This window comes from Sceloporus occidentalis, unplaced genomic scaffold (genome assembly GCF_023333645.1).
Source record: "Sceloporus occidentalis isolate IW3139 unplaced genomic scaffold, rSceOcc1.0.p SCAF_24, whole genome shotgun sequence".
NCBI lineage: Eukaryota > Metazoa > Chordata > Lepidosauria > Squamata > Phrynosomatidae > Sceloporus > Sceloporus occidentalis.
Window position 1 is genome coordinate 4961406 of NW_028317004.1, and position 72089 is coordinate 5033494.

Sequence of the window (72089 nt, forward strand, 5' to 3'; positions counted from 1 at the left end):
CATTGTTTCAATATCTGCCTCTTTGTATTTCCAATCTGTCTGCTGCTGAATTTATAACAAAACAACATATATAACGGCGCTTAACCTAGTATTACCCCTGGGTATGTACCGGTTTGTGCAACGTTGTAAATGAAAACATCCCCTGGATAGCATTACATTCTCATATTGCATTAGCTACAGGATAATGGGGTGATCAATATTCATAAAATAGTGTTGAACCTTGTATCATTATATAGAAAAAAAACCAAAAAAAAACCCATCCCAATGACATTTTTATAAAGATACCTTATATTTTACGTTTTTCCCCAGCTAGGTTGGCAGGAGCACTCCATTCTGTTTAAGCTTGTCATGAAGAGCAACTGAACTTTAACACCATAATCGTTTCTCGGTTCACAAGTCTGATATTCTATTCCTATAGAGTTATTGTGGTGCAAGATGGGGAAAAATTGCTGCAACATCCTAATTGTCTCATTAAAGGGGTAATGTAATGTCACTGATCGCCTTACCGCAGAAGAATGCATACTAAAGGTGATGTTCCACCTAGGATGCTTCCTAAAATATTGCCAGTAAAGTGCTGCATCACGTAAAGAAACTTCAAAGAAACATATCTGCCATTTTATTTTTCTCCTCAATGCTTGAAAAAACTGCATTAAACTTAGAAACAGGAAAAGGTTTAGTTAATATGTACGCAAAAAACACTTAAAGAGCACCTTTAAAATCAATCGGTTACTTTTGGAAGAAGCTGCAGCTCTGCCCTCAGTGGTCTGATTCTCAACACTTAATTACTGCTTGAAGCAGCCTCATGCAGATTTAGAGGTGTTGCTTAGCTTTTATATGCATTAAAGATTGTATATGAAGGCTGGAATGTACCTTTTAAAGGGGCACACATGCCTCGCCTTTTTCAGAAACCAGTAAAGCAGACTGGAACTCTTTCTGCACTGTTCGAGGAGTGTTTCACTTAGCGTGAAAATGAAATTAAACCTGTTGTTTGTTAGAACAGGTTAGGCTTCAGATTGTTATCTACAGAAACATTAAGCAGGGCACACAAAGCTTGGGGGTAACTACAATTTTCTTCTTGAACTTGAATTTTAGTTCAATGACATACTAGGTACTTCATGAGAAGATGTCCCTAGAGGACCAATGACGTATATTTGTAAAAAAAAAATAAAAGTTCTACATCACTGTGATCGCAGGGTCACCGCATGACTGGAATGGCCAGCCTACAGATGCCCTATACTTCGGTGCTCACATACATAGGTACAGTTAAATTACAAAGACAGTGCTTGTAAGCATTGTCTTTGTTTCTGTTCTCTACCTTTTCTCCTTCTTGCTGTGATCGTGAGTTGGAAAGAGACAGAAAATGTAAGAAACTGGATTTCAAAAACTTTTTTTTATTTCTTTTTTTTTTTTTTAAACTGACCCTAATTATTTAAGATCTTTTATTATATTGGGTAGTTAGTGTGTTAGGAGTTAGTAAATGGGGAAATCTTGTTTTTATATTGTTTTTTTCATTGCCTCACATATATGAATATGGGTTTAAATTTCCTACTTGTCCAGAAAAAAAACTATAGATATATACTTTGTGTGGGTATACTAAATGAGAAAGACTTAAGTGAAGGCAAAAAAAATAAATAAAATTGCTTTGATCCCGTTGTGTAAGAGACCTGGTCCTTAATGTTAATATGGATTTTTTTTTAATGGGGGGGGGGAATGATTCTTCCCTTTTAAAGATTACAGAAAAAATACCAGTGTTCCAAGATGGAATATATTACACATACAAATATTTGTTTAAATATATATATGTGTGTGTGTGTGTTACTGCTGATAACGAAGGAGAAGGTGACCCTGGCTTCATTTATTTAGGTGGGCAGTGGAAAAATAAGGAAGCTGAGATAGGATTAAGGTCACATTGTGTTATTTTGTGCATTGATCATCTGCTGACGAATATTCTCCCGCAAAATAGAATTGATGCCCACAGTGGTAAAATCAAAAGGAAGGCTTAAGGAATTGATCTTCAGAATAAGCTGCTGTAGGTATGTGATGAATTGTACCCTTTGCGGAACTACCATGCGTGGCATAATCCTTTATCAACACAAGCACCGAGATTTTTAACAGACCAACAAAAACTAGTGTAAGCTCTTCAATCTTGCTTTTAATGATTTCTTGCCATGACAAGTAGTGGTAGATTTAGTACAGACTGTGAACGCTACTTTCTAAATAAACTCCACTCAGGGGACTTTATTTATAGTGTTAACAGTTTCTACCTGGTATATAAAATATTTTCTTTATTTTATCTTGTGAATTACCATAAGTAAGGGGAAAATTTATTTTTTTATGTTTCTTTCCGGCTTTGCTATAAGACTTTGACATGCACAAAAATCCTTATCTCTCTGTTTTGTTTTTGTTTTTTTAAACAATTTTCATGCTCTTTAAAGAGAACAATTTTAATCTATAAATTGTCCTGTATTATTAACGAGCATATTGATTGTGGATAATTTGAAACATGCATATGTTTAGAACACCACTGCAGTCTTCATTCTGCCAAGAAACCTTTTTATTGAATTGTGTACTTATCTGTATATGGACCTCTGCCATATAGCGGAGACAATGCACATCACATGTGCCATAAACCTATTTGTGATGGAGTGTGTGACGGAACTGTCCATCACTACTGCCCCTGGAGAGGACTGAAAGCAAGCCTGCTACCCACTGATTATGGACCCTGTCTCCCTGCCCTGGCGAGTGGGACTGTTGTCCACACCTGAGACCCGAACTCCCCAGTCTCTAAGTGCACCCCAGTACTGGTTAGTGAGACAGGTGCCTCTTGCCAGCCCCCTGCATCCACAACTCTAGGACCGACGGAGCTGTGCTGCCTGACTGAACTGGTTGCAGACCAGGTTGGGGTCTGGCCCCAGTTCAGTCTTCTTTTTAAAAGAGGAGGTATGTGACAGAATGACCTGTCCTACAAGGCCCCAAGGTACTCAGAGATGGCTCCAGCCTGGCTGTCAAACAAAGATAGCACAGGTAGGAACTCCATTGTTTAATCTCCTGGCAGCAATCCTATTGATGGAATTAATTAAAGGTTGGGTTGTCTACATGCACCTATTTATCAATGTTAATTTATGTTAATGAAGTTATGTGGATATATGAGTCTATGTTTTACAATAATAAACTGTTCATTACTGCTGTACTTAATTCAAGGTAGTTGTGTCTACTTATTGGATACACATAGCAGGGTATGCATGCTGGCTGGTGCTGGAAGTTGTTCCGGGGACAACAGGAGGATACTGGGTGATCTCTGGGAGTTACTACAGCTCTCTTGGTGAACCCGTTACACTATTTTATTTGCAATATCGTGAAATTTCTCATCTCCGGAGGACTTGAGTTTAATAGCAGATTAAAAGGCCAACAGCATTATGGTTACCAGATACAGTGGATATAAAAAGTCTACACACCCCTGTTAAAGTTTATTTTTGATGAGCCTCCCTATGAAGTTATTTTTGTGAGTACATTAGACTATTCACTACACAATATTTTTTTTAATTCATTACACTATTGTGTTGTACATTTTTTCTCCACATGTTCATGCGCCCCTCTTGTTGATATATCCACCCCTGTTAAAATGCCAAGTTCTTGTGATGTTAAAGAATGAGACAAAGATAAATCATGCCAGAACTTTATGCCACCTTTAATGTGACCTATAACGTGAACAATTAAATTGCAAAACAAACTGAAATATTTGAGGGGGGAAAAACTAATGCTTTGTTGAAGCACCTTTTGATTTTATTACAGCAATCAGTCTTTTTGGGTAGGAGACTATTAGTATGGCACATCTTGACATGGGAATATTTGCCCACTCTTGTTTGCAAAAGAGCTCCAAATCTGTCAGATTGCGAGGACATCTCCCCACAGATCTCCCCACAGATCTCCCCACAGATCTCCCCACAGATCTCCCCACAGATCTCCCCACAGATCTCCCCACAGATCACCCCACAGATCACCCCACAGATCACCCCACAGATCACCCCACAGATCACCCCACAGATGTTCAATTGGATTCAGGTCTGGGCTCTGGCTGGGCCATTCCAAAACGTTAATCTTCTTCTGGTGAAGCCATGCTTTTGTGGATTTGGATGTGTGCTTTGGGTCGTTGCCGTGCTGAAAGGTGTTCATAAGAGAGTAGTCCCTTAGCTAACTCTTTGTTATCAGGTAGTTCCTGGCAAAACATAAAATGTTCTTTACACAGCACAATAGGCACCAAGCATCATCAGTGGCACCCTCCGTGTGTTTCTGGAAAAAGTCTGTAAAGTGCAGAGTGGTAGGACAGGTGCTTTCCATTGGTAGAGTCCTTGAGTTTGAGCTCCAGGGCTCTCAAGAAAGCCTGAGCAAACTGCTAGTGTGAAGGAATGTCTCCTCCACAATACTTCCTAAAATAGCACAGTTTACCTTAGTGAACATTGGCATCCAAGCGCAACAAGCTGATGAGCAAAGTATAGCAGACAGGTTTTATTGCAGATTTAAAGGTCATCATAGGAAATTATTTGCACAGTTAATTTAGAACACATACAAAAGAGAATGTAATTAATAATGTTTGGGGGGGGGGGAGTAGGTGGAAAGCAGTTATAAACTTGTTCTCAAGCTATGAATTATCAAAGGCATTGTTATAATGCAGGGGTTGACAAATTTGGTTAGTATCTAGGAGCCGGCCAAAAAATGTAGGAAACCAGTTTTTACTTACTTACTGATCATATTTTTATTTGATAGAAAAAACAGTAACTTTCATAAAGAAATTTTCTGCAAGACAACAAGATTGGCATAACATGGACTGGATAGGAGGGGATATGGTCAAGGAGATTGCAGACATACAGGGTGAATCTGATGAACCTATGCAATGAAGAAAAAAAATACCCGATTATTTTTTTCCTTCTCGTTTCCCGGTAGCATATATAGAGGATATATACCAAAGGGAGGGATGGGAAACCACAGCTCGCAAATTTTTTCTCCCGAACTTGGAATCCTCAGCAAGGGTCACATCTAGATGATCATGTTTGGAAAATGTGTGCACATTTTGTTAAACTGCTGCTTTACAAATCGTATCAGGGGAAACATCAGCTGCCTCTGCCCAAGATGTTGAGACCGTGCTCTTAATCCTGGGAGAGTGTCTTTCCCAGCAGCCTTATTGGACACAGAAATAGCTAGAACCGTCCAGCAATAGAACTTTTGGAGGCTTTTTTTGGGGGGGCTCCAGCAAATGCAATAAACAAATGGTGCTGTTCTGTCCAAGTAAAATCCGTAAGCATCTGCAGACATCTAAAGCAACTCAGGTTCTTTTTCATTCTTAGGCCTAGAACAATATACAGATAATACGATATCCTGATGGAAAGGAGAGAAAACCTTTGGTACAAATTCCAGTGGTAGACTAAAAACAACCTTGTCTAAAAAATCTGAAGATAGGGCTTTTGCATAGGGAGTGCTTGGAGTTCTGCCACCCTTTTTGCCAATGTAAAGGCCACCAATAAAACCATTTTAATAAGCAACTTAAGAGGAATCTCCTCCAGGGGTTCAAATGCAGATGCTAAACTCAAGCCCCAAAACGCTACAAGCACTCTTCCAGTGGGCTAATAACTGCAGACTGCTTGGATGAAGTGTTTGACCCATGGATGTAAGGGCTGTTCTCTGATTCAGGAAGTCACCCAATGCTGTAATGTGAATGAGTAGCTAAAGAAAATCCATATTTAAACACATACTGCAGGAAGCCTAACATCTGACCTACTGAAATATCCTCCACCTTTAGACATCTTGGTGAACACCACGATATGAAGCTTTTCCATATCTTGGCATAGCAAAGATTGGTGACTTGCTGCACATCTGCTGATAGGCCTGGTCTAATCAAAATGTTCCTCTCATCTCTCCTTCTGATGCAGATGAGAAACATTTTTTTTTTTTAGCCCATCAGCCTATGTTCTGTATCTGTTTTCCTAGATGGGTTCTCCTTGTACGTTCTTGTCTGTTCAGATAGGCTAGTACTGTTTGGTTGAGAAATTTGGTATTGACTTGCACCAATGAAATAATAGAAAAGGCAGAGAAATATATATATATATTTTTATTTTTTTTAAAAAAGCGAGCTCCTGAAAAGCAATTGATATAAAATACAGTTAAAACTACTGGGCTCTCACCAATTTGTTTCTATCCTACTGCCTGTATCTTTTACTTTATCTTGCATCCCGTTTTTCACCATCAGCAGAGCCTTACAAACTTCCGTCTTCCAAATGTCCTTGCACAAAATCTCACTATAAGGGAGTGCTCCAGCTCCTTAGACTGCCATCACTAGAAATGATTGTCCAAGTAGAATCTTTTCAAGACAGGTCCTCTCTGCAGCCACCATCTGACTGAAAATCTTACTCTCGCAGGAATTTGGAATCTTTTCCCCAAGGAGGCAACTGATCAACCCCAGACTTTCAACTTGAACAGTTGGAGTTATCACATAAGCAGAAGTGTCCGATGGCACAGCTTGTCTTGGGGAAATCATTAATCCAGCTCCTGATACCACATCCTCCTCCAGCTGTTGTAACAAGGGTCTCAATTCTGCAATACCACAATTCTGGGCTTGAAAATAGCTGTGGCCGCTTCAAAGGATCTTTAACTGTGCCCTCTGCTTTGCTGACCATAGAGTCCAAAAGGGTGGCTGGCCACTTAGTGGCTCCAGCTACTGGTGCATCAATTTTGAAAACTCCCTTGTAAAGGGAAATAATAGAGCAACTAGAAACAGTCAGTCTCACGTCACGAGTATGAGAGCTTGTAGAGCCTCATGCACTGGAAAAGTCTTCTGCTTCCTAAAGGAACCCTGGGAAAAAAAACAGATTTATCCTGAGACTTATCTTCCTCAAATTCTAGGGCTGCTCTAATGGCCCACATTAACTTGTTGACTTTCTCCACAGTGAAGAAATCTTCTTCTAAAACTTCTCCGTCTTCAGATGAAGAAGGAGCTTTCATCTTCAATTCTGGATCTCAACCTGAGGAGCAAGGAACCTCTCAGGAAAAACCTGCTGAGGTACGTAATCCTGGGTGGGGTTGAGGGACCACAACCTGAAGTAATTCATCATAGAATTTTGGAGCTGCTCAAAACTAGTTTATTATTCAGCTTGCATCCATTCTCTAAATTTGGATTTAGCTCAAGAAGAGCGCAGTTTTCCCAAGGAACCTCTTAATCTGCCTTAGAAAAAAAAAAATGGTCGCTGCAGGACACCACCAGGGCAGTGGTGGTAAGAGTAAGGCTCCACCTACTCAAGATGGGGCAGGAAAAAGCACTCAACATAAGGTTCTGAGGTTTTGTAATTTCTTGCCCTACCTGGATAGGGGACTATCTCCTCTCTGTATGCTGGGAATAACATTGAAAAATGGCTGTGTGTGTATATATTCTGGGTCAAGTGTTGCTTATTCTTCTATGACATCCTTTGTTTATAAGGAAAATAAAAGTGCCTTTAAAAAAAAAAAAAAAAAAAAAAAAAAAAGTTTCTAATGCATTATTTAGTTAGGTATTTGTAATGTTTACATGTTTTATATGTACAACTAACTTGTCAGTGAATCAACCTGTTTAACAAGTTGAGTCACAGATCTTAAAAACTCAAACATGAAGCATAACACTGTAGTGATGATTCTTGCGTTCACAGGTCTACAAAGCAGGACACATCATCTAATGAAACATCACATAATCTTAAGAATCATATAAATACTTCAAAGGACAATAGAATTGTTGTATCATGATTCCTATTAGCATAACAGGAAACTAAGCAATGAGCAATACAGAACCATTTGGCAGTCCGTTGAGGTGTATCTAGTAATGTAGAATATACTATCCAACTGAAATATCCATACTATTTGAGATAATGTGTTGTATTTCGTCAATGGAATTCAATCCATGACAAATAATTGAATAGCTTTCCTCCTGGTGGTGAAAACATGGGGGGGGGTGTATATACGGCCATTAACCCCTTAACCACAGTTGATATGCCAGGCAGGTCATGGGAAAATATCCCATTGGCGACAATTGACGTGTCTGGCACGCCAATTGTATCAAGGTATTCTGTGACTCCGAATACCCACCCCAGGGCACACTGTGACCGCTCCGAAGACTTTACCTCTTGCAAGATGGCAGCACCCATTAAAAAAACAAGAAGGTCTCTCCAGATACTGCACTCAACCATGCAAGTCAATGGAGCCCAGCTTACTAATCACAATTGGTAAAGTAAAAATAGAGGTCTGACTACAAGACTAAGATCCAGATCCCCCACAGCGCTGCAGGGGACCCGGATCCTCCTCTCTGGCAGACAGTGGAGGTCTGTGCGATGCGCACGGACAACCTCCGCTGCTGCCAGGGCTTCTATGACAGAGCGCTGGCATCACATGACCTTCCGGTGCTCATTCATGGAAGTGCCGGCAGCAGCAGCAGAGGTTGTCTGCACAGACCTCCGCCGGCTGCCCCACTACACACCAAGGAATCTGAAGCACAGGGGGAGAAGTCTAGGGAAGCACGGGGGAGGGTAAGAGTGGCATATAGGGGGTATAAGGGCTTTCTAGAGGCAGAGTGGCATATAGGGGGTTAAAAGGAATATCAGGGAGGCAGGGTGGCATATAGGGGGTTAAAAGGAATGTCAGGGAGGCAGAGTGGCATATAGGGGTGTATAAGGCATATCTGGGGGGCAGAGTGCCATATAGGGGTTAAAAGGAATATCAGGGAGGCAGAGTGGCATATATAGGGGTGTATAAGGCATATCCGGGGGGCAGAGTGACATAGGGGAGTTAAAAGGCGTATCTGGGTGAGAGCGTGGCATATAAGGGGCTTAAAAGGCATATATAAATCGAATTGGCCAGGTTCAAAGATGTCAAAACTCGGTCACAGACTGACTACATGTCAAATTCCAAAAAAATGTACAGCTCCCAAATGTGGCCTTTTAGCCCCCAGACATCCCAACAAACCTACGGAGAAAGAGAAGCATTTCTGCACCTCTCTTTCTTCGCAAATATGTCTGCATTATTCTGGCCTCTCGGAGAGGGGCAGAGTTAAGGGCACAGCCTCTCCCCTTCCTTCAGTCGGAAGAGAGTGTGTGCCCAGAAGCTCCACCCTTTTGTTGAAGTGCTCTGGGTGGCCAGGTTAATGGAGTGGCTAGCAGGGAGAAGCGGACAAAGAAAAGACAGAAGAACAAGGCTACAGGAAAGGCGACATGGGCATGGAAGGGGTTGGTTTAGATGGTAGGGTGTCGTTGAAAGATTGTGAATGAGAGTATGAGTGATAATGTGAGAGAGTGTAAATAAGAGCGAGTGAGAGTAAAGAAAAAAAAATGCAAACCAAAGTTCGGAGCTCTCTGCTTCCTACTTGTTTTCGGGCATTTGTACGAAATTGGCAAATTTTATTAAAATTTGTACGAAACTGAATGCACAGGTCTACTATAGATGCATTCTGTTTTGGGTTTTTTGGGGTTTTTTTTATTTAGCATAGGTATTCAATTTCAAGAGATCTTTTTCTCTGTCCAGCCCAATGCAGGCTGCCCCTGAAGTTCTAATGCCTTGTTACTTTCATAATTTCAGTATATTGCAGATCACTTTTCAATGGAGCTTAATGCAGGACTGGTCAACTAGTCCTGATTGGTTAAGGATGTTGGGACTACTGTCTATCAACAGCTGAAAGGTTGCAATTGTTTAGTGCCTGACAAACAAGTATTAGCATTCTGTATGAGATTGGCCCATTAAAGTAGTTGTCGTGCTTAACGTGCCCTGGATATTGCATAGAGAGCGTTCGAAATGCCAAGAAGAAATGTATTCTCTCCCACAAATTCTCTAATCAGGCAGCATTGTTTTATCAAGTGTTGCATATAATCAGCCACACACCAAATAGAATACCGTATTTGCTCGATTATAAGACGACCCCCCAAAATCTGAATATTAACTTATGAAAAAAAGAGCCTGAATATAAGACGACCCTATAGGAAAAAAGTTTTACCAGTAAATGTTAGTTCATGTAAACTATGTGAACAATTGTTTGTTAATAAAAGCTATGATTGAGAAAAATATTTTGTTTTTATTTCCTTTTTTTTTTTTTTTTTCAACCTGTTATGCACATCTGCCCCCAGGCTTGCCACTCTGCCCCAGAAATGCCTTATACCCCATATATGCCACTGTGCCCCATGATACGCCTATTAACCGTCTATATGCCACTGTGCCTCATGATATGCCTTTTGACCCCCTATGTGCCACTCTGCCTCCAGAAATGCCTTATACCCCTATATGCCACTCTGGCATTTAGGGGGTTAAAAGGCATATTATGCGGCAGAGTGGCATATAGGGAGGTAAAAGGCATTTCAGGAGGCAGAGTGGCATTAAAGGGGTTAAAAGGCATTTCACAGGGCACTCTGCCTGCAGAAATGCCTTACACCCCCCATTTAACACTCCCCCCTCCCTCCTCCAAACTTACCGGTGCTTCTGAGTTGGGGGGGGGGCACATAGCACAGGAGGATCCAGGTCCCCTGCATCTGAGCCCCCGGTGCTTAGTCCGGGCAGCATGTAGAGCTCCACGCGAATTGCGTAGAGCTCTACACGCTGCCCGGACTAAGCACCGGGGACTTAAAAGCACCGGTAAGTTGGAGGGGGGGGGCATAACACAGGAGGATCCAGGTCCCCTGCATCTGAGCCCCCGGTGCGAATCGCGTAGAGCTCTACACGCAGCCCGGACTAAGCACCAGGGACTCAGAAGCACCGGTAAGTTGGGGGGGGCATAACACAGGAGGATCCAGGTCCCCTGCATCGCTGCGGGGGATCTGGATCTTAGTCTCATAATCAGACCTATTTGAGGTCTGATTATAAGACGACCCTGATTATAAGACGAGGGGTATTTTTCAGAGCATTTGCTCTGGAAAAAACCTCATCTTATAATCGAGCAAATACGGTACATAAAAAAATTGCCTTATCCTATCCCACATGTAATGATGTAACTGTACTAGAATGGTCAAAGGCTAGTTATTTAATAAAACATTGTGTACATTTTTACACAACAATTGACATGCCAGGCACATCACAGAAAAACATCCCGTTGGCGACAATTGGTGATCGCTTTCCTCACCCAAAACGATGTTGCTGTTATGCCTTGATGTCGAGGCTTTCTGCAACACAGAGATCTGCACCAGGGCCGAATTTAAAAGAGGCGATCAACAATGTTAATGTTAAAATAGCCATTGTCACAAAGGGTACAAAAAATAAAATCAGCCTTTGTCACAAAGGGGTTAAGGCACTCGTTGACAAAACCCCTGGCATTTGGCTTATGAATAGTAAGTACAGTTCCTTAGTTCCTGTATACAATGAAGCTCCAAGAATTCCTGCTTCGTAGGCAAGTCATTCCAGTGACAAGATTGCAGAGTTATGTTAATTATGGATGCTTTCCATGCTCGATGACGGCATGTATGTCAGTGCTGTCGAGTGATAGAACGTAATCCTCTCTGGGCATGTACGCTGTAGATCATGAGCAATGATAGGAGACTTCTATACGTGTTCAGGGAAGCAATAAAAGACTAGCATGTAGAACATTGGAAAGAATAGGTTTGTAAATGTTTTCTTGTTTTAGAGTGTGAAGTGAGAGTTTACAAATATTGGTGAGTAGTTCATTTTGTACGGATTTAAAGTATAATGTCTAGCTATCGGCATACCTGGGAACTTCTGGGCTCCCGCTCCTGGCCTTCCCTTGCGGGACTGCACACTGACGTCGGTGGGCAGGCCCCCCTGACGGAAGCGGGAAACACCCCATTTAAAGGGAAAATGGACGGGGAGAGTGGGGTGTGTCAAGACCCCTCTCCCACGACCCGGAGGATTCGAGTCTTGACCCGGAGAAGTGGTGCTTCACCCGGCAAGTTCCCAGGTACGGCTATCGGATTTAATAAGCTGAAAATTATTAACCTGTAATGCACATTTAATGTAAATAGAGTTCTTGAGTCACCTTGTTGATTTAACCCCTTAAGGACCAGGCTGTTTTTTTGTTTTTTTTTACCTTCTGTACCCTTTGGGACCGAGGCTGTTTTAACACTTTTGTGGTGCTCAATTTTAGATGTAATTTTCTCCCCACACAAGTTGTATATTTTTTTTCACATACCATTTTTCCCGAAAAATCTTTTACTCCTCCAAAAAAGCTAATAAAAATACCTGCTCAATAGATTCTACTATTTGTCCTGAGTTTAAAAATAACCAATGTTCTTTGTTTTTTTGCTTTTTTCTTCAAGTTATTGGGCAATAAGTACAAGTAGCGTTTTCCTATTTTCTTTTTTAATACGTCTTTATTCATTTTTTTTCATTATAAAAGAGAAAAATATACCATCATTCATACATACATAATTATTAATACAATACAATATAAAAAACATCCAAAAAAAAAAAAAACAAAACAAAAAAAAACAACTAAACATTATCATTACATAGAGAGAAAGAGGAAAAAAAAAAAAAAAAGCTGCATTTGGAAGTATGGAGACTAATGATCCCCTCTTGTTCCTAATCCAGTTATCACTTCATCTTAGTTGAGATGAACACGGGCAGTCAGTACACTCAGGCCCTATCACATGCTTTCTTCTAATCTAGTTAGCCATGATCCCCATATCTTAGATTTTTTTTCAGAAATAAAGTATGATTTATAAAGCTGTCTTTCCATTTTTATTTGGAATTTCAGCTGAGAAATTACCATATTCCATGGAATTGGGAGATTTTGTTTCCATAAACGAGCGATCGTGATTTTCACAGCTATAAGACAATGAATAATAAGTTGTTTTTCCTTGATGTTACACTTTGGCCATTCTAGATGTAGTAGCGCCGTTACAGGAGATCGATTAAGATTTTTTGTTGTTAGTGCATATATTAAGTCATACATCTTAAACCATATCTTTTTCACCCTTGCACAATTCCACCAGATATGGACAAAGTTTCCCTTATCTGCTTTACATCTCCAACATAAATCTAAACAATTGGGATACATTTTATGTAATCTAGTAGGAACCAAGTACCATCTATTCATTATTTTAAACTGAGTTTCAGCTAATGACAATGAGTGTATGGAAGCCTTAACATCATATAGAGATCTAGCCCAATTATCCTGATTAATCTCTATATTTAATTCTTGTTCCCATACATTAATGACTGGAGAAGTGTACTCAAGCATAACATGATTTATTAAATCAAAACACTTCGATAGTACTTTATCTACTTCATACCCAGTAAAAATTTTCTTAATTCGAATTAATAGCTCCCGACTAGGTTTCCAAAGTTCTTTCATCAGAAAATTTTTTATTCTCAGATATTTAAATATGTCAGCACTAGTTAACTCATATTCTTTTATTAATTGAGAGAAGGGTTTGGGTCCTGTTGAGGTCAGAAGTTGGTCTAGAGTTATTATACCTTTAATTTTCCAATCGTCAAAGTTTATATCCGAAATACACATTTCTATAGATTTAAGTTTAGAGAAGGTCGGGATCCCTTTAATATTCAAATTTTTCTTAATATATTCCCAAATTGGAAGAATCTGTCCCAAAATAAAATTAAAGCTTTTTATTTTTAGATAATGTTTTGAGGTGAGGGGACACCATATAATATCATCCAGGTTTTCCAAACCACCTGTCTCCAGTTCGATCGCATGCCACCCTTCATTTAGAAAATTCTCTGATTGCATTCTATATATATGAACTATTATATTTGCCAAATAAATATTTTTCAGAATAGGGAAACCCAAGCCTCCATCAATCGGTTTACGTGCCATTACGGCAGCTTTTAACCCCTTCGTGACAATTGCCGGTCCGGGCACGTCACTGAAAATCGTGACGATTATGACAATTGACGTGCCAGGACCGGCACGTCTTTAAACGGGTGAAAAAATCGATCCGTGATCGATTTTTTTCACTCAAACGGTGTTGCTCTAATGCCTCGACATCGAGGCATTGAGCAACACCAAAAAAAACATTCCCGCCCCCCCCCCCCGATCGCTCCTAGGAGCAAAAAAAAAAACATGTTTGAAAGACTGCACGTCTTTCAAACATGGCGGCGCCCGCCGCCGAAAAACGGGTTTAGGAAGCGATCGCGAGTCGCTTCCTTTGCTTAGCTGGTGTTGCTAAGATGCCTCAGTATCGAGGCATCTTTGCAACACCTGTTTAGCAAAGGAAGCGACTCGCGATCGCTTCCTAAATGCTCAACTTACCTTCCCGGTGCCGGTGTCTTCGAAACACACGCGGTGTTTCAAGATGGCGGCGCCCATCAAGCCGGGGGGCGGAGCCTGCTGACATCATCGGGGGGGTGTTGCTGGATGTCATGGACATCCAGTGAATAACACCCCTAGTGGTCAGATCACTCATAAGAGTGATCATGATTTGATAAATCAAAGGCAATGTTTTCTAAACATTGCCTTTGATCAGTATTGGATCTGCCCCCCTCCTTCACTTGCTTCTAGTGAGGGAGAGAGACAGATCGGTGTGTTCTGGTATTTCAGGTGTTCCCTAATAAAAATATATATATATTGATCCAAAGGCTCTTATAAGAGCCACCCATATAATATTAACCCCTTCATTGCCATTGATCACTGCATAAACAGTGATCTTGCATAGTGGCAATTGTTTTTGGTTTTTGTTTTTTTTTTACATGTTTTTTTACTTTTTTTACTTTTTTTTACTTTTTTTTAGGTTTTTTTTTATTTTTTATTATAGCCATTAACCCTTTCCTTCCCCACTATTTTTGCTGCAATTCTTACCATGCAGCGGTATACGGCTGAGGAGGCGTATGCCTTTTTGGCCACAGATTCTGAGGCCACTGATACAGCGTCAGATTTTGACGTTGGTCAGTTCACAGATACATCTAGTGATGTATCTGTGGCTGTTAGGACGCCTACCACACGTAGTCGTGGCAGTGCACCAGAGGCATGGGTAGCGCCTAATAGGTACAAGCCAGCTATCCCTCCTTTTTCTGGAATTCCTGGCATCAATATTGATGTTACAGGATTCACTCCACTGCAATTTGTGCAGGTTTTTTTGGGAGACGATGTCTTGGGAGACATTGTCACACAAACAAACATTTATGCCCAGCAGCACCATGCTGCTAGCCCTAATTCTTTTTGGGCAAAACAGCCATGGACTCCCATTGACGTGCCAGAATTTCTTAAATTCTGGGCACTCACAATGTTAATGGGCATTATAAAAAAGCCCTCCATCCGCTCCTACTGGAGCACCAGCCCCATCTTTAGTACCCCCATTTTTGCCCAAACTATAACTAGGCAAAGGTATGAAATGATTCTTCGTTTCATGCATTTTAGCGACAACAGCCTGTGCCCCCCTAAGGAGGACCCCCAGTTTGATAGGCTGTACAAAATCCGCCCCCTGATTACCCATCTCGCTGCCAGGTTTCCAGAGGTTTATACACCTGGAAAGAATATCTGCGTGGATGAATCCCTAATGAAATATAAAGGAAGGTTGGGATTCAAGCAGTATATTCCTTCCAAGCGCTCCAGGTATGGAGTGAAGGTGTATAAGCTCTGCGAGAGCGAGACAGGATATACTCATGCCTTCCGGGTATACGAGGGTAAGGATAGCTACCTTGACCCTCCAGGTTGCCCAGATCATCTGGGCACCAGTGCCAAGATTGTTTGGGACCTAATATTCCCCCTTATGAACAAAGGCTACCACTTGTATGTAGATAACTTCTATACAAGCGTCCCTTTGTTCAAGCTGCTGTATTGTTTCGATACGGTAGCTTGCGGTTCTATAAAAAAGAACCGCTTGGGTTTCCCACAACGCCTGGTACGAACCCGGCTAGGAAAGGGGGAGACCTCAGCTCTACGCCAAGAGGAGCTTTTGGCATTGAAGTTCAAGGACAGAAAAGAGGTGTGCATGCTGAGCACCATCCACGATGAGAGAACCGTGGAGGTTTCTGTCCGTGGCAGAGCTGGGGTCACTACAAAGCCAGTGTGCATCAGGGCCTATAACAAGCACATGGGTGGAGTTGATCTGTCAGATCAACTCCTACAGCCCTACCTCATTATGAGGAAGACAAAGGCCTGGTACAAGAAGGTTGCAATTTATCTAATGCAAATTGCAACCTATAACGCTTTTTTGCTGCACAAAAAAGCAGACACTGGGCTGAAGCTGTCTTTTTTGCAGTCTCAGCTCGAAGTAATTTCAGGTATCTTGTACCGTGATGCACCTGGTCCCCAAGTAGTGATGGGAACCAACAGAATTGGGGCTACCCATTTTATTTTTAAAATCCCCCCTACAGCAAAGAAGCAGAATCCCCAAAAGAGATGCAGGGTATGCTACAGCAGGGGGCAAAGAAAGGACACCACATTTTACTGTCCAGATTGCCCTGGAAAACCTGCACTCTGTGTCGGTGACTGCTTCAAGCTGTATCACACAGTTTCCCATTTTTAATTTTTTTTTTGTTCCTGCTCCATTTTTGTATTTTTTTTTTATTTTTTGTTACATTTACTGTTTTTTAGCTTTTATTTGCTCCACCATTTTTAAGCGTTTTTATTTGCACTGTCAAGTGACCCCTGTGTCCATTCCGTGGCATGAGGGACCACTTAAGGTGCTAGATCAAATCCCTTCTTGGAGATAGGCCAGGCTTTCTTGTAACCTGTCCCTACTGATAGTTGGGTACAAGCATTTTTCTTTACCCAGATGTAAAATTCCTACTGAATTTGAATTGCTCATGTTCCAAATGTGGCCCTTTTGCCCCCAAACAATCTGACAAACCCATGCATGTGGGGTATCAATGTACTCAGGAGATGTTGCTGGACACATATCTGGGTGTTGTGTGACCGCAACATATACCAGGAGCTGTAATTTCACACCTGAAGTACAAAGTATGTGAAAAAAACACCAAAAACAATTACTATCCCAAACTTTGACAAGGGTTGGTGGTAGGATTAGTGCATGGAAAGGGTTAAACTATCAGCATCTAAAATACCCTGGGGTGTCTAGTTTTCAAAAATATATGGTTTGGTGGGGTAAATTTTAATTTGCTGGCTTCAAAGATGCCCCAAATACCACATAGAGACAGAATTACCAGATTCAGAGAAAAATGGTTTTGAATTAGCAAAACGCTACTTGTACTTATTGCCCCATAACGTGTAGAAGAAAGCAAAAAAATATAAAAACATTGGGTATTTCTAAACTCGGGACAAATAGTAGAATCTATTTAGCAGGTTTTTTCAGTAGTTTTTTATGATGAATAAAAGATTTTTCAAATAAAAGTGAGAAAATTTGTTTTTTTTTCAATTTTTCGTCATATTTTATTATTTTTATTATAGGAAATTACATCATATGAAAAAAAATTTGGTGTCTGAAGAAAGCCCTTCTTGTCCTGAAAAAAACAATATATAACTTGTGTGGGTTTAGTAAATGGGTTAAGAGAAAATTACAGCTAAACACAAACACCGCAGAAACGATAAAACAGCCATTGTCACGAAGGGTACAAAAAGTAAAATCAGCCTTTGTCACGAAGGGGTTAATCTAGGTTTTTTTGCCTTCCATACGAAACATTCAAAGCTCGTCTGTACCAATCTTATCCAAGGGTCGGGCATACTTAATGGCAACATTGAGAACAGATATGACCATTTAGGTACTATGTAGGAGTTTAATATATTAATCCTTCCCCACCAGGAAAATTCTTTACTTCTCCATTCTTTTAACCAGATATTAGTTAGTTTTAATAGTCTTAAAAAATTGGTCTCTAGAATTAAAGAAATAGATTTTGTTACATATATACCTAAATATATAAACTCAGATTTAGCCCATACAAAATCATAATCTCTTTTAATCTGGTCAATTAGAGAGCTTTCTAAATTTATTTCTAATAGTGTTGTTTTATTTGTATTCATTTTGTAGTTTGATACTTTACTATATTGTTCAAATTCCATCATAAGAAAACTTAAAGAGACCTGTGGGTCAGTAATAGAGATTAATATATCGTCTGCATATAAATTAATTTTTAGATTTATATCTCTAACCCAGAAACCTTGAATTTCACAGTTGTCTCGAATACATATTGCTAAAGGCTCAGCAGATAAGATATATAACAGTGGGGACAGAGGGCAACCCTGTCTTGTTCCGTTTTTAAGGCAAAACCAATCTGAACATATATTTGGTCCAACTGTCCTAGCAACCGGATTTGAATAGAGAGCCATAATTGCCATATGTATCCAACCCGTTATTCAAAATTTAACCAAGACTTTACTCATAAAATCCCAGTTTACCCGGTCGAAAGCCTTCTCTGCATCGACTGACATTATTATAATAGGGATATTCTTCTTCTCTACCTGATCTATAATATTAATGATTCTTCTAATATGATTACATGATGATCTACCCGGAATAAAACCGACTTGATCTGAATTAATAATGGTGTTAAGGATAGATTTTAATCTGTTAGCGAGGATGGAAGAATACAATTTAACGTCAACGTTGATTAGAGAAATTGGCCTATAACTAGCCGGATCTGTCGGGTTTTTATCTTGTTTAAGAATGGGAAGTATATTAGCTCTAGACATTTCAATGGGAAGCTTACCACAATTGGCAACAGAATTAAAAGTAAGATATAAAGAATCTAGAATTTGCTTACTAAATGTTTTGAAAAATAGATTAGTAAACCCGTCTGGTCCTGGTGTTTTGTATTTAATTAATTTGGATATAGCTGCACTGATTTCAACTGATGTTATTTTAGTGTTTAAAGTAGCTCTCTGCTCTGTAGATATCTGGAGAAAATTTATTTTATCGAGATAATTATCAATTTCTTCTAATGAAACTTTGTTATTCAAATTATATAATTTCTCGTAATATTGATTACATTTTTCTCCAATTGATTCTGGTGTATAATATGTCTTATTATCTATTATTAGCCTATGGACCCGGTTGTTACTTTTTAATTTCTTTAGTCTGTTCGTCATCATTTTATCTACTCTATTACTACCTCCGTAATATCTAGTTTTTAATTTCTCCATGTTATTAACTGTTCTCTCCATCAATTTGTCATTAATACGAACTTGAATTTGTTTGATTTTTTGAATCTTATCTATAGTAGGATTTTTTTTATTCTCAGTAACTTCCTGATTGTATTGTAAGTACAACTCCGCAAGATTTTTCCCTTGTTTCCTCCTGATTGTACTTTTAAGCTTAATTAAGTATCCTCTTAACACTGTTTTAAATGCACACCAATTATTTTCTGGAGACGTGTCTACCGGATTATTCTCTTTAAAAAATAAATATTAATTCTGATAAGTGTTTCACGTTATCTTTATTCGAGAGCATAGAGTCATCTAGTTTCCAGGTGGATCGTACATTCTTATTGGTATTATTTCTTATTTCCATCATAATAATATTATGATCCGACCAGGTATTATTTCTAATTTCTATTTTTTGAATCCTTTTAATAAGTGGAGGAGAACTTAATATGTAGTCGATACGAGAATATGATAAATGGACATGGGAAAAATGAGTAAAGTCTTTTTCGAGTGGATGCATAACTCTCCAAGTGTCCATAAGTTCATATTTATTGAGAGAATTATTAAAAGCTCTTGCTTGGGATTTTATTTTTTCTTCATTGAGTCTTTTTTTAGACGTTTTAGTATCTAATTCACTATCTAAGACACAGTTAAAGTCACCTGCAATAATACAGCAACCAATCTTGATATTATCCACTCGCTCCAATATCTTATTCAGGAGACATACTGGAGTAACATTAGGTAAATAGACGTTGACCAAAGTAAACCATTCTTCATCTAATTTACAAACTATAATTATATATCTACCTTCTGGATCGTGAAATTCATACTTAATTTCTATTTGGAGTGTAGCAGAAAAAATTATTGCTACCCCTCTCTTCTTTTTAGTTTCATTTGAAGCATGAATCAAAACCGGGTATTTCTTCCCACCCCATTTTTTAATATCTGTTCTCCTCCAATGGGTCTCCTGAAAAAAGCCCACATCTATATGCTCTCTACATAAAAAATGATACACGATAGACCGCTTATGTGGCGAGTTTAAGCCTTGGGTGTTGACTGAACACACCTTTATCATACCAACTTTCTAGGGATCACACGTCTACACTTCCCTATGCAGCTTATAACAAACCATATCACAAAAAAAGAAAAAACATATAGAAAAAACCTATCATACTTCCATTCATCTCGCTCCACTTTCGGCGCTGAAGGGCCCCAAGAGGAGGAAATGAAAACAACAGGAAAAAATACAATCTCATTGGTCCACACAGAATCTGTGGCCAAGAACTCATTCATCAAAGGACATAAAACAAAACTGTGGGGAGCATTAGATATACACCCTATGTCTCCCCCCATGAGGAGTCTCAAAATTGACACACCTCCTATGTCTAATTTAAGACATATGGTAGAGATAGCACCGCTCACTGCTTTTAAATATGTTATTCCAGTTATAGTATTAAGGAGGCTAGGAAGACAATAATATGAGTTAACTCCTATATAATATTCCTGAACCATAATTCTCTATATAACCATTTCTGTTTCTGTTAAGCCATTTTTTGTAATAAAAAAAAGAAAAAAACTTAGTAGCTTCAGCTTATCCATATGAAAGCTTTACTCAATTAGTTTAGTGCGTAACATTAAATCGTTCTTCTTCCATTTTCCTTATTATACCGTTAAACACCTTCACTAATGTATATCTATTATTTCATTAATTACTTCTATGTGTGACCCTCATAAGGCCATTAATACCCACAATTAAACTCAAGAAGTGCATTCCATAGTGCTACTTATGTTTCTTTTATATAAAAAAAAAAAAAAAAAAAAAGGGAGTCAAAACTCTGATCAATCTTTGTTTTCAAACTTGTTTAGTTATTATCCTCAGCAGCTCATAAAATGCAATTATTTATCTTTCTTCTATATTTACCTATCAATATCGAACCTTTACTCAATTAATCCGTAACATTAAATCGTTCTGCTTCAGTATTTGCTTCTATGTGTGGCCCTCATGAGGCCATTAGTGTTCACACTTAAGCTCAAAAAGTGCATTCCATAGTGCTACTTATGTTTCCTTTGTTAAAAAAAAAAAAATTAAAAAAAAAAAAAAAAAAAAATTATTGCGCGACATTAAGTCGTCCTTCTACACTTATCCTTATTATACCCTTAAACACCTTCATTACTAATTGCTTCTGTGAGTGGCCCTCATGAGGCCATTAGTGCCCACAATTAAATTCAAAAAGTGCATTCCATAGTGCTACTTTGTTTGTTTTCTTTTCCTTCCTTTCTTCTCTCTTTAGTGACTTCAATCTTTCGGTATCAAACCTTTACTCAATTAATTTAGTGCGCGACATTAAGTCGTCCTTCTTCAATTTTCCTTATTATACCATTACACACCTTCATTAATATATATCCGTTATTTAACTAATTACTTCTGTGTGTGGCCCTCCTGAGGCCATTAATACCCCCAATTAGATTCAAAAGGTACATTCCATAGTGTTACTTTGTTTATCTTTTTTCTTCCTTTCTTCCCCTTCCCTTCCCTTTTTTTTTTTTTTTTCTTTTTTTCCCTTCCTTTCCTACCCTTCCTTCCCCTTTCTCTTTTTTTTTTTTTTATTTTTTTTTTTTCCCTTTTAGTGACTTCAATCTTTCAGTATCAAACCTTTACTCAATTAATTTAGTGCACGACGTTAAGTCGTCCTTCTTCAATTTTCCTTATTATACCATTACACACCTTCAATTTTATATATCCATTATTTAACTAATTGCTTCTGTATGTGGCCCTCCTGAGGCCATTAGTGCCCACAGTTAGATTCAAAAAGTGCATTCCATAGTGCTACTTATATAATTCATTTGTTAGTGAGAAAAAGGAGAAAAAATAAAAATCAAAAAAATAAAAAAAACATTATTATACTGTTAAAGTTATATTTTGATTCTTGCACCATTCAGCCAACACGGTTGGGGAATCGAAAGATCTAATTTGACCTTCCCACCAGAGTCTCACATCGGATGAGCTAGTCCAGCTATATTTAATATTGTTCTGTCTTAAAATAGATAACAATGTAGAAAATTCTCTCCTCCTTATCCGCGTCTGATATGATAAATCTTGAAATATTTGAATGTTTTGATACACCTCGTCTTTCAAATTAGAGTTCCTCTTTGCACGTATCACTTGTTCTTTGATATATACAGATGAAAAAGAGACAATAACATCTCGTGGTATTGTTTCTGGAATCTCCTTTGGACGTCTGAGTCTGTATAATTTGTCCATTGTTAAATCAGAATCTTTTAAGGACACACCCAGAGCATGAAATAAATCAAATAGAAATGATTTGTTTGTCTTGAGAAACCTTCTCTGGTATATTACGAAAACGAAGATTTAGTCTTCTAAATCTGTCTTCCAGCTCTCTGAATTTCGTTTCAATCTTATCAACTCTTTGAGTAACGTTATTGATATTTTTCTTCATAGTTGAGCAATGTAAATCAAGATTTGAGATTTTATTTTCGACATCAGATAATTTATTAACCAGCTCATTTATCTCTTGCTTGATTTCTATTGAGCCCTTAGATATTTCCTTCTTGATTTCTTCAAACTGAGCAAGCATAAAGTCTTGAGATACTGTAGGTGTTGGACTAAGACTGCTACGGGTCTGGGATTCGTCCCATTGAGAAGTTGTTGACATATTTAAGTTTTTTTCTTTATTTCTATCTTGAGAAGGAGAAAAAAATTCTGACAATGTTCCAGGTTGTTTCTCTCTCTTCTCTTTTTTGTCTCTTTTTAGTTGTTCTTTAGGGAGATCTCTAGTCACATTTCTTTTAGTTGCCATGTTTTGGGAGGGAGGAATATCTCCACCAAACAAAACAAGTTATTAACACTGTATCCGATATATTTCATATGATCAAATTTAGCATAGAGTATCCTGAATTGCTTTAAAAGAGAGAGAAAAAAAAAAAATTCTAATCAATTTTCCGGACCAACTCTTCATTGTAGACTTTAATTTGGTTTTAACTCACTCAACGTGCATCTGCCAGAATTCAGCGGCTTTTTCACTTCACCGAAGTCGCTTGGCTCACCGTTAAATCTTTTATTTTGCGCTTTTTTTTCAAAATCAACCGGCCTCAAGCGGCATCTAGCAGCAACGGCTCGCATCAGCCGTATTCAACCGGCATCAATGATGGCTCCTTCTCTCCTCCACCAGCGTCAGCGTTGAAGCCCAGACACTTCTCCTCAGGCAATAGGGGGGGGGAGCAGATATACAAAACTGCTCATTAGCCGGGCCGGACCCCCGTCCTATATATCATCGCCCGGGCTAGAACGCCCGTATATTACGCCAGCTCAGTCGGCTTGACTGAGCACGATGACGCTCTCAAAGCCGCTCGGTACCTCTGTCGGTTTACAGGCGCGGAAGTGGGAAAAGCGACGGCGTTGTCTCCAGCTATCCGCCTCTTCGTCCCAGCCTTCCTTCCCCGCAGCGAGCGTGCATCTCCACCTCCTACGGCGTGCGCGTCATCACGTCATCACGTCCCCTGCCATAATCAGTGCTGCCTTTCTTAAGGTAGGATGTGGCGCGTTTTCCTATTTTAAAACCTTTTTTTTTTCCCCCAAAGCTGGTCCTTCTGCCCCATGTGCTATTCCGGGTATCTTTGAAGCCAGCCAATGCAATTTACCCCATAAAACAATATACCTCAAGGGTATTTCAAATGCTGGTATTTTAACCCTTCCCATGCACTAATTCTACTACCACCCTTTGTGGTAGTAACTTATTTAGTGTTTTTTTTTATCACTAAAATTGCGCTTCAGGTATGGATTTACAGCTCCTGGTGTACGTCACTTTCAAACAAGACCCCAATATCTGTTCAGCAACATCTCCTGAGTACAGTGATACCCCTGATGCATGGGTTTGTCGGGTTGTTTGGGAGTTAAAACTCCCACTTCCCCCCCCCCACACACACAAATTGTACTTCGGGTATAAATTTATAGCTCCAGGTATACATCACTATCAAACGCATCGCTCGCTGGCAAGGACCTTTTAACTCCTTCCGCTCCCGTTAACCCCTGCGATGCTGCGTAGATAAGGTAGGCTAGATGGGGAAGGGACCAGGGAAATTTTGAAGTTACTTTATATTATTCATATTATATTATTGTAGTGCAAGGACGAGGGGGGGGGGACAGAGTGGCAGCATGTCTATTAAAAAAACTTTTTCTTTAAAAAAGCACCAAACTTTTAGGGTGCGGCCTATATACGGGGGCGGCCTATATCCGAGCCAATATGGTAAGTGAAATGCTGGCTTCTAAACAACGATTTCAAAGTAGATTCTGAGTTGTTGCTGTAGAAAATGGAAAAGCTTCTTAAAAGTTGTTATATAATTAAATCTTTAGTGGAAATAATAAAATGACCTTAACATACTATAGAGTGTTTTGCCTTTGAACAAACCATATACCAGTGCTGCCAAAGCAGATCAAAAGAGCAAGATTTAAGAAGATCTACATTAAGAGTTCATGGAGTCCTTTACAGTCTACCTAATCGGAGCCTTTTATGCTTGCGACATAACCTAAAATGATGGGGTGTACATTACATTTTTATCACACTAGCCTAAAGGGCTGGAGCTTTGGAATGGGGGCAAATAGATTATTTAATTTTTTCAGTTTGTAATCTATTGTGACACAGGACAGGGCACAGTTATACAGAATAGACCACCGGATTGGACGCACACCAAAAATGTCAAGGTGGAGCTGGATCCTATAAAAAGGTCTTGGCTTTTCTGATGAGGGGGAGCTAGGTAGCTCATATGAGTGCCCCCCCAAAAAAAACAAAGAAGGGGGAAGCTTTTTTTCACAAAATATCTTTTGCAACTTTACTTTGCAGAATTGTTTTTGATCTAAGCTAAAGATCGCATTGGGAAAACAAGGGGCATCAGAAACCTTGTGTAAGATCTAAATTATATTACACTAAAGTTATTTATAAAGCCCCAGCACTTCCGCCGGGGTTCCTATGACGGAGCACCGGCGTGACGTGGCCTTCCGGTGCTCAGTCATAGAAGCCCCGGCGAAAGTCCCGGGTAGCAGGTTAGGTTGTCTGTGCGCATTGCGCAGACGTCCGCCGGCTGCCCCACTTGACACCAGGGAATCTGGAGCATATAGGGGGGGATAAGGCATATCAGGTGGGCAGATTGGCAAATAGGGGGGAATAAGGCATATCTGGGGTCAGAGTGGTAAATAGGGGGGGCCGAGTGGCATATAGGGGGTATAAGGCATATCTGGAGGGCAGATGTGCATAACTGGGGGGCAGGTTGGCAAATAAAAGGAAATTTAAAAAATGCTTTTTTCTCAATCATTGTTTTTTACATGTGAATTAATATTTACTAATAAAACATAGGAGAGTCTTATATTCAGGCATGTTCACTTTTGGACGACCCTACAAAAGGGAAACATTTAAAAACAAAATCTGTGTGTATGTATGTGTATGCATATATATATATATATATATATATATATCTTTACAGACAATATACTAAATCAAAAAGTCAATTTTAAAATATGCACTTAAAGTATGTGTTTGCTGCTTTAACCTTTGTTCATTACCTATGTTAAGAGCAAGGATATTTATACATATTTTTTTAAATGTCCTCGTCCTTACTAATTATTGGGTTTGGCTACATTGCTTCATGTTTTTGCTCTTTGATGTGCCATACCACTAATTTGAGCTGGTGCATTTGTCCAAATGATATTTCATATTTCCCCAGCAAACATTCTAGTTCAGCATTTACTATATGGGTGTTCTTAGGAGGGTGACCCAATGCTTCCTTCTGCATCCCACATACAGTTATGCAACCCTGCATCAAATGTTTTCTGTGTATATCCCTGCTTAAAGAACGAATCTGGACATCCTACAATATAATTGTTTACTGTACTTCGTTGGTATCTGTATTATACTTAAAAAGTGGCCTCATTCTATGAAAACAGATGGCTCTTTAATTAGTCCTGGGGCACACATCTGTTGGCACCATGGGAAGAAATCTGTATGGTTCAGCATTGCTGTAACAGCATTAGTAACAAAGTTTTACTAAAGAAATACATAAATTAATGCCAAAAAAACTCATGGAAAGAGAACAAGTTTTAAAAATATATGAAACAAATACTTAAGAAAACGCTTTCACTCCCCTTAAATTGAAAAATAATTATAGTGTGCAAGAGAACATTTTGACCATTTAGTCTCTTTAAAATCATAAAAAGTAGAAGAATGTTATGGTATTGCCTCACTCGGAGAATGTTGCTGATCACAGATCTACTTAAATGGTAAATGGTTTGCAGGATAACGACCAAGGGATCTATGTATAGCTAGAAGAGATAGTGGAGATGTAATAGAAACATTTAAATACAAAGAACAGGAGGATAATTATTAGAACAAGAGGTCATAGCCTAAAACTGGAGGGTCAGAGGTATAGATGTACTGTAAGTTTGATTTTACTGAGAGGGCGGTAGATTTCATGGAACAGCCAGGACAAAGCCTCTTCAAAGAACATGGCAGCATGGCTTAGGTTTGCAAAGTTGCATTTGAACAAATTACAAGACTTCTGGAACAATGTCCTTTGGACAGATGAGAACATGTTTGGCCATAATACACAGTGCCACGTTTGGATTATAACTAATAATAATCAGCTCATACCAACTGTCAAGCACAGTGGTGAAGGGGTGATGATTTCGGCTTGTTTTGCAGCCACAGGACCTGGGACCCTTGCAGTCATCGAGTCGACCATGAACTCCTCTGTGTACCAAAGTTTACCAGTACCAGAGTTAAATGTGAGGCCATCTGTCCAACAGCTAAAGCTTGGCCAAAGTTGGGTCATGCGAGAGGACAATGTTCCCAAGCACGCCAGCAAATCTACAACAGAATGGCTGAAAGAGAAAAGAATCAAAGTGTTGCAACGATCCAGTCAAAGTCTGGACCTCGATTGAAATGCTGTGGCAGGACCTTAAGAGAGCTGTGTATGAACAAATGCCCGCAAACCTCAATAAACTGAAGCAACGTTGTAAAGAAGAGCGGCCAAAGTTCCTCCACAACGATGCGAGAGACTGATAAAGTTATACAGAAAATGATAATTTCAAGTTATTGCTGCTAAAGTTGGTTGTACAGGCTTCTCCATTTTGGCTTTATTTTTGATGAATAAATCATGACAAAGTGAAATGTGTCATGTGCTGTTCATCTGAGGTTCTATTTACCTATTTTTAAGACCTGCTAAGGAACAGATGATTGTTATGTCCTGATATGTAAAACCATAGCATTCAAAGAGGGTGTACTTACTTTTCCCGTCGTGTAGTGTCAGTACCACGGGGGTGTCGCTCTTCCTGGGACAAGGACCTAGAACCGAAGAGGTTAAGATACCTCCTAACCCCTCATACCTCCAGTTTTTTCCTTGTCCCTTGTCAGGGACGGACCTTGTTCCTTGTTTTCTTTCTCGTTGGTGGGGCACACGGGTTGTGTCCGGGGGTTCCCTCCGATTGCTCCCCGGGTGGTGAGCAGAGCGAGGAGTAACGTCCGCATTGGCGGACGTTACGGAGCCGTTTAGACGCCGCGCTCTTATGCCGGCAGGTTTTGGAGCATGCGCACAGCGGTGGAACGCACGCCAGAGGGCGCTGCGTTCCACCAAGAGTACTGACACGCTATTGAGCATGCGTGATTCAGTTTCTCTTGTTCAGGGCGCGAAAACTAACTGGTTTTCGCATATATATAGCTGTGCTGCCCAGTCTGACAGCAGAGGAGCTTGTCAACACTGGGATTTCCGTGTCACCAGCCCCCCCACACGGATTGAGGAGTTGTAAGGTAGGATTTGGTTAATCTTACCCTGTCAAATCCTTGATTTGTTTTATATTAGATGTCTGGTCCGGTTTCACCAGATAAGCCGGATAAAGAGAAATCTTTTACACCTGCTCCAAAAAAGGCTGTGGTTAAAACCAAACATTTATCGTGCACTGAATGTGCCACTCCGTTGCCGGATGGTTGTAAGAAGAAATTTTGCAATGCCTGCTCTGCTGAGAGTTTGGCAAAAGAAAAACAAAAAGACATGCAGTCTTTTTTAGGTTGGTTCCAGGACAACCTGGCGCAAACGTTTGAAACGTTTAAAGCAGCAGCAGCTACACCTGTGGAACCCGTTAAACTTAAATCCCACAAACGTAAGAGGGTATCATCCCCTCATTCTGATTTATCCTCTGGGGAGGTTTCTAGTTCATCCTATTCAGCTTCATCTAGTGGGGAGTCAGAGGATGAGACCAATTTTCCTCCACAGGAGCTGCGTAAATTTGTTAAGGAAGTCTCACGGCTTTTTCAGGATTCAGACCTGTCAGCGCACCCCAAAGGGTTGCCCATGTTATCTCACATGTAGAATCTCATGTATAGAGAGTGGAATAATCCAGGCAAAAGAGCCTTTATATCAAAGCACTCTAAGCAGCTTTTTTACCTTCAGGGCGATGAAAAATGGGAAGATATCCCTAAAGTAGACGTCCAGATAGCCCAGCTTTCCAAACGTACGACCATTCCCATTAGTGAAGTGGCTGGTCTTAAGGATCCTATGGATAAGAGGGCAGAAACGTCTTGCAGACGGATTTACCAATCATCTGGATTCCAGTGTAAAGTGGCGTTGTCTAGCGCATCTGTGGCTAAAGCGCAGGGTGTCTGGTTGCAGTCCTTAGAGGGCAGTCTTTCAGAATCTATGGATGAAGGTTTGTCTAAACTATTTAAAAACCTGACACTGGCTAATAGCTTCCTGCTGGAAGCTGCAGAAGAGGGCCTTAAGCTTTCAGCCCGTAACATGGGTTTGTCTTCCGTTGCCAGAAGGGCATTATGGCTACGTTCCTGGGCAGCAGATACTGCCTCCAAATCTACTCTATGCGATCTGCCCTTTGAAAGAACCAAGCTATTCGGTTCTTCCTTGGAGGAACTGATCAGACACATGTCTGATACTAAAAAGGCACTTCCTCAGGATAGGAAAAGCATATGGAACAAGCGATACCAGTATAGACCTTCCAGGCCTTTTCAACCAGTTTTCAAGACTCAAGCCTTTCGTAAACAACACGAGAGAAAGTTTCAGGAACACCCTAAGAAACCAGAGGGTAGGAAGTTCTGACGGTGTTGGAGGTCGTCTGCAATGGTTCCTACCAAAATGGAGGCAAACCACAAACAATTCCTGGGTCCTCAGGATCATTGCGGACGGGTACAGGATAAAGTTTTCCAGTTTTCCTCGTCCTCTGTTCCTGATTTCGTTTTACCCCTCTCAGGTGAAGAACTCAGCACTGTTTGCCGAAAGCCTTACCCTTCTAAAAAAGGGTGTCATAGAGCCTGTTCCAAAGTATCAGGAGTTTCAGGGAGTTTATTCCCGTCTCTTCCTGGTCTCAAAGCCGGATGGGTCCTTCCGTCCAATTCTGGATTTAAAGAAAGTCAATGCGTATATTCCTTACCGTCACTTCAGAATGGAATCCATTCTCACGGTTACCCGCCTGTTGAGACAAGGGGACCTTATGGTTACGTTAGACCTAAAAGATGCCTATCTCCATGTGCCTATCGCCATAGCCTCCAGGAAATATCTCAGGTTTGCCATAAGAGTCGGTACAAGGGTTCGTCATTTCCAGTTTACTGCTCTCCCTTTTGGCCTGTCGTCAGCTCCTCGGATCTTCACAAAGCTTTTAACTCCTATTGCAGCGGCTTTACGGAAAGAGGGGATCACAGTCGTCCCTTATCTAGACGATTGGCTGCTAAAAGCAAGTTCTTCTCAGGAGCTCCGGGCACATCTCAGCTTTACGACCCGATGCTTGGGGGAACACGGCTGGATCATAAATTACAAAAAGTCCAACCTGATTCCAACTACGAAGATCCAGTTTCTGGGGCTCATAGTGGATTCCGTCTCTTCGAGACTTTATCTCCCGCGCTCCAAGATCAAGAAGATAAAGAATCAGGTTTCCTTTCTGCAACAAAATCCAACCCTTTCCTTCAGGTTGGCTATGAGTATCCTGGGCAGTCTTACAGCGTGTATTCCGGCAGTAAGCTGGTCCAAAGCGCAGTTGAGACCCCTGCAATGGGACATCCTACAACAGTGGTCCAGGAGACCGGAGGATCTAGATGTTACCTTCACGGTATCCAGGGAGGTTTTACTCCGGCTGAATTGGTGGAAAGCGAAGGAGCGCCTCACCCAAGGGCGATCTTTTCTACCACGTCATTGGGTCACCCTCACCACGGATGCCTCCAAGGTAGGCTGGGGAGCTCATCTACTCGACCTCTGCAGTCAGGGCAGCTGGTCCTTAATCGATCAAGCCCAATCATCAAACTTTCGGGAACTGAAAGCTGTGTTCCTGGCACTCAAGACCTTCGGTCCAAGATTACAGGGGAAAGCTGTGAGAATCCAGTCCGACAATGCCACCACAGTCTCATATATAAACAGACAGGGTGGCACCCGGATTCCAAGGCTACAGGACCTTTCAGACCATCTCATGCGCTGGGCCCAAAGAAACCTGGAGGATTTAGCAGCGACACATATCAAAGGAGTAGACAACTGTCTGGCAGACGATCTCAGCAGATCTCGTTGCTCCCAAGCAAACTGGTCCCTGGACAAGAGCATTTTTTCTCTCCTAGTTCAAAGATTCGGCCTACCAGATATAGACCTTATGGCGACCAGACAAAACAGGAAATTGCCAGTTTTCGCCTCCCTTTACAGGCAGGACAATCCCCCCCTGCTAGACGGAATGTCAGTGGTTTGGTCTTTCAAGATGGCTTATGTGTTTCCTCCAGTAGCCATGATTCCTCGGATCCTCCTAAAGATTCGGGTAGACAGAGCCAGGGTTTTAGCTATTCTCCCTTATTGGCCGAATCGAAGTTGGTTTTCGGAGCTGCTCAGTATGGCGATTTCAGTATGGGAGCTGCCAGTTTCCTCCCATCTTCTGGAAAACAAGAACCTGTCCAAGGATGTTCTTCTGCAGTTCAGATTGACGGCCTGGCTGCTGCAAGGATGATCCTCCAGAGCAGAGGCATTTCCAATTCTATTTCAGAAATCCTCTTGGGTTCAGTACGAAGATCTACGTCCACTATTTATCTTCGAGTCTGGAATAAATTTCTCCACTGGTGTGTCTCCAAAGGTTTGGATTTCTCTTCTCCCCCCACAAGTTCTGTTCTGGATTTTTTGCAGGAAGGTTTTTCAGCGGGTCTCACAGTCTCGACGCTTAAGGGACAGGTTTCAGCCCTGAGTCATTTTCTCCTGTCGGAGTTGGCGTCCCAAGTTCTCGTCAGGCGTTTTTTTAAGGCTGCCATCATTCAACGGCCTCCCAGACGTTCGCATTTTCCCTCCTGGGATTTGTCATTGGTCCTCCAAGCACTCTGCTCTGAACCATTCGAACCTTTGGAAGAGGTATCTCTAAAATTTTTATCCCTCAAGACGGCTTTTTTGGTGGCCATTACCTCAGCGAGGAGGGTCAGTGAACTTCAAGCTCTTTCCGCGGCTCCAGAATTTACTATTTTCCACCAAGATAAAGTCGTCCTGTATGTTAAACCTTCTTTTTTGCCCAAGGTTATCTCTGAAGCTAATGTCAATCAGCCATTAATTTTGCCCTCTTTCTTCCCGTCTCCTTCAACTCCGGAAGAATCACTCTGGCACACTTTAGACGTCCACAGAGCTCTACGAATTTATATAGACCGCACTGCCTTTTTCCGCTCCATGGATCAATTGTTTGTTAATTATTTTGGTAGATCCACAGGCAATGCGGCCTCCAAGCACACGATATCTCGATGGCTTTCCGACACTATTCGCTTAACCTACTCTCTCAGTGGTCAGGTTCTTTCATCCCGCATTACTGCTCACTCCACCAGAGCTATGGCTACATCCTGGGCTGAAAGGTCTTCGGCATCTCCAGAAGAAATATGCAAAGCAGCTACTTGGTCTTCCTTTCACACGTTTATCAAGCATTACCGGCTAGACATCTTCTCCTCTGATGCTGACTTCGGGCGTAAGGTGCTTCAGGCAGTTACCTCGTGACCGTTTTTTCCCCACCCAGGAGGGGTCATCTTGCTATATCCCCGTGGTACTGACACTACACGACGGGAAAAATAGTAATTTTACTTACCGTAAATTATTTTTTCCTTAGTGTAGTGTCAGTACATATATCCCTCCCTGTGCATTTTTGTATTAAAATTATTTTTTTTTTGCAAGCTATCTTGTGTTTCTTGGTACTTTCTGGAGGTATGAGGGTTGCCGGGGCTCTTATAGGGAGGAGTAGGAGGGGTTAGGAGGTATCTTAACCTCTTCGGTTCTAGGTCCTTGTCCCAGGAAGAGCGACACCCCCGTGGTACTGACACTACACTAAGGAAAAAAGAATTTACGGTAAGTAAAATTACTATTTTTTCACAAGACTGTACATATTATCCCCTTAAGGACAATGGGCGGTCCCTAAACCCATTGAAAATAATGCATTTTGAGCCCGTACATCCAGGCTTTGTCATTAAGGGGTTAATGTATATGTATTTAGAATGCAATGTCATAAAAGTTTCTGTTCGTGTAATGGTCAGGTGTACCAATACTTTTGTCCATATAGTGTAAGTGTTTGAGTGAGTTTTTGTGTTAGTATGTGCATGTATTTAAATGACAGGGAGAGCTGAAGAAATAATGTACCCAGACTAACCAATGCTAAGAAGACTGCACATAAAACCTCTAAATGGAGAATAGAACAGATTCGATCATGGACTAGTTACTGCCTGATCTAGTTGTCTAGAGGTCCTTTTTCAGTTTTGATAAGATGTTTCAGGGACTTTCCTCTTGAGTCTTTTTTTGTTTGTTTTCCTCTTTACCATTTTAAAATAATCAATGTCTTTTGCATGGCCCTCAACCTTCCTAAATGAAATCCACATAGTTTTTATTTATTTAACTGGGTCGGGTAAATATTTCTCAGTGGTGCACAGCCACCCCCCTTAAAAACTTTTCAACAAAGCGATGATTCTCCAGTTTCTGGGGGTATAGTGCAGACTCTCGTACCTAAACACAGCTGTCTGATTGTTACTGGCCATTAGGATGTACCGCAAACTGTTACATGAGCTGTAACTACTGTATAATAGAACACTGAATTGTTGTTTCATACAACCAATCCATAAAGAAAGTTTAAGTTCAAGAGGGATTTTGTTCAGCATGGTTGTTTAAAGATGGACATAGATGGGGAACCCATGTGGGTTCATGCATTGTGTGGTAGATTAGTGGAGCAGCCTCCCAGCAGGGGTGAGGGAATTTTAAAATGCATGGGATAGGCAGATGACTATACTGAATCTAACAGTGGACACAACCGGGCAGACTAGATGCGCCTTTCAAATTCTATGTTTAATTATACCTTTTCCACCTTCTTAATGTTTCTTACACCAAAAATGGCCAGAATCCCATCGTAAAGGGACACTCCAGTGAACAAACAATGCATATGAAAGTATTTTTGAGTACTTTAGTAAGCATTGTTTAAAAAAGGAATATCCCCGTTAAATTAGGGCGATGTTGCAGCAGGAGCTCCACGCAAATCGATGGCAGGAAAGTGCTCTTGCCGGAATCAATGGCAGCGGTTTTACGGGTGCGCGCGTTGGGGGGTCTGAACACGCCCGCATATGGTGTTCGCTGAGACGGCATTGGAGATAATCTGGGCTAAGTGTATCAGGTACAAGGAGATGTGTTTGCCGTTTAGCAAGGGGCAAATGAATATGGGGGGCCTTCTAAATTTAAAGGGACCTTGCACCTATCTCATGCATTAAAGTGCATATGAGGGCTGGAGCCTCCCTTTAAAACTTGTTGGATTTTTCTTTAAAGGAGCAGCGGTACAAAAACGTCACTAATGTGAAAGCACCGAGGTTGTACGTGACCTTTTAAACCCTTCTCAGACCTCCCACGGTGAATTTACGCTTACAAATGTTTACTTCCGTATGCCTGTTCCCGGGGCGCCCTGCACTCTAGGATATAACACGATGAAGGAGCGTTTACTTAATGTGGGCGGGGTTCGGCTTGAACGTGCACCGCCTCGTGCAGGGACATTTAAACTTATTCTCCTCTTCCCATTGGCAGCTCAGCGCATTCCTCTCAATAAACGGCCGAACGTCTCGCCAATGGACGCGCACGAAGTAGCTGAGTGGGCGTGCTCAGAGCGCAGTGCTGCCCAGTTTGCACCGAAACAGCGATTAGTTTGATCTGTCTTTTGCGATCCGGAGTAAACTCGATCTTGATCCTCTTGGTTCGGTCTTTGGGCCAATACCGGATCCGCTGCAGGGTGATGAGGAAGATCTGCGATCGCGATCTGTGCAAAACTGAGCGACTTTCTTTTTATCTTGCGACGTTTTGGGGAAGGGATGTCTGTTAAAGAACCAGCTCAGCTTAATGAAAGTCAATGACCCTTGGAGATGGAATCGGTTCCTAAAATATAGACTCCTTTCCTGCTTTAAAGTACATAATCATCTTTTTAATAACTTTTAGGACATTTTTATGTATTTTTTTAAACTTTTTTACTATTCTTAAAAACTTTAAATCTCGGAGCCTCTTTTGTAAGCAGAAGCGATTTTTAAGGAGTGGGCATCATCCGTCCTGTTGATGGCTGAAGAAGAATTGTCACCAGCCTGTCGGCATCGTGCCACACAATCCGCCCCCTCCAACCGAGTGATCAGTGCACTCGGTATGCAGAACCTCTCCATCTCAGACATGAACGAAAAGAACGATCTGCCTTCTACGACAGAGATCTCTAAGGGTAGGTCGCTTTGTGTGTGTTGTGGGCCACAAGGCTCCTGGGATCTGTTGGGGACATGGGACGTGTGATCACTTCCAGCAGTGTAGGTGTGCATTAAAAGTTGTTGATCTGTTTGATTGGACTTTGGATCTTACTGGTTGACTGTGATATGTTTGCTCAACAACAATGTCAAATGTGCGTATAAAGTGTTTGAGTTTCCTTGAGAGGGTAGGGGATTTAAACCATGTTATGGGACAGGCATACAAACTATCTAAGATAGCTGATTAAAGTCTGAGTCTTCGCACCAGGAATAGCAGACCGACTAGATGGGCCAAATGGTTCTTATTTGCTGTCAAATCCTGTGTTTTAATTATGGGCTATCCCAAGCTGAGTGCACATTTCCCAATGTCAGAAATAGTCCTGAAGTCCCTCTATTTATAGATGGTTCTAGTAATGGAATTTACACGTTTCCACACTTAGTCATACATTTTTATTGTTGACTATTTCAAGCAGAAACATTTTAGAGGTCAGCGGCTAAAGCCCTCCTCTTCTTTTGCACGGCACTTGGGACTAATGGGTGTTTACTAACCAAACCATCTCAACCCATCCTGGAGGAGATCTGTTGGCGTTGACCCATTACGCTGATTCCTGGGAGATGAGACATGCAGTTCCTATGCAAGCACTGAGGTTGGGGAATATACCCCGCATTGATGATGGAAAGTGTTCTTATCGCCATAGTGATCTAGGGAACATTCCTGATTAGGCATTTCTTTTTCATTTCAATGGTCAAAAAGACCACTTTTTAGATGTTTAACCAGAACTGCTCTTTATATACACCCCTAAATTTTGTTTGTTTTTATACAGAATGGAAGTTTTCATTAGAGCTGCGCTTTCAACACTTAACTTTATCCATTATTAAGGGGCAACCCATGGCAAAGTTTCTCTGGCAAAAAGTGAAGACCTGGCTATGTCTAATTCGCAGCTCAATCATTGAGGTGCCTGTGACCAAGTATCACACAGGCATCACCGATGCACCTTTGCCTTAAACGGGGCCAACCAAATCCTTTTTGCGAAAGAACGAACTTCCAGTTTGATTAATTAAACATTTTTGTGATCCTGCAAGTTTAGTATAAAGTCCACCAAAAATAAGCATGATACAGTTTCTTTGTGGCCTTTGGTGGAACCATGGACATTCATGGCTGAATGAATTTGAAAGGCACACGCCCAACCAGTATTTCCTTGTTTCTAGTAGTGCCGCGATTATGACATTATAAAGTAAACTCCGATGACACAATAGCTTTCCTTTTAAAGGGGGGCTTCTTTTATTAAAGTATGTGGCATGTTGTTGTCTTTGGGGTCCCTGCTTAGTAGGTTTTTGTTCTTGGAGCAGAAGAACGTACATAAAATGTTGCATAGGTGTGTCTTTGGTCCCTGATTTCTCCCACTGTTGTGTCAACTTTGGACACTTAAGAGAGATACTAGCCAGAGCTCCCAAAGTATTGTTGTAATTAAAGTATTTTCATATTCTTTAGACACGTGGCTTGCTTATGGCTGTGAGATGCTGTTTGCCTTTTCTGAAGCTGTGATTCTTGCTAATTTTGGTCATTGTCTAGGACCTATGATATCTGTTCTATTCCTGGTCAACCCAAGACTTTCATGCTGGATGTGACTTTTCTATAATGTCAGCTTGCATTTTATTACATAATTGTGTTAATACGCTTCCACCCATCCACAGACAGAAATAATGTGGTGGGATGTGCTACCAAATCCAGGATACACATCATGCAATAACTTCTAGGTAGACCCAACTGGTTTTATGAGCGTCTCATGCATGTGGTCCATGTGCACCTCCCTCCAGCTGGCTTTAGTGTTTGGGTTCAGAATGTTCAGTCCAGACATCTATATTTTCTTTTGTTATGTGATTGTTTGTTCTTTCCCAGCCCTAGCGATGGGCCGGAATTTAGGAGTGCTTAGGTGTGTCTACTATTTTTAGTGCCCATGTTTGCAGTGAAATGCTTTTCTTCTGCCCTGTCGGAGTGCAGCGACTATTGTCTGTCATTTTTTTTAGCAAATACAATTGCATGTGTAATTAGTTATGCAATTCTATTGAGTAAACATTAGCCACGTTAACCACACGGTGTTCCATTTTCCAAAGCTCTGTACATTACATAATAAATGACAAGTAATTTGGGATCTCGGTGTTGTATAGAATAATACGTATGAAAGATCTGTGGTTCTTGCGTACATTGTATTCAGCTTAATGAAGGCACACATTTCTCTTGTCCCTGCCAACTTGTTGGACTGGAGCCTTTGGAGTAATCAGAAGACCACATCAAGCCATGTGCATAGGTCTGTTACCCAGACAGTATTATAGCATCGGACCAGTAAATATTGCACTCGGGGCCAGTGATTTAATATGTTCCATCTGCGTCAACCCCCAACGTTTTTAATATTACATGCTTGCTTAGAATATGAAAACTAGCGAGCTTGACATATAAACCGCCTCCTCGGCAGCTTGAATATCTGGTCTTGATGTTTTTAAAAAGGTGTGGTAGTAATCCATTTAAAACCTTGTCATGTACTAGGGACATATAATGTTATTTATCATACATACATATTGATAAGTTTCACGATACATGTTTTGTTTTTTTTTATTAAACTGCATTCCCAGTTGAATGGCCATGCAGGCCAGTAATCCAAAATGCTGCTGGGGAAGTAGATATGTTTTAAGCATATTTTTTTTCTTTTCACGGAAAAATGCTATATTTGTAAAGGCGCTGGTACCTTAAATGAAACCACAATGTAAGCTAAGATTTGTATGAAAAGAGGAACAGTCCAAACTAAAATAAAGAAAAAAACACCCAAACACTAATAAACAAACCTATGCCAAGAATTAAACATATAATTTTTTATAATATTGTATCGCTCCTGAGTATTTGTTATGCGTTAAGCATGTTTCCTAAACATTGTCTTTCAGATCGTCTCTATTTTGCCATTCTCTGCTCCAAACCAAAAACCTCTTCGAACGTCCACTACTTCTCCATCGATGATGAGCTTGTATATGAAAAGTAGGTTGAAAAACATTTCGGTATCTGATGAGCATTTTACAAGCATTTGTGTTGGTTAATTTAAAGTGGATCTGTCATACTTTCCCAAATATGTTAAACTGCTAAAGATTGGGAGGCACAGCCCTGCACATGTACAGATGGCGGAGGGTGTGATATCACTACAGCAACACAGGAAGTCTGTCAGGATGGAAGTTTGTTGTCATCAGCCATCATCTGCCATGATCCCATCTCCCCATGTCCTTGTAAGCCTTCATAGTAAACGCTGCTGCTTTTTTTCCTCTGTGAGTTACGAGGGTATGGGGAACTCGTGTACTTGGCAGAAAATATAACCAATTTGCTTTAATGATGGAAGATGGGGGTTGAAAATTGATTTGGACCCCCTCTTGTAATGAAAATCTAATGTCTAATATAAGAGCTTCTTCTAGATAATAAAATGTTATTTGAATGCAAGTAATAAGCCTAATTTCAGTGTTTTTGGGGTAAAACTTCCCATTAAGTAGTATTGTGTAGTATATTTGTTTACTATTTTATACATGCAAAAAAACCAAAGGATTCAGAGTCCCTGTTTTGTAACAGTTGCTTATTTTGTCTTTTAGCTTCTATTCAGATTTTGGACCTCTTAACCTGGCCATGTTGTATAGATACTGCGACAAGCTTAATAAAAAGATGAAGGTTAGTGGCGTCAGCGGGATGTTTGTTAATAAAAGTCACCGTAAAAATATCACTTCTGATGATGTTACATGTACCTTTTTGATGCTATGATCAAAGAAGCTAACCTTTCTGATAACTGTCATCCATAACTGAAGTCTGTACATGGATTTATTTATAAAAGTCTTTGAATATGATTAGTTTCCTTCGAACTATAAAAGTCTTTATAACGGTAAAGACCACAGTAGGGTTAATAACAAAAGTGTGCTTGGAAATACCCAGGCCCGATCTCTTCTGTTAGTTGGGTTAAACATTTTTTTTTCTTAATATGAACCCCAAGATAGTGGGCCCAGTCATCGCAACAGTAAGAATTACACAAATGTTTGGGAAATTAGACATTTAAAGTAGCAACAAAAATAGACACTAATTTAATGATGCTTGTCAGGGTTGCCATAGCAACCTATACACTAAACTTAAAAAAAAAACAAAAAAAACAAACAAACATGGTAATTCCAGCATCTGCAGAGCATTTAATGTTTAGTTAGTCATTGCCGGATAAGTGTTTGGCGTCCAGTAGTCGCAGCCCTTACATTTTTACTGCATTTTCGTTTGGTGTTATATCGGTCGCTATGGCTACGTGACTCCCTGATGCATCAACTTTTTAATTTCTCCTCTTTTCCCTTTGATCACACACTTCCTGTATTATTACAAACATTTTTTTTTTTACAACACCCAGTGTTTTGGCATATACTCATCGCTAAAATAAATACATTGACAGAGTACAGTAACAAGTGATGAGCATTTTGATATCTGTTATTTCTCCTTTACTTCTGCAGCACACCGGGTCATGAGCTACTTTGCACCCTAAAAACATTTGCATACATCTAGAAAGCACGCAATGTTTAATATGTGTATTGATCCTCACAGAGTTCACCCTTAACACACCGTTCGAGTTGGTCATGTCACCATATGGTATAGTTGCATTGCTATGGTGATAACACAACTTCTCAAACTTTGCACCAAAATGCACAACACCCACTGAACCAAACACTGTATTTAACGGCCCATCCTTCTAGCTGTTGTTGCTTTTCGACTGTTATTAGTGTAACAGCTTTTTGCAGTACGTTTTTCCCCCTAATATGTTCCTTTTTTTTTTCTTCTTCTTCTTTCAAACTTTACTGGTATAATATTGACGTTTAACTTTTTATCTTGAACTCATTAGTAACTTGCTTTATATATATATATATATATATATATATATATATATATATATATATATATATATATATATATATATATATATATAAAAAATCAATAACTTTTTTCCTATGCTGCCTTTCAGTTTCTGTTTAGTGGATTTAAAGTCCTGACTCAGGTTACCATTTTACCATTCAACGTTTCTCTATTTCTAACCTTTTTTTTTTTTTTTTTTTTTCAGTCCTTTTCATTGACCAAGAAGAAAATCGTCCATTACACCAGCTGTGACCCGAAAAAGCAAGCTAATGCGGCCTTTCTGATGGGAAGCTATGCTGTGAGTACTTCTTGCTATTGTGTCTGGTAACTGCTGGTTTCCCTATGGGAATGTTCACTGTTACTTAATAATGAGTCAAAAAGGAAGTTGGAGCCCAAAATAAGAATTATTTTCCTGCCTCTAGTCATTATTAATATTAATTATTTACAGCTACAGCCTCCTATTCCTAATTTAATCTGACTTGATGGGAGGTGAATACATGTTAATTAGCGTATAACGTTTAAACATTTGCTTATTCTATGGCTGTTTTACTGTGACTCTTTAGGTGTGTTAGATAGAGGGGGATTAGTCGGCTAGGATTTAATCAAAAAGCTCCCTTAGACAAAAGAGTTGACATGTCTGCTCGTTTCCTAGCCTAGCTGTGAAGTCCCATGGCTGATGTCTAAATCCTAAAAGTTACCAAAGACTATATATAAATTTATATTGGTCCCAGGCAACCCCTACAACCATTTGTTCCTGTCTCTATAAATGTATGTGAGCATTAATGTGTATGTATACGTGTATGTGAGCAGGGCCAAGGAAGGTTTTGAGGTTTTTACAGCAGACTAAAGGGGTCGGATGCTATTGGGTTTTTATTAGGTAAAGAAGCACCCTGTAGTCATGGTGAGGTATGGGAGATCTACAACTTTGGCCAGTCTCCATTTGGCTAGTATTACTACAGTATTGGCAAGTTTTAATGAAATTAATTCTTGTGTTTAGGTGATCTATTTGCGTAAATACCCTGACGAGGTGTACTGGCTTTTACAAGCAGTGAACGTAAACTACCTTCCATTTAGGTAAGTACCGACCATTAAGCTTGGACGGCTGATATGGATTTTGTGTGCCAGTATCTTCCTGATGTTTCATCTTCTATATTGGTGGAACTAACAGAGGTTTTTACTTTGAGTACCGCGCAGTTAAATTTGAGCCAATTATGTGTTCATGCACTGAATACATTGTTGGATATTCTACATTGCATGTCCTAGAAGATTGTAGATACTTCCCCATGAACTCTGCTGATTTGGCCAAGCTCCACCGCTTTTTATTATGGTCCTCCTATACATCATCAGTTCCACCACCAGAAGTCCGTTGGTATAAGAAGAAGTCTTTTGGTCACTTCTGATATGTTTTTTCCACAAGCAATTAAAATAGCATGATTTTATTAAAGTACGTGCAAGACCACCTACCTGTAGCAAGGCTCTGTAAAATAAACATCTTACCATTTTATAAAGGCGTTTACAACAACCCACCTCAACCCCAGGCCACATCATGTATAAAAGTGATTCTGTGCAAAGTTTGGAAATTGGCCCAATCAACCGGAACATTCTATTGATCGGCACGATAAGACACATTTTGAAACTTTTCATACATAAGCAACATATCTTGTACAGTAAATCTTGGCTCTTTACCTTTTTATATATATATACTGTGTATTTTTAATTGTTTTCCATCTGGTGGTAAAGTGCTTCACCATAGAAACGGTTATATTGAATTTACACAACATATAATTTTTGTTGTTCGTAATTGTATATGGTGTTTGCTTAGTTTCATTTAAAAAAAAAAAAATTATAAAAAAATATATATATATATATTCGTAGGCTTTCTGTAAAAGTAAACCTGTAACACAATTAAAATACTAAATGTTTTGTTTGTTTTTCTTCTTCTTCTTCTTCCCAGGGATGCTTCTTTTGGTACATGTGCTTTTTGTGTGACACTACTTGACTGCTTCCATGCTGTGCACAAGGTGAGATGTCAGACCCATCACATTTCCTGCAGCGATAACGATGCCAAAGCGTGAACGGGCAAATCTGTCAAGTCGCATTGTTTTAATAGGCCTTTTTTTGAGGCTCATTGAAACGTTTTAGCAGGGTCACAATATTTAGCCTTAACAGAGCCGACAGTGCGGCACGAGCTGGTAATTAACACAATATCCTATTATGGAGTCTGTAGGGGCAGGTTGGCAAGCTATAAAACATCGTTCATATGAGCCACCTCGATGTGTTAACCACTTTCTAAAATCTTTTACCTTCAACTTATTCTTCTACTCCAGTGTCCTTTTAATTAAATTAAATTCAAATAATTTTTTTTTCTCTGTATGTAGTAATGTAGTCCAGCATTGAAGAAAACTGGTTTTATTTTGCTCTCTCCCATTTGATCTGTCGCCTGAAGACAGATCACATGATAATTTAGGTGATATTTTTTTATTTAATATTTTTCCCCCTCTGCTTAACCAGGAGAAACTGAGCTGACCATTTATATCAGTGCTAAAGAAGCCCTGTTTATTCAATGAAATCCTTTCCTACCGCAGACTTTTGTTAGTATCCTTATGGGGGATCTAAGCCCCAACCTATGTATTGTGTAGCCCAAGGCAGCAAGGAGTAAGGATGTTTGTCTAGTAGAATGGGCTAACAAGCCTAAAACAAATACAAACGTTCTAAAAACCTTGAAACCCACCTGGCTGTGTGCATAAGGGTATAAGACGCAACAGCTAGATTAAAAATGTGTATCTGTTACAAAGAAATTTCCCCTATGTAAAATTAAAATAGGGAGCAAAACATCAGTTTAGTTTCTTATCACCATAATTCTTGATGTTTGTATATTGGTTCTGATTTATTGCTCCAATACTTGTAAGCTTTATGAGTCGTGCTATGCTTTTTACAGCTAACGAGATCTAGGAATGGGAGGAAGTTGGATGGACCCCATAGGGCATCTTTAGCTTTCCCAGGGATGGTGCTAATGCATTATTGCTTGCCACTTATGGTATAAAAATGTATACTGTTTTTTTTTTTCTACTTTAATGTATGCATCGGTGTAGTCAGAAAACACACAAATGTTTTCTTTGATATATAGTACAGTGTTTCGGAACCTACATATATTTTTATTCTATTGTTTCTAGGCCTTAAGGTACGGCTTCTTCAATTTTGAATCATTTGATGTTGAGGAATACCAACATTATGAGGTTAGTGTTGTCAAACGTAAAATGTTTACGTCCTCATGAGTACTAGCAGTAGATTGTGCTGCAGGTGGCAAATTGTATTCCTGTTTGTTTTAACAAGAAGCTTTTATTTCCACAGAGAGCAGAAAACGGCGACTTCAACTGGATCATACCAGGAAAATTTTTAGCTTTTAGTGGGCCGCATCACAGGAGTAAAATCGAAAGTGGTACGTCCTTCAAAATGTCAGCTTGTATAGTAGAACGTGTATGTGTAGAACGTGTTGTGATTGGCAATTCTAGTTGGAGCCCATGTTTTTAAGGGCATATTGGCCAAGCAAGTTGGACGCAGTCTGAGTGACCGTATCTTGTAACCAAACCCACCCTTCTCCATACTTCCTCAGTTTCCCTTTTCTGCTGTTTTTGAACCTTTCATATGAACTATTACATAACACAACACTGGTTGGTGCAAAAGGTAGGGTATAAAGAGTAATTTGTTATCATGTACATTTTAAGAGTGTACAGTCTGTTTTGGGCAGAGTGCAGTGAAAACCCACAAACGGTTTTTGTGATAGGCGAGAGAGTAAGTTATGTCTTGCAGAAACATTCAATGGAATATGTAATTAACCTATTTATTTTTTTCTGACCCCTCAGGTTACCCCAGCCATGCTCCTGAAGCTTACTTCCCTTACTTTCGAAAACATCATATGACCACCATCATTCGCCTCAACAAGAAGATGTATGAAGCAAAGAGATTTACAGAGGCTGGTTTTGAGCACCATGACCTATTCTTTGCTGATGGAACTACACCAAATGATACCATCGTGAAAAAATTCCTCGACATTTGTGAGAATGCAGGTGGTGCAGTTGCCGTGCATTGCAAAGGTATGTGGGCAGGATTCATGTACATACATTTACGTTGCACGCTACATGGAAAACAAGGACATTTCTGGCTGTGCTAACTTAATTGTGGAAGGGTTTTCTGGTGATCAATTAGCCTTTTAAACTTAAACTTGGATTAGTGACACAACCTGCCATTGGAACACAGGAGTGATGGCTGCTGATAAAGGACCTCTGTACGCCCATAGAGATACTCTATAAAAAAAATTCCCAGCCACAATACTCATTTACAACATTAGCCATGTCTGCGCTGTATTTCTGATATATTTCATGTTATTTTAATAAGAAAGGTTCTTGGTTTTGAAAGAAAAGCAAATTTTGTCCGAGTGACCCCAAACTTTTGACTGGTAGTTTACGGTTTGCCATTGTAATGGTTTCGGTCCTATTTGAGCGTTTTGTATTTCTGTGTCTTCCAGCTGGCCTGGGTCGGACAGGCACCCTCATAGGGTGTTACATCATGAAGCATTACAAAATGACGGCCGCTGAGACCATAGCATGGATGCGGATATGCAGACCCGGCTCAGTCATCGGGCCTCAGCAACAGTTCATGGCAGAGTAAGTGATGGAGCAGGGTGTACGCAGTGTGTAAATAAGTGTGGTTGTGTGTATGAATGCACGCACATGACATTGTATGTTTTATTTGTTTTTGTTTTTTATGGTTAATTTGTTTTGACTGCTCTGACAGCTTTTTTCCACACTCTATTTTTACAATCCCTCGTAATATCCTTTTTTGGAATAGAATACTCTGTTTGTTTGTCTTTAGGGCATCTCAATCTCAAGATGATTATTTCGTTGTTTGTCATTCCTGGCACGAGTAAGGGATTTGTGTGATTTTAAACGTTTTGTAACATGGTGTGGGCTGATGGATGATCTTTTTTTTTATATGTATGTGTATATTTATATGTGTATATACTTTGCACAGAAAAGTTAACTGGATTTATATAAACATCTGTAGCTTGTTTTGTTATTTTAGTAGACTTCTCTGACATTTAAATGAGAACTTAGCTAGGATCACAAAGTTCAGTACAACAAAAATAATTTTCAGGTTTAACTGATACCATAGCAGCTCGCTTGAAACATATAAGAATAGTCTTAAAACAGGTTTCATTAGAATTGTCACATGTTGATGTAACTTCAACATACCACTGCACAAAGGAGTCAATTCATAGAAGATGTGTAGAATGAGAGCTTCAGCACGAGGAGGCTGGGCAGTTCACCTTTCTGGCACAGGAGGGGTTAAGCTACATTGTTCCTTTTTTGTGATGGTGTGTAGTTGGTTAATGTAAGGCCAATCCATAGACCGTGTGACATCTGATTATCTCGATATCCGATTTCTGATAGCAAGCAAATGAGCCTGTGGAACGAAGGGGACGTTTACCGCAAAAAGCTAAGGGAGCAGAATAACAGGAACACTGTGGCCGTTTCCTTCATCCTTTCGGGAGTAGATGACATTTCGATTGACGATAAGAAAAACACATCTGGCAAGGAAGACCTAGAACTGGTAAACTCTTTTTTTGAGTGTCTCTGTGTTGGCTCTACGTTCCTCATCCAAGCCTTTCCTGATGTCGGAATTTAGTTCCGCCTAATATTACCAGAACTTGAAAATATCGACCTATATTTCTAACACATACAGCTACTTGGACTTTAAAACTTTAAATCTTATAATATTTCTTATACAGGCAGTCTTGTATTGGGAAGTAGAGGGGTGTCACAAGCCTTTTGTTTCACTTACTTTCTTATAATACTTTCCCTCTGCAGGACCATGAAGGTATTAGATGTAATCTGCTGGGAATTGGGACGACAGTTTTATGTTCACTTGTTTTCATGTGGGTGGTGTGATGGAACCATAAAACCAGATGTTATTTATAGTGGGAATTAAACAACGATCATAAATTTTGTTTAGTGGACATGTAACTTGTCTGTTTTAAGGAGTGTATTTAATTGGCCTCCAGCAGCAAACCTTTTTAGATACTTTCTCGTTTTTTTTTTTTTTTTTGTTTTGTTAATATCCATATTAAACTTAATTATTCAACAGTATAGTGATGATGAAGACGACTCAAGCAATCTAACACAGGGAGATAAGCTTCGTGCCTTGAAAAGTAAAAGACACACTCGAGCGTCAACTGCATCTCCATTGTCGTAAGTCAGCAAAGGTTTTTTTATTTTAATTCTAGTATATGTATTAACAATCTATTTGACGATTTATTTATTTTACATTTAAATGAAGTATTATGATATGAAAGGAGTTGTTTTCAAGCAGAGTTCTTATTCCTTTGGATCTTTGAGCCCTTTAAGATTTCTAAGTATCTATATTAAAACAAACAAAAAAAAAAAAATTAATGAAATCTTGGTGTAACACCAGGCTTATCACCCAGCTGGCAATAGCTTGTTTCTTTTGAAGGCAGCAAATACCGTATTTGCTCGATTATAAGACGACCCTGATTATAAGACGACCCCCCAAAATCTGAATATTAACTTAGGAAAAAAAGAAAAAGCCTGAATATAAGACGACCCTAAAGGAAAAAAGTTTTACCAGTAAATGTTAATTCATGTAAACTATTTTTTTAAATAAAAGCTATGATTGAGAAAAATATTTTTTTTGTTTTTATTTCCTTGTATTTTCCAACCTGTCCCCCAGTTACGCACATCTGCCCCCAGGCTTGCCACACCAATATGGCACTGTGGCCCATGATATGCCTTTTAACCCTCTATATGCCACTGTGCCCCATGGTATGCCTTTTGACCCCCTATGTGCCACTCTGCCTCCAGAAATGCCTTATACCCCTATATCCCATTCTGGCATTTAGGGGGTTAAAATGCATATTATGGGGCAGAGTGGCATATAGGGAGGTATAAGGCATTCCAGGAGGCAGTGGCATTAAGGGAGTTAAAAGGCATTGTATAGAGCACTCTATAAGGCATTTCAGGAGGCAGAGTGCTCTATTAAATGCCCCCTTAACGCCACTCTGCTTCCTGAAATGCCTTATAACTCCCTATATGCCACTCTGCCCCATAATATGCCTTTTAACCCCCTAAGTGCCAGAGTGGCATATAGGGGTATAAGGCATTCCAGAAATGCCCTATGTCCCCCATTTAACACACACACGCACACACACTTACCGGTGCTTCCAAATTCCTGCTGTATTGCCGGGGCAGCGGGTTGACGTCTCCTTCCGCTGCAGCCGGAAGGAGGTGGAGTTGGCAGCGGGGGGTTGTCTGCGTCCGTCGCGGATACCTTTCCCGGCTGTCAGAGATCAGAGTTCCGGCACCTGTGCGGGGAACTCTGATTTCTGACAGTCGGGGAAGGTATCCGCGACGGACGCAGACAACCCCCGCTGCTAGCCACACCTCCTTCCGGCTGCAGCGGACGTTGTCTACGCGGATCGCGTAGACGTCAACCCGCTGCCCCGGCAATACAGCAGGAAGCACCGGTAAGTAAGTGTGGGGGGGGGGAGACAGGAGGATCCAGGTCCCCTGCAGCGGTGCGGGGGATCTGGATCTTAGTCTCATAATCAGACCTCTATTTGAGGTCTGATTAGAAGACGACCCCGATTAGAAGACGAGGGGTATTTTTCAGAGCATTTGCTCTGAAAAAAACCTCGTCTTATAATCGAGCAAATACGGTATATGGATTTCTAAAGCTTAAAGCCACACATACATAGCACATCAGTAAATGTTACTAAACTTTTAATGCATAAAGTCAGTTGTTTCTGAAATATTTCAAAGAAGTTCAATTTTAAGCACTCCTTATATGCAAATGAAACTGCGTGCGATTTTTATTTTTGTTTTTCCGTGTTGGTCTAACTTGCTGCTCGTGTGTTGGACTAACTCCTCTATGGCGAACAAATGGTTGTATTGCAAGCATTGCTGATTATATGGAACATTATTTTTCCTCGTGATACTTTCCTCCAAGTCCTTTGACTTGATGTAACATGCAGTATAATTGTACTTAAAGGAGTAGCTGTCACATCTGAGATACAACCATAACTAAATCCGGTATTGAAAGTCTAATTAAAAATAACAAAACCAATAATGCTCCATTTTGTATTCCCCTGCTGTGATAGAACATCTGCTTCCACCAAAGGTATAGCCAGGGCATTTTAGCAAATTCTTCATTTCCTATGATCCACGGTTGAGGGTTGATGACCTCAGGTCGGCGGTTGTCATTAGTAATCATATTGGATGACTTTGGAGAATTGGTAACCCTTTTGGTGTTGATTTTTGACTGCTCTACTGTTTTCATGAGTTGGGCTTGTTGAGTGGCACAGAAGATGGCCTTGGTGGGAGCTGGTATTTCCAATTCTGAACTTCCTAACTGACAGCAAATTTACCCCATGGATTGTCAGTCATTCGCTGAGTAAAGTTTGTAGAGGTGGACCAAAATGACGCATCGTAACTTTACTTATAGAGATTGTTCTAATTAAGTTGCAGCAAATGGCTGCCACAGTATTTAAGCCCTTACCAATATGTTCAGTAACAAACGAAAACCAAGCCATTTTATTTAACCAGATAGTGACCGATCAGGGTTTGGTCAGTGAATGGAGACCCGCTTTTCCATAATGGAATATAGTATTTCAAATGAAGCATGTTCCTCTTATGTCCATGCCAACACGTAATTTACATTTTGTTTAGAGGTGCTCTACAAGAGGGCCCTTGTTAATGGTTTTTTTACCCAAACGTGTTTTTGTGAACACCTTTTTATGGTGTGTCACTTTAAGTCGCTGCAACTGCTTCATTTCACTATTGTGAAAGTATTTTCGCAAGAATCGGTATTCGTTTTGGTCTAGTTGCTCTCGGTATGAAGCCTCATTTTACCTATATCATGCTTTGCGTGTGTAAAATAAATCCGCTATAGAATTATAATGAACTGTTTTAGTGGGCAATTTACTTTATCTATATACTTTGTTGCACGTGTGTTGTTTTTACAACACACGTGTCTACTTGGGCTGTCTCACACAATGTCACACATTCAGAGAAATAACTTTTTGGGGTAGTATGTTCAATTTGCACATAATTTTCTTTAAAACATGAATTTACATTTATCAGTATTGTATTCTGTCTAAAGATATGTTTTAAATGGTCACAGCCCTGCTTGTAGAGAGGTCTGTTTTTGTGGAATATGACGGCTTCATGTAACCATGGAAGATGTTCTTTTTGCTTTAATGTACAGCAGGACTCAACAAAGCCCAAGTGACCATAGAGACTAGGAATGGTATTCTGGCCACTAGGGCTGGTACTACACTGATGCAGAATACCTTTTGCTCCTGTGTGCTGCCAGGAGGTGGGAGCTTGGCAGGGTGACATCTTGTGACCCGGCTGGTGCGGTAGCTTGTGCATTTTGTTTCTGGCTCTGCAGTGAAGCCCTGGTATATGTATAAATGTGCTCTGTGTATAGCCTTACGGTGGGACTCAAGCACGGCCTTTAACTTTTGTACTGCTGCATGTCAGTTCTGCTTTTCAGTACAGGGAAGTGGAACTAGCCTTGTTTGCATTTCATAGCCAAACACTGTATCGAGTACACTTGTACTCCTGAGTATATATGAAAACAAGTATCTTGGAAGGCCTTGCGTTAATACGTAGGGATAGTTACGTGGTACAATACCTGCTACGTTCCTTTTTTCCTAGCATATTTTATGGTCACCTGGATGGCGCTGCTTATTGTTTCTCATGATATGATGTTTTATGTTACTGACTTAACATAAGTGTTATGCGCTTCTTGCAAATTTATATATATTATGTATTTTGTTTTTTCCTGATCACTTGTTTTTGTTTTGACCTTACTTGCTTTTCCTAAAACTAGTAAATGTTGGTAGTTTTTCTGCATTAATATTTTTGCCTGTGCTTGTGTGACACGCGATTGTGAAGCGCTGCATGATATCCAGACCATCAAGTTTTTCTGCTATACACACCCAAGCCCTGCTTCTCCATTATTTGTGCTTTTTTTTTTTCTTTTTTTTTTTTCATCTTTTCCATTTTTTTAGATGGGTCCTAGCTATTCTGATCTCTACATTGTGTGGCATTGTCACCTGGTGGATTGTTTGTGGCTCCCCCCTGCCTTTCGTGCTATTCTGTCTAGATGATTTAAGAACCTAGTAGCCTTCAGGACCATGGCATATTGCCAGTGTAAGTGTTGCGTTCTGTTCCTTGTCTGTCTATGCATGATGCTGTATGCCCCTTCAGCGTTGTTCACATGTCTCTGCCTATTTAGCTTTGTAGATATGTGTTCATATACTCTTTCTTGCATGATTAATCCTACATGTATGTCGTGAATTTGTGTGTATAATATATATGTATGCATCTTGTAATTCTGTATAATAATTTAATAAAACAAACAGGGTTTGTGTGTGATATTACCTAGAAGTGCTATTGACATATCTAACATTTCAGATTTATTGGCAAATAAGTTACTCTTAGGTTTCATTGACATCTTTGCTTATATTTTGAGATGCATTTGTTAACATTTGATTTCCCTGAATAAGGGACAGAATACAGTTCAGCCATATATGCGCAGGATGGTACTCTGTTGCTACCTGTATGTGTCTATAAATTGCTATAAAAGGGATGGGGCCTAGTGGTCTTAAGTAACATAGTAACATAGTTCATAAGGTTGAAAAAAGACCAAAGTCCATCAAGTTCAACCTATATACATATTGTGTCCCTACTGTGTTGATCCAGAGGAAGGCAAAAAACCCTTATGAAGCAGATGCCAATTGCCCCATACCAGGGGGAAAATTCCTTCCCGACTCCAAATATGGCAATCAGAATAAATCCCTGGATCAACGTTCTGTCCCTATTAATCTAATATCCATAACTTGTAATATTATTGCTTTCAAGAAACACGTCCAGGCTCCTTTTGAACTCTTTTATTGAGTTTACCATCACCACTTCCTCTGGCAGAGAGTTCCATAATCTCACCGCTCTTACTGTAAAGAACCCCCGTCTGTGCTGGTGTAGAAACCTTCTTTCCTCCAGCCGTAGAGGATGTCCCCTATAGATACAGTCCTGGGTATAAATAGGTCCTGGGAGTGATCTCTGTACTGTCCCCTTATATATTTATACATAGTTATTAAGTACCCCCTAAGCCGTCTTTTTTCCAAACTAAATAACCCCAATTCTGATAATCTTTCTGGGTACTGTAGTCCTCCCATTCCCCTTATTACTCTGGTTGCCCGTCTTTGAACCCTCTCCAGCTCCACTATATCTTTCTTGTACACTGGTGCCCAGTACTGTACACAGTATTCCATGTGTGGTCTGACTAGTGACTTGTACAGGGGTAGAATTATTTCCTTGTCGTGGGCATCTATGCCCCTTTTGATGCACCCCATGATTTTATTTGCCTTAGCAGCTGCCTGACACTGGTCGCTACAGGTAAATTTACTGTTAACTAAAACTCCTAAGTCCTTTTCCATGTCAGTCGTCCCCAGTGTTTTCCCATTTAATACATATTCCCAGCCTGGATTTTTCTTCCCCATGTGCATAACCTTACATTTATCTGTGTTGAACCTCATCTGCCACATCCCAGCCCAAGCCTCCAACCTATGCAGATCCATTTGTAATCGTGCGCTGTCCTCTATTGTGTTAACCACGTTACAGAGCTTAGTATCGTCTGCAAAGATTGATACTTTACTATGCAATCCTCCCTCTACAAGGTCATTAATAAATATATTAAAAAGAATAGGACCCAAAACTGACCCCTGTGGTACCCCACTAGCAACAGTCACCCACTCAGAGTATGTACCATTAATAACCACCCTCTGTTTCCTATCACTGAGCCAGTTACTTACCCACATACACACATTCTCCCCCAGCCCAAGCATTCTCATTTTATGTACGAGCCTTTTATGTGGCACCGTATCAAATGCTTTGGAAAAATCAAGATATACGACATCCAGCGATTCACCCCGATCCAGTCTTGAGCTCACCTCCTCATAAAAGCTGATCAGGTTAGTTTGACAGGACCGATCCCTTGTAAACCCATGCTGATATGGAGTCATACACTTATTTTCATTGAGATACTCCAAAATAGCATCTCTTAGGAAACCCTCAAACAGTTTACACACAACAGAAGTTAAACTAACAGGCCTATAATTCCCCGGGTCACTTTTTGTCCCCTTTTTGAATATTGGCACAACATTTGCTATGCGCCAGTCCTGGGGAACAGACCCTGTCACTATAGAGTCCTTGAATATTAGAAATAGGGGTCTGTCTATTACATTACTTAACTCCCTTAGAACGCGGGGGTGAATGCCATCTGGACCTGGTGATTTGTCTATTTTGATTTTTTTTAGGCGGCACTGCACTTCTTCCTGGGTTAGACAGGCGACATGTACTGGGGCAGTTATCTCATCCTGCTGTATATTACCTGGCATTTCATTTTCCTCTGTGAATACAGCAGAGAAGAATATATTTAATAGATTAGCCTTTTCCTGATCCCCGTCTATAACTTCTCCCTCATTACTTTTTAAGGGGCCAACGCTTTCATTGTTAACCTTTTTACTATTTATATAGTTAAAGAACATTTTGGGGTTTGTTTTAATCTCTTTGGCAATGAGTCTTTCTGTCTCCAATTTTGCTGCTTTTATCTGATTTTTACATATTTTATTTTTTTCCCGATAGCTTTTTAGTGCTTCCTCACTGCCTTCCTGTTTTAGTAGCTTAAATGCCTTTTTTTGCCATTTATTGCCCCCTTTACATTTTTATTTATCCACATTGGTTTTCTCTTGTTCCTGACTCTTTTATTCCCATACGGTATGTACCTTTCACAGTGAGAATTTAAGATATTCTTAAAAATCTCCCATTGAGCGTCTGTACTCTTGTTTTTGAGGACATTTTCCCAATTTACAGTGTTAAGGGCTTCTCTTAGTTGATCAAACTTTGCCCTCCTAAAGTGCATAGTTCTTGTGGCTCCTCTAAGAGTTCCCTTATTGAAGGACAAGTTATAATGCATCATATTGTGATCACTATTTCCTAGATGTCCCCTGACCTGCACATTAGTTACTCTGTCAGGTCTGTTGGTTAATATTAAGTCCAGTAGGGCGCCCCCTCTGGTCGGGTCCTGTACCATTTGGGACAGATAATTATCCTTACTTATAGTCAGAAACCGGTTTCCTTTATGAGATTCACAGGTCTCGGTTTCCCAGTTTATGTCGGGATAGTTAAAGTCCCCCATAATAACCACCTCATTGTGATTAGCTGCCTTGTTTATTTGCTTTAATAATTGATCTTCTGCTGCTTCCATTATATTTGGTGGCTTATAGCAAACCCCGATCAGTATTTTATTTTTCTTTCCATATATTTCTACCCATAATGACTCCACATTATCATTTCCCTCACATATATTCTCCCGCAGTGTGGCCTTTAGGCTGGACTTTACATAAAGGCAAACTCCTCCCCCTTTTCGTTTTTTCCGATCCTTCCTGAATAGACTATACCCCTGTATGTTAACCGCCCAGTCATAGCTATCATCCAACCATGTCTCTGTTATACCCACTATGTCATAATTTTCTTCAGACATTATTAACTCCAGTTCGTCAGTTTTATTGGTCAGACTTCTGGCATTAGTAAGCATACAATTTAGAGGTGTATGGTTTTTTTCCCTATGAAGCCTATCCCTATTAACTATTCTAACCCCTCCCTCTGCTCCACCCCCAGGTACATTTATAAGCCCCAGCTCTCTATCTACACTATCTTCCCCTTCTATATTGTAGTTTCCCTCCCCCCCGTTTCCCTAGTTTAAACACTCCTCCACCCTTCTGACCATCTTCTCCCCAAGCACAGCTGCACCCTCCCCATTGAGGTGCAGCCCGTCCCTACCGTAGAGCCTGTATCCGACAGAGAAGTCGGCCCAGTTCTCCATGAACCCAAACCCCTCCTTCCTACACCAGCTTCTGAGCCACTTGTTTAGCTCCCTAATCTCCCGCTGCCTCTCTGGTGTGGCACGTGGTACAGGTAATATTTCAGAAAATACTACCTTGGAGGTCCTTGCCTTAAGCTTGCTACCTAAGTCCCTGAAATCATTTTTAAGGACACTCCGCCTCCCTCTCACTTTGTCATTGGTGCCAATGTGCACTATGACTGCTGGGTCTTCTCCAGCCCCTCCCAGTAATCTGTCAACCCGATCCGCGATGTGCCGAACTCGAGCGCCAGGCAGACAACACACTGTTCGGCGATCCCGGTCTTTGTGACAGATCGCCCTGTCTGTCCCCCTAATAATTGAGTCCCCCACTACCAGCACCTGTCTGGTCTGCCCTGCGCTCCTCCTTCCCTCCTTACTGGAGCAGACACCCCTCTGGTGGTCAGAGGCAGTGACTTGCTGCAGTACTGCTAACTCTGAACTAACATCCCCCTCATCTGCCAACCGGGCAAACTTGTTGGGGTGTGCTAGATCAGGACTAGCCTCCCTGGCGCTTTTCCCCCTACCCCGCCTTCTAACTGTAACCCAGCTAGCTGCCTGACTGTCCTGTACCTCCATCCCACTATCCTCCCCCACCTCTACCTGCGAGAGAGCTTGCTCAGTGAGCAGCAGACTCCTCTCCAAGTTGTCAATAGATCTCAGTGTTGCCAGTTGCTCCTCTAGACTCAGGATTTGTGCTTCCAAATGAGCAACCCGCACACATCTCGCACAGCAATATGCACCCTCGAAGCGCTGCTCAAGGATTGCATACATTGAGCAAGATGTACACCTGACCGCATTGTCAAACATGGAGGACATCTTGGCAATGGGGATAGCTCCAATAACTGGCAAAAACAGACAGTAAGGCGCAAAATATATATAAATATATTATATGCAATCACAAGGATTTATACTTTACCCTCCTTCTTGCTTTTTAACTCCTTTTTGCTTTTTATCTCCTTCTTTGCTTGTAACTCCTCACTTAGAGATGTCACTTAGGAGATTCGCCCCAGCTCAGGATTCGCTTGTGTGTCCAAGCTAAATGCAACTGCAAAAGCCAAGCAGAACTCACAGAGAAGGTTACTTAATTAGCAACACACCTGAAATAGCCCTTACCCTTTTTTTTTTTTGCTTTTTTCAACAAAACTTTACACTGAACGCAACACAAACAAACACAGTGCTCCCCCTTGCAATAGTAATGAATATACTCTCCTTCTTTGCTTGTAACTCCTCACTTAGAGATGTCACTTAGGAGATTCGCCCCAGCTCAGGATTCGCTTGTGTGTCCAAGCTAAATGCAACTGCAAAAGCCTGTCAGGTCACATGGAGGGTCAGAAGATAATGAAATGTGTACGCAGGTGGTTGTGGTAGTGTATTATGGTTGGTCTTGGTCTATAGCCACAAAGGCACATTGGTCTTTGGTAAATTTTCTCCCACTTGTCTAAAGTGTAATTGCCAAGAACACCGTACCTACCAGCATTTCAAGTAACCAGAGGAGCACTTTTGTTAGAGGCCCGGCCAGGGGGTGGCTTGTGACTTCAAACTGTCAACCGCTATGTATGTACCTGGATATGAATTTTCGAAGAAAAAAAAAAAAAAATGGACAGAATTTTTCTTTAGAAACATATTTTCTTAGATTTGCAGAACGCTATTATACGCGATTACCCAGCAAATATACTGTGCTCCAAGAAAATGCAGTCCGATACAGATAAATGTGGCTGGGACAGTGACACACATTTGTATGCATGTTGTTTTTTTTTAATCCTGTGGCCCTTCATATGCCCGTGGTTGGGCCTGAACTCTGCTTGACTAGAAGATCCAGTTGAGCTGGTTAGCATGGCATCCCCGTGGACTTTAAACTGGTCCAGGTGAACCTGCTAGAAATTAAACATAAAATGATGTCCCTGAATGTGACTGTTAGTGCCGCTGAAGAATCTCAGAGAGGAGCCGTAAAGCTTGCATTGTGTCAATTGTTTACAATTTAGCCAGACGTCCAACAGCTCTAGAGTGAAGCCTTTTATTTGCATAAACTTTCTCTCCATATCTGTACTTCTGTCTAGTAGGAAGGACAGTAAGGCGATAAACAAGCCAAGAATGATGACAGAAGAAATTAAGTTAATTGGAAATGGCTACCTGAAACTTTGCAAATTTGATGTTCATCTAGTGTACATGTATTTGACGCTAGTAACTCCAGTAATACAGTTTGCATGCAGAATGGACTTCAGTATGCATTAAACCAAACAATTTAGGAGCCATATCTCTGCATACATCAAGCAGAAGTCCCTTTTAAAAATTATATACTCGCTTTATTCCAATAAACTTCCTTTGCTGAGCTTGGAGTTTGCCATTGTCAGTCATGTGATGTTTTGGGTGACTTTCCTTGCTCAATCACCACAGTGAGCTGATTCTTTATGGCACTGCTAAAGGAGTCCGTTTCTCCAGTGACTTTCAGTAGTTATTGTCCAGCTAGGTGATATTGACCGGGCTGGCTTTATTTCTACGTAAAGATTTGGGTTATTTGTCTTGTAGATTGAGTTAAGGCAACAAAGCTAGAACACATACAACAGGCTAATATGCAGGTACATAAAAACATTTTTAATAAAACAGTTCTTTGTTATACAATCTTTTTAATCTGATAGTAGTAAAACGGGGATAGAACCATCTCTTTGCTATTGGTTAAGTAGCCTTAGGTTATGGTCTCGCGTCATGTGTATCACATGAACCCTTGCCCCTTTACCATTCACTCCAGTTAGATCTGTTAACACATATCTGATTCGGACTTTTGGGTCACAGGACTTCAGAGAGAATTCTGCAAAATGCAAATCCGGCTATAAGAGAGCACCGCATCAGACAAACAAGGAGAGGCATAATAATCAATGCAGTGAGTAGGAAATCTGGAAGTAGGAGATCAGGGCTGTTAAGGCTAAAGAGATGCAAAAAGAGAGCTAAAAAAAGGTGAGATTAGTGTGACCTTGTAGCCAGTTATGATATATATATATATATGATAGAATAATATGTGTATGTTATACAAAAGAATAATCGATCACTGTAGTCTGAGATACTCCTCTTTTGTATGTTATTTAGTGTAATTCTGCTTTCGTAGTGCAGTAAAAGATAAGTGGGGAAGATGCAGACTTAATATTCAATAACTTGCTTTGGTTGTGCCCATATTAAGGTAATCATGTGCCAAGAGTCACTTGTTCTCCTACAAAAATTATTTTATTCCTCTGTTGTCCTCAAAGTATTGAGAAAGTAAACCTTGTAATCTAGAAACCAGCATTTCAAACGATTACCAACCCTTACTTTTCTAAAATCACCAGTATAAATAGAATTTCATGGCAGCCCATCTGTGTAAAAAAAAAAAAAAAAAAAAAAGTACAATCATAATGTTCTATAGTGATGTAATAAAGATTTCTTCATTACATTTTTAGCTTGTCATACGATACAGGAACTTGGACAATGGGATCTTTGTACATTGATAAATGGAACTGTGTCCCATGAAAAATAGACATTTTTTTTTCTTCTTTTTGTACCACTCTTTCCATTTTCACTACTTTCCATCGAATCTTGGAAGCCCTTTGCAGGCTGGGTCTGACCGTTTTTTGTTAGATATGTGAAACTCGTTTCCAGAATGTTTCTATACCTTTTCTGCCAATTCCTATGAAATAAAATTTTTCTATTTTCGAAACGTATAGTTAGAAAATTAGTTGGGGCTGAGTCTCACTGACACTCCTAGTTTCCCAGAAACTTTAATGCTTGCCTGCAGAAGATGACAAAGCTTTTTGCTGAAACTTCTTTTTTTAAATAAGGTTATAAAACTTTAAAGATTTAAGAAAAAAAAAAAAAAGTATCTTTTTTTGTGTTCTGCCTGAAACCAGTCATATCAGTCTTATAGTTTATTTTCCCGAATGTTCATGTAGAAGTAAGGTTGAAAACTAAATGTTTATGGAGCTGTGCATGACCTCCTTTTTTTCCGGCATATCTAGCATAATAATATCTGTCGTTCATGCTGCTGGGTGCATTGTAATTCTGGCCAGATCATTCTATCATCTCCTACTCTTTTCAGTGTAATTCTGCAGACCAGTGTGCAAAGCCCCAAAGCAGGTTTATCTGATACAAAAAGGACCGGCAGGTCTTCTGAAGGAGGCAGCTGCTTGAGAGGGTAAGCTTCGTTCTTTGCTTTCTGATTGTCCAAACTCTGTTAGTAAGAGATTGGGGTAGTATACACACAGTTTTACTTGGAGACCATTGGGAGGACTGTTGCATTAAATGTGTGTGTATAATATATATAATAATTTCACACTGGCTGATTAGTGATAGCTGCCATTGAATGATTGACATGGTTGACATTGAGGTCATTGGGTTAGTATTGGCATGCCTAGTACTTTCCAGCCATTGCTTGATTTTTGCACCTGTATAGTATGTGCAAAGCCAACTAAATCTAAAGGCAAACACAAATTAGGGGTCACAGAATAGCACAGCAGTTGTAGGTATTTGTTACGTTGATTTCAAATATGGAGATATTTTATTCTGTGCTTAGTTTTCTGGTATGCCAGAATATACCATTATGACAGCCGTCAGCACGCTGTATGTGTTGCGTTGGCAAAATTGTAAAAAAATAAAAAATCTTTAGAGCAATACCCAGCGAATAAGGGGCTCAGGGGAAGCATATATAACTTGTCAAATGTCATATTCCTGGGCGTGGAGGTCTAGTAGTTGGCTGGTTGCACTTAAAGAAGAACTGTCACATCTGAAATAAAACTGAAACTGAATCCACTCTGGTTAACTTAAAATTGGAACATGGATTACCATTAATAGAGATATATTTTCCAGCTCTGCCTTCAAATTTAACTCCCCACCAGAGCATAACTTGGATGTTTCATGCAAATTCTTTTTAGCTTCCTATGATCCATCGGTGAACTTTGCATCAGAAGCTTGTCATGGACTTTACTTTGTCTTGGCAGACCGTGCACAAGCATTTCGTTCTGGCCAAGGCAATATGCATTATTGCAAAGTAATGAACAGTGTTTATATATATATATATATATATATATATATATATATATATATATATATATATATTCTCAAACTGAAAAGACAGATGAGACATGGTTTAATATTTTTGTTTATGGGTTTGCATATGTATGACAATTTCAACTGTGATAGTTCCATTTAAGCACCTTAAGGGTTCCTGTTGATGGATTCTTGCTGTAGACCGTACTACATGATCCAACGGGTTAAATAGTAGTTTTGTGCTATAATTCCGGCTTTGCTTATCTTTTGGTGAAGTGCTTTTTTTTTTTTTTTTAATAAACCCCTTCTTCTCAAATACCATTTAATAACCTAGACTCTTTCCGCTAATTTTACTTTCTGTTACTATTCTTTCTACTTTCCCCACAGCGCCATTTCTGAGCGGAAGAGAAGGATTGCTTTGCGCCAAATACGCTCAATGAGAATATGGTACTCCCGACCATCTCTTGGCTTTGCCTCCAAAGTCTTCTTGGCCAAATCTTTCCGACTGCTTAATTGAACCTGCCGTTGCGTGTGTCATCGCTACTAACAGCTTTAACCATTAAATTGTGAAAACCATACATGTGTCTTCTATTTTTAGTTTATTTTTTGTGCTTTGTGTTTCCTTGAAATGTAGTTTTTAGTTTGCATTAGTATTGTGGTTCTCATTTCAATTTTATTACTTCCACAATTTCATTTGATATTTCACTGAAGGTTTATTTTTTTGGTTTGTTTTAACACTGTTTCCCTCTTTGTTTCCACAGTAACACCGTTCAAAAAACTAGGACTGTGTTGCGGTAAACCAAACGGATACAAACTAAACAAAATAAATTGGGTGTATCAATGGACCACACATTGCAAAGCTTAACAATGGACTCCTGGAGATGCGACATCAACTCTGCCTTTAATCTAGACACCATATTTTGCGTATCCTTCCCCACTTGCAGCAATGTCAACTAGATAAACCAAGCTTATGGGCTTATGTCTCCAAACGGCACTGGCGGGCTCATGCACACTGTATATAACTGCCTGCATGACAAATGCATTTGTGATGGCAATCATTTATTCTGCTGGACCTAAAACCTGGGAGAACTGGGTTTCCAATTGTATAACAAATGTTTTTTTTCATATAACATTCCTTTATGTATTTGTTTGTTTTTTGGATTTTCCTTGTTTTATAAGGAAACTCACTGTGTGTATGTATGTATGTATATATGTATATATATATATATATATATATATATATATATATATATATATATATATATATATATATGATTTACTAACACCCAAAACTGTTGAAGTGTTCTCCAAATGAAGGCAGCCATACTCTGTTATGGAGAAGAAACTCAGAGGTGGCATTGCACATTTTCTGGAACAGCTGCTCACAAGTTCTCTAAGTTATTGTGGCAGCTCATGATTTCTGGAACAGCTGCTGCTGGGATGAGGTAACAGACGTACCATGCATGGAGTGGTAATCTAGCGCAGACATATACAAGACTTTGATATTTTTTGACTTGAGGTGTAGTGAGCAAATAGAGGGTCCATTCACATGTTTTAATGCATCAGTTTATGTGCAAGACCTTGCGGCCGAAATGCCAGAAGAACTGAAGAGGGTTAAGCGGGTCTTTGATGAAATCTATATTTTCCAAAGGCTTTTTTTTTTTTTGTCCCCCTGGAGCTGCAGCAAATTTTAATCTTATTCCACTGAGATTTTTACCTAGTCATGTTTTTTTCCATTTTTTTTTATTTTGGCCCAGTCTTTGGATTGTGAGGCAAAATAGCCTGGCCCCTTTATATTTTCTAATGAGCTCTATGGCCTTGTTTGTTTTGCTGTGTTACAAGAGGAAGAAACAACTCAGGGATGAAAAGGGTTAACAGAATAAGAGAACAGAATAATTTATGTAAGTACTAGTTAATGAAGTCTATTTTGAGTCTAGCATATAACAGAACAATAGCAACACATCACTGGTTATTAAGGTGAACTTTGAACCCTGTGGGAATAGATCACAAAAGGTTTGAGGGTAGATCTACATCACCTTCTTTTGTACCATTGAATTTGTCATCGTTCTCGTGCCTCCTTATGTGCAAAATAATACATGATACAACATTTAACCAGTGTTCAGACTTTGATTTTTAGTAAAATTGTATATTTGTAACTTTTTTTTTTTTTTTTTTTTTTTTTTAACTGGAATGAGCTACTGAGGGCTGTTATTTTGCTGATGGTATTTTTATGGGGGGAAAATGTAAAAAGCTGTGTACGGTGCTGCATATTTCACCTTGGTTTGATATGCATTGTCTTGTACAGAGATCTTTTGCATAAAAAGAGCGTGTTTTATATGAAGCAATTATTGTAAACACATCATTCTGCAAAATTAAAGCTCTTAACAAAAAAAAAATCAGAAATGTATTATTCACATGCATCTAAACTAATACAATCTACAGTACATGATCTAAAAACAATAATACGACTAATTCAAATAAAATGGCAATGTATATGTTGCGTGTTTAAAATTGCTCTAAACCTCACGAACTATAATATATTTTGAAATAAGGGGTTGTGAATTCTGAGCAAACGGACAAGAAGACAAAATGCATCTCGCCCTTCCTCCATGGAGTCTGTGGTATTTTCCCTGAAAGCAAAGTGTAACTGCACATTTGAAGATCAATGAAGCAAAGATATATGGACAAATGCTAGTTGGTTGAGGGACCTAATCAGAAGTAAAACACTCAACTGTCCTGCGATTAACTGGACCCCTTCAGTTACTTGTACTGCCCCTGTTGGATTAGAAATGATACGCTATATGACAAAGTATGTGTGCAACTGACCATTACACCTACATTAGCTTGTTGGACAGATCATTCTAAAGCCATGGGCATTAATACGGACCTGTGTCTGTGGGAATTTGTCCATTGAGCCCAAAGAGCACTTGTGAGGTCAGGCACTGATGTTGGATGACAGTTGGTGTTCCAATTCATAGGGTTGAGAAAAAAAAAAAGACCTAAGTCCAAGTTCAACCCTTCTACCTAACCTTCCTATTCCAGAAGACAAAACAAACCCTAATTAAGATACTTCGAATTGTGCCATCAGGGGGGAAAAATTCCTTCTCGACTGCAAGAGGCAATCGGATTTCTCCTTGGATCAAGAAGCGCTAAAATATTAATGTTACTCTATTTATATACCTGTATGTCATGCCTTTTTTTAAAAAAAATTATCCAGACCCCTTTTTGAAGGCATCTAATGTATTTGATAACGCCACCTCCCTTGGCAGTGAATTCCATACCTTTATTGTCCTTACTGTAAAGAATCCCTTCCTTTGTCTATGAAATCTCCGCTCTTGCAGTCTCAGAGGGTGACCACTTGTTCTTTGTACATTTCTGTTAATGAACAGATCACTGGAGAGATGTTGGATGGGGTTGAGGTCAGGGCTCTGTGCGGGCCAAACCTTACATTAGGCACTATGCATTCTGGTTGATAGTGTTCTGGCATCCCCAAACCCATATTCGTTCATTAGTCCCCTGGCAGTGTGCTATGTACACCATTCTAGTTGTGACTTGGCGTTGTGCATAGTGATCTTTGGCTTGTGTGCAGCTGCTTGACCATGGACACCCATTTTATGAAGATCTCGATGCAAAGTGCTTGTGCTGATGTTGCTCACAGAGGCAACTTTGAACTCTGTGATGAGCGATGCTACATAGGACGGGCGATTTATACCCACTTCAGTAGTATTGAACTGACTTGTGGGCATTGAGCTCTTCAGTACAGCCCATTCTACTGCCAATGATTGTCTATGGATATGGCCATCTGTGCCTGCTTTTACCCACCTATTAGTAACTGGTGTGGCTGCAACAACTAAACTCCATAATTAGGAGAGGTGTCCACATACTTTTGGTCATATAGTGTATACTTATTTCCAGTCACGCCCAGCGCTGGCTCAGCCAACACTGGGCAGAAGTATATTCAGACCCTTGTGCACCTGCATTAATTTCAAGGGGAGCACTTTCCTGTCACTACATGACTGCAATTGATGGACCACAAAATAGTTATTTAGTATTCGTATAATATAAAAACGCTCCGATTCAGATGATTCTTCTGTTTTATAAATATTTTGTTAGTCTTACTGATTGATTCGCTTCCCATAATGATTATACAATTCCTTGAATTAAGGTCCTTATTTACACTACTAGGGAGTAAACCGTCATTTTATATGGACAGATGTCAAAGTTTAAAAACAGAAAAAGGGGTGCTGATGTTTGAAAAGTGAAATGGAAAACGTTTAATAAAATGTGTATTAATGAAGTATGAAATACGTTTTTTGGTGTAAATTGTCAATCCCTGGCACATGTTTTGTTTGGAATTGTTATTTCCACCATGAAAGAGCCTTGTAAAATAACACCAAAGCATTCAATTATTCTGCTTTTCACCTTTCGGAAAACTTTATAGTGACGCACCAAATTACCAAGCCTGGTAACGGATATAGGCCCATAGCGAAACAAAATATAAACATTGTTAATTATAGCCCTAGCACAGTATGCACTGTGATCATTAAAGTGTCTCTCCTGTTGACTGAACTCTCCTATGTGTATCAGTACTGACATCATAAGAAAAGAATGTCAGGAATGCCGCAACCACCATTCAGGCATTCAATTGCTTACAATGAAACAATTGAAAGCAGAGAAACCAGGTTGTCCTTCGAATTTAGGACTATACATGACACAAAACACAACATTCTCGTTATAGGTTACCGTATTTCCCCATGTATAAGATGCACCTACATTTTGGGGCCCCATCAACCATAACTGCCCCTAAATTAACCCTAAAGACCCGATCAACCATAACTGCCCCTAAATTAACCCCCACCTCCCCTAACTTTCAGCAGCCCAAATATTAATTTTCTACTTGCTGTTAGTGTGCATGCTATAAGGAAAGGGGCGGGGCCAATCGGCAGTGTGACTGCAGGGAGGTACTGGGAACCACTGTAAAAGACGCACCCAGTTTTTAGACCCCGCATTTTTTTGTTGTTTTTTTTTCTGTGCCTATGTCACAATACCCAGGGTAATTTGCTAGGAGTACTTGTATGGCCTTGCAGCCATTTTGATATATACACACCTACCTACCTACCAACCAAATTGTGCCATAGGTTCTTTTGTAGGCACTGGAAATTATATGGCATAAATCAATATAATAATATATACTGGTTTAGGACTTTTGTGCATGTTATGTGCCAGTTCAAAATTTCACCAAATCTTCCCCTTTTAATGGCTGTTTCCTACCAACTAGCATGAACCCCAGAATAGTATACAGTATATTGTTGAAAGTAAACTAACCATGTATTTTTTAAAACCCTTGAAAAACTGTTGCAATCCACTTATGGCCATTTTCCCCCCCCAGTAAATATAAATAACAAGACAAAAAAAACGTAATATTCCAATTTGCTATGGAAGTGAAACAGTTAACAATGCACAAGGGGCAGGAAGGGCAGCAGTAACTTAATTGGTTTTGTTCTGCACAACAAGAACAAGTAGCAGAGCCCTAGAAGAGGAGATAGAGAAGACAGCGTGACAGAAGGCGACAGTGTGGAAATCAAAATTCAAAAATGTCTGTCGTTTTCCTAGTTTTGTTGAGGCCCCTCCTCATTTTCAGACAAAGATATGAATTACTGAAATATTTTCAAGATATGGCGGAGCATCAAAAAGAAAAGTTGGAAGTAAACTTAATTCAAACAAAATAAAACAAATAAAAAGCATGGTGCAGTTTTTATTTTGGAGGGGGTAGCTGTTGGGGTAAGCCTATTCTATTTTCACATACAATGTTACAGGCCAAGGTCTCAACTAGGTAGATTTCTAAATATCTCAACGCTGGTATAATAGTTATCCAGCCAAAGGTGGTAACCTTTATTTAGTAATGGCAAAACTAGGTTAATTTTGCATAATTCATAGAACTTCACCCCATATAATGATTTTTGATGGAAGATATTGCCTAAAGTCTCTCCTTAAATACCAGTGATTCATCAATGGAGATGTTTTGCTCTGGTGTGTACACCTCTGAGAACCTTTTTGACAGGTTATAAGGGGACTAATTTTATACAACCTGCCATAATGCCTGGAAGAAGGGAGGTTGCTAAAACTGGCTGCTTACTGTTTTCTTTTCTTCAATGCCCAGCAATAGGGTCAGTGACCCTTCCCTAAAACAAAGAGGGAGGGTACCAGTACAGCGTGGAGGACATGACGCCCAAACGACGCTCCTGATGCAGAGGAAATGTCCGGTCTATAATGTTTGATGAACTTGTTCCACTAGGACCAAGTGGCCGCTTTACAAATTTCCTCCGGAGACGCAGATGCTCTAGCGGCCCAGGAGACGGAGATAGATCTCGTGGAATGGGGCTTAATCTTGGAGAACTGCATCACAGGACTCATATGCCAGACGAATGGTGTCAGTGAGCCATCTGGTTAACGTGGATTTGGAACTGAAGAAAAAGATGGTCAGGTGAACGAAAGGAAACGGCCCGTTTCAAATAAATACGGAGAGCTTTCTTAACATCCAGGGAATGCCATGTTCTTTCTTCAGGTGATGTAGGGTCTGGATCAAACTATAGGCTGGTTAACGTTAACCTGAGACAGTACCTTAGGAAGGAAAGAAGGTCTAGGGTACAGGACCACTTTGTCTTGATGAAAAACAAGAAAATCCTCAGATGCTGAGAGAGTTTGGAGCTCTCCAATCCGTCGTGCTGAAGTAATGGCGACCAGAAATGCAGTCTTAAGGGAAAGAAATTTGAGGGAGACATCTTGAAGAGGTTCAAATGGAGAAGAACACAGGGCCTTGAGCACTGAGGTAAGATCCCAAGGTGGAAAAAAAGGATCTAATCGTAATGGCTTTAAAAAAATCTTCTTATTAAATGGTCCGATGCCAAATCGAAGAACAGGAAATGACTAAGCATCAAACCCTAAACTCAAAAATTTAAGAATAACCGGAATGGATGGAGGTGAACTCTGCAGTCTTTGAGAATGACACCATTCGAGAAATCTTCTGCAGGTTCTAAATATTTTGGCAGTAGATCTTCTCACTGAATTCAAAAGAAGATTGGCAATGTTACCGCTGATACCTTGATCCTCCAAGATTAGCCTTGCAGCGGCCATGCCGTCAATCGGAACATCTGAAGAGTGTGGAGTGGAATCCCCTTGTTCTCTAAAATGTCTGAGGATACTGGTAGATCCCAATGATTCAGCGAGAGCTGACAGAGGTCTGTAAACCAACTTCGGTTTGGCCAGAATGGAAGCATCGCCAAAACTCTTGCTTTGCCTGTTTTTAGGGTTTTTTAGAAGCACTCGAGGAATCATAGATACTGGAGGAAAAATGTATGCTAGATTGAACTGCCACTTGACCGCTAGACCATCCAGAAAATGCTGAAAATCCATCTTGTAGAGAGAGGCGAAGAGGGAAACCTTTCAATTCAGTCTTGTCTCCATCAGATCCCCCTCTGGGAGGCCTACTTTCATAATGCATTGAAAATACTCAGGTGTAGAGACCATTCTGCTTAGGAACATCTAGATTCAGTTGTGCCCATAGCATGATCTTTGAACATAAGCGCTTTTGTTCCTCCCTGTCTGTTAATATAGGCTACCGTCGTGGTATTGTATGATTGAATCTTTACTGCCCTGCCCAATATCCATAGCCGGAAGGCTAGCAGGGCCTTGAAGACTGCGTTTAACTCCCTGAAATTTGAAGATTTGATTGCCTCTTGTGATGACCACTTTCCCTGAGCTTTTCGAAACTGGAGATGAGCTCCCCAACTGGTTTCGGACGCATCCGTCGTGACAATAATCCATTTTTTGGGCTGGAAAGATAGACCATTTGCCAGATTTCTTTTGACTTTCCACCAGTTTAGTTGCTGTAGGACTTCTTGAGATATAAGAATGCCTGAGTCCAGATCCTCTTCCCTTCTAGACCAAAGGGACAGAATATGCCATTGTAGAGGTCTCATCTTTGCTTGTGCCCATGCCACCGCAGGAATGGTGGATGTCATCAACCCCAGCATACTCATCACCCGTCTGATAGAGCAGAGTGGATTTGATTGTAACTGGGTAACTTTTTGTCGTATCTGCTTGGCTTTTTGATCTGGTAGGCGAAGACATAGAGACATTGAGTCCACCAGAAAACCCAGGAACTTGATCTTTGTGGAAGGGATCAAAATGGACTCGGATACATTCAGAATCCAACCGTGGTGGTGTAAAAAAGTAATTGTGGTCTGTAGATCTAACTGAAGTTGGGCAGAAGATGATGCCTTTATGAGCCAATCGTCTAGATATGGAACCACTGCTATCCCTCGAAGTCTCAGTTCGGCCGCTAATGGAGAGAGGATCTTGGTAAAGATTCTTGGAGCTGTTGGAAGGCCGAAAGGTAGAGCCTTGAATTGAAAGTGACGGATGCCTCTATATGTGGTATCAGTATGTGCAGATATGCATCCTGGAGGTCCAGTGAGGCAATAAAATCTCCTTTTTGGATGATCTGAGTAACCAAAAATATGGTTTCCATTTGGAAGTGTTGATATGGAATGCACTGATTGATGGATTTTAGATCAGAACTGGGCGGAAGGAACCATCTGGCTTTGGAACCAGGAATAAAGGAGAATAAACTCCCTGAAATCTCTGTTTCTTCGGTATGTTCTCTATAACTCCTTGCTTGAAGAGTTTTGATGTTGCTATTACTAGCGCTGAGTTCTTCTTTACTAATGGGTACGAGGAGACTAGGAAGTGATCATGAGAAGCCTTGAAAAATCTGATGGTGTAGCCTTCTGATATTATTTGACGGACCCATGCATTGCTGGTAGTGTGGAACCACTATTTTTTAAATGTCTGAAGGCGACCTCGCACTTTGTCAGAACATTCTAGACCTTTCTTGTCTAGTAGTTTTAGCTTGAAATCTTGACTCTTTATTTTGCGTGCGAAAGGAAGATTTATCAGCTGCCCTGGAGTATCTCTGCTTGTTGTAGGGATATCTTCGATTCCATCTAGGTTTCAAATCTTGTGGGAGAGCTTTTTCAGTGTCAGACATTTGGTTCTCCACTCTAGGAGCTCATAAAACAAATAGCTTTCCTTTCTCAAATGGGAGATCACATAATGAAGCTTTGGATGCAGAATCAGCATTCCAGGACCTGAGCCATACTGCCAAAAGTCCCATATTGCGAGCAGAAAGCTTGACCAACTCAACTGTGTCAATAAGGAATTTGTTGGACAACTTCATATTTTTAAAAAGGTGAGAAAGCGCCTTATCTGCATCATGCAAAACCTGGTCTTCTAATTTCTGAATCCATAGGCCTTGGGCTCTTGCTACAGCTGCCCTGGCTGATGCTGCTTTGCACTGAAAGCCTGAGGCCAGAAAAATCCTTCTTTTAGCTGTCTCAGCTATTTTGTCCATAGAATCCTTAAGACCAGACACCTCTCCAATGTAGTCTTTTTAGACAACTGAGCTATTTGAACATCCACTTTAGGGAGTCCCTCCCACTTAACATCATCTTGTAACTAAAAATTAGTTTGAAGTTTTTGGAAATGAATGCTCGTTTACCTGGATTCTTCCATTCACGGTGCACAAATTCAGTGAGTTGGGGTAAGATTGGAAAACCAGGTTTTGGAGCAATAGAGGGTTAACCTCTTTTATGAATTTCCCAAGTTCTTAGGAAGGAAAACCGGCCTCATCATCTGAACCCTCAGAACTAGAGAAACAAGCTGAGGAATGAGAACATTCTCCGGATGACAAATCTGAAGTGGAAGATACCTGTTCTCTCTGCAAAGATAGTTTAGCCGGCTCCTTGAATGCCTGAAAAGTCAAATTGTCCTGGAACCAGCACAAAAAGAACTACATATCCTTTTGCCACATTATCTGCTGAACATTGTTGGCATGTCTTCCTCCTGCATCCATCTGGAAGAGGAGTGTTGCATTCTGTGCAAGATAAATGTTTAGACTTGCATGAAGCTTTCTTGGGAGGAGCAGCTGGCATTTTATCCAGAGATGAAGGGGTTAAGATTTTGGTATATTCTGAATACGGATCACCAAAAACCGTGTGGGGGGTACAGGTGGCACGGAAACCTGTCCTGACACACACACTTGTGGTCAGACAGGTTTGCACAGTATAAATAAGCAGCCAAAATTTGAATCCAAAAATAATGATCTGAACCGCGCATGTGCTGTAGCGCAGTTGGATCATCAGCGGAACGCATAGCCACACGGGCATCCTCCTCCCCTAAGAATCTATATAATAAAAAAAAAGCTACAGATTTAATCTAAGAGCGGTGTAGAGCAGACTGCCATGCTCCCACGTGTGAAGCGTTTGAACTGCGGGACCCCCCCAAAGCAACAACCCATGTGCCAACAGAAGAATCTGCTTACTCTCTGGCTGTTGAAGACAACCCACGCTCGTCCTTTGCATGGGAGAACAAACTGAGCAGTGGAGTATGGATATAGGGTAACTATCTTTCAGAGTGCTTGTCCTGGGAGAAAGAGCAAGCCCACTGGTACTGCCACTATACCCAGGGAAAATTAAGCACTGTGTGATGCGGCAGCAATAAATGTGTTCTTTAGACATTTACCTTATTGATACAGCCCAAGACTATCCCTGAGTCCAGTTAGTAATTAATAGGGCTGTAAGCACTGTTACTATATTGTAGCAAACATTGATGTTCATATCCAGTACCATACTAACCATATTAATATGGTAAGTACTATTTGCCATTAATGGAATTTACAATACACATTTGCCTTAAGTACTATTGAGACAGGACCCGGGATCTAAAAAGGATGTTGTCTGATAGCTGAAGGTGTCAGTCACCTCATCACTACATATTATCGAGTTTCTTGCAGGGTGGGTGGTTCAAGGTGGAGCTTTATAAGTGTATGGTTAACTGTAAGGGGTGGTCTTAACATACTGGTTTTGCATTATATGTTCTATAATGAAGCTCATAGGGGGTTAGCCCTGGATAAGGCATTGGTAACAGTGGAAAATATATCTTTAGTCTATACCCTCTTTTCCCCTGGGACTCTCACCATACAGCAAGAATACATTTAGAGGTAAAATTAGATTCCACACATTTCTCAGTCAGTTTAGTCGCTGCTGCTTGAACCAACTCTAAGTGGCTATGTCATGCCGTCACCTATTATATACCAACCATATGCACATTTAGGACAATAATCGACTGCCTCGAATTTTTTTTATTTAAACCTTTGCGAGAAGAAAAAATATCCAGAGGTATTATGGTGCTTGCCAGGCTTTGCATTTAGCATGTAACATAATTTAACTATATACTTGCAATGAAGAGATTAAGACTTTAGGCCATTTTAGTAACGCAAAATAAGTTTAGTTAACAGTCAGAGTGAAGGCTGCATTTTAAGTAATTTTAATTTAACACCTCAATTTTCAGACAGCAGGGCCTAATGAGCATTGACATTTACATACTGCATTAACAGCCATGGTATATACAGAGTTTTGTCATTTTATTTACAGGGGTTGTTACATTGTACATTTTGTTTTTATATATTGCTTAACTGTGCATCAAGAAAAGCCCCATACCAATCTGACATATCTTGTGTAGATGCGTATTTTAAAAGGACCTACTGGACAAGAGGACAGTAAATAAGTCTTTAACCCAGTCAGTTACAACAGATATGATTCATGTTGAAGTTCCACTTTTCCAACAACCCTTGCCCTTCTGGACCACCACCATCTGGCCAATATTTTCAATTGCAAATCCCATTACAACCTGCCACCCAGAACAAATTTATATTGAAGTACTACATTAGTTTCCACACTTTACAAAATCTTCTGCTCCTTTGACAGATGCTTTTGGACAGCTTCCAGGTGGAAAACAGGAGCAGAAGACATCCATTTAAGCCAAAGCAGGGAAGTCCTCGGGGTCATCAGGATTTGGAGCAGCCACATCAACCTAGAGACAAAATTGGACACTAAACATGTTAGAGCTGGTGTGGCCACTGTTAATACCAGTCAACATTTTCCAGTCTTAAGGATGGACTTTAATTGTTAACGCAAATAGTAATCAGATCCAGCACAATGCACTATTAGTTTAGTAAAGCGTGTGTTTTAAGACGGATTTTCAACTGAGACTTCCTACGCATTATGAATAGATCTTTACACAATCTTGTTGACCCTGCATAACATCAGTTGGCACTGCATATAAGGACTCACTAGTATAAGCAATATTTAAGTCAGAGCTTAAATATCCAGCCATCTAGCAAACGCGCCAGCTCTGGTGAATACAACACCAAGCATTGTCATTTGAACAAAGACCAAAGGCTGAGAACTGTAGTGAAAGCTTCCCAGCCGGAGTCATCTATTGGGTGTGCCTAGCTTAGATGTGCCAGGATGAAGTCCTCATCAAAGAAGAATCCCAGACACTGCTGGATGCTGGTCTAGCATGCACAGTAGATAGTATAATCCCCTTTCATCATAACAGACTATACAACCCTTAGATGAGAAATACAACACATACATGAACCACTGCATGAGGGAAAGGTTCTTCTTTGCGGACTCGCCCTCTACCTCCACCCCTGCCTCCACGACCTGGACGCGACAGGCTGCCAAAGTTAATATCCAGCTGAGTAGTGATATCGTTGACAGGCTTGCGAAAGGCATAATGATAGTCCTCTTCATTCTCATTCAAATTCTACATGGGAGGGATACACAAACAGGTGCAATTTTAGCAAGAGTCGTATTAAACAGGCCAAAAAAGAAAAGGACATCCCGGTAGTCTGTAAAAACAAAAAATCCACACAGACAAAGCTCATGCAGGGGGGGTTCTTACATTGTTAAATTTAGACTTGTGGATCACCACAGCTTTTGATGGCACAGAGGATTCTGGTTTACGCAAGTTGAAGTCAATCTTTGCTCTGCGTTGATCCTGCATCAGTTTCCACTCGTCCAGGCTCATTTCTTTGGTAAATTCATCAGCACCATCGTCAGCCATCCTGCATAGAACAATGTTAACAGACTTGCTCTAAAGCAGACAGACATTCTCTAATGTTTGTTATCAGGGCAGTCAGAATAAGTAAGAGTACAGTCCACAACCAAGACCATCTTCTAATCATAAGAGGCAAACCATACCCAGTGCAGCCCATGGCACAATACAATTGATGCCCTTTGCAGTCATATCCCAATGGTCAACATGAAACATGTCACAGAATGCAAATACAGCATTCCACTTTGGGACCATGGCAACAGCCAAACTAATCCTTGGGCATGAGGTATAGCTGCTCCTCTTGCACCATGTTACAAAGACAACCCTGTTATACTAGCCTAAAATAGTTTTAAGAGCTTACTTTACATCTTGTTCTTCCTCGGTAGGCTCTTGGTTTTCCAAGGGCTCCTCCACTGGTGTTGGTTCCACGTCACTAAGATGATAATATTCACTCACA

General features: G+C 40.2%; 2 protein-coding genes and 1 non-coding gene across 3 annotated transcripts in view; 2 read left to right on the forward strand and 1 right to left on the reverse strand.

Annotated features, from left to right (window-relative positions):
• Positions 1–16533: 16533 nt before the first annotated feature.
• LOC149300536 (small nucleolar RNA SNORA35) lies at positions 16534–16663 on the forward strand. Its single transcript, XR_016272307.1, has one exon. It is a non-coding gene; the product is annotated as a small nucleolar RNA SNORA35 (small nucleolar RNA).
• Positions 16664–37685: 21022 nt separating this feature from the next.
• LOC149300537 (dual specificity protein phosphatase CDC14B-like) lies at positions 37686–49860 on the forward strand. The gene is made up of 12 exons (XM_089485080.1): positions 37686–37777; positions 38374–38449; positions 39864–39956; positions 40656–40732; positions 41613–41679; positions 42832–42894; positions 43010–43097; positions 43522–43752; positions 44184–44322; positions 45109–45268; positions 45803–45906; positions 49749–49860. Exons 2-12 carry the CDS (start codon positions 38408–38410, stop codon positions 49858–49860), a joined length of 1176 nt encoding a protein of 391 aa, XP_089341206.1. The 5' UTR covers positions 37686–37777; positions 38374–38407.
• Positions 49861–70546: 20686 nt separating this feature from the next.
• LOC149300538 (intracellular hyaluronan-binding protein 4.L-like) overlaps positions 70547–72089 on the reverse strand; it is a 3678-nt gene continuing 2135 nt past the window's right edge. The window contains exons 4-7 of the mRNA XM_089485182.1: positions 71994–72065; positions 71480–71642; positions 71168–71341; positions 70547–70603 (exon numbers count right to left, since the gene is read on the reverse strand). Of these exons, the coding sequence (XP_089341308.1) occupies positions 70547–70603; positions 71168–71341; positions 71480–71642; positions 71994–72065 (466 nt within the window). The remainder of the gene's footprint in view (positions 70604–71167; positions 71342–71479; positions 71643–71993; positions 72066–72089) is intronic.

Bases quoted from the DNA above. Each gene is read 5' to 3' on its own strand.
- LOC149300537 (XM_089485080.1), top strand. From the start codon at position 38,408: ATGTTGTATAGATACTGCGACAAGCTTAATAAAAAGATGAAG. The intron at 39,957-40,655 runs GTGAGTACTTCT...TCTTGTGTTTAG, and splicing joins TTCTGATGGGAAGCTATGCT to GTGATCTATTTGCGTAAATA. The intron at 43,753-44,183 runs GTATGTGGGCAG...TGTGTCTTCCAG, and splicing joins AGTTGCCGTGCATTGCAAAG to CTGGCCTGGGTCGGACAGGC.